We start from the raw sequence: 71,335 nt of genomic DNA, 5'->3' as shown, positions 1-71,335 counted from the left end.
GTCTGTTGATTTCTCAGTGGCAGATCCGACAATGCTGGCCAGTGGCAGCGATGATGGTTCAGTTAAGCTATGGAATATCAATCAGGCAATTCTACTTTTGCACTTGGTGGATGTCAGCTTTGAAACTAAACGTACTAAAGCATCTAGTTATCGTTGCTTGTGGGTTTAATTCTGGATGTGTAATAAGTTGTTTTTCTTACATGGGCTGCTACTGCAGGGAGTAAGTGTCGATACCATTAAGACAAAGGCCAATGTCTGCTGTGTTCAATTCCCCACATATTCTAGTCGTACTCTTGCATTTGGCTCAGCAGATCATAAGATATACTACTATGATCTTCGGTCCTTAAAAATGCCTCTATGTACTCTTGTTGGGCACAAAAAGACGGTGAGTTATGTGAAATTGATCGATTCAACAACTCTTGTTTCAGCCTCTACGGATAACACACTAAAGCTCTGGGATCTGTCGATGTGTACTTCAAGAGTTCTTGATTGTCCATTGCAGTCATTCACAGGCCATCTGAATGTAAAGGTATCTTTTCCCTCATCCAGATTTGTTTTTTTTTGTGGCATTTTTGGATTTTATGTTTGCCTGTAAGCGGTTTTCTCCACCTTCTAATTCGATTCAAGATCAAGTTACCATTATCGACTCACATTAAGTTCATATGAACCTTTTAGTTTGCATAACTTGTTGCAACATTCTCTAGAAGGTCATCTTGTGCTCCATTTATTACCTTCCGAATTTCAGCTACCATATGTTTTCCTTAAAGCCATAAAAATTTCATCCTGATTACAATAACCTCATACTTTGAAAAGCGGATTTTATTATTCAGTTCATGTGCTATCTTTTAACACTAAGAAGAATCTTGTGGTAACAATGCAGAACTTCTTCTTAGAGTTGATATATTGATGTTTAGCTCCTTTCTGTGTCCTGGTTTTTAATTTTATTCCCACGAAATGTCCAAATATATGAACATGTGTAGATACTGATAGAATATATCTCCATTGCAGAATTTTGTTGGCTTGTCTGTATCGGATGGTTATATTGCCACCGGCTCAGAAACAAACGAGGTATTTTTTTCTTTTGCTTCATATTTGCTTGTTTTAGAGTTGCATTGTTTGGTCTCTGATGTATGCCCTCATCGTAATATCTAATGACCTTTTATTGAATTTGATGCCCCCTTCCCCGAGTATAATCTCAAAGAGACGCTAGAAGGATAGTGTCCCCAACTTCACAGCTTGTCCTAGCCTAAGGTTGTGGCTATGGACTAGAAAAGTAGGAATAACTGATATCGTTTTTAGCTCTTGGATCCGTTCTGTGGCATGAAATATGTCACTGGCTGAAACATTATTTGGTTACTCCTCTCTGTAGAGACCTGCCAAATCGTTAACCCTGAATTAGCTCTCACTAGGCCATGTACGTTGCGTATTGATAAGAGTTATGGGTCCGAGACAGACTAGAAAAGAGCAAAGGTGATGGATTATTTCCCCTAAGAATGGCAAAGAAACAACTCCGTGCCCAACAAATCTGCTGAGTGTACGAATCAAAAGGATTCAAATACCAGCATAAAAGATGGATACAAAGGTGATGGATTATTACCCCTAAGAATGGCAAAGAAACAACTCCGTGCCCAACAAATCTGCTGAGTGTACGAATCAAAAGGATTCAAATACCAGCATAAAAGATGGATACAAATAAAACATAGTCTTCCCACCACAAACTAATTTAACTCCTGAACACAAAGTGGCAGAACTAATTAAGGTAACGAGGAATTCCTATCACGTTATCTGGTGGTCCTAATTAAGGAAGATGGTAGTATAAGGATATTATAATCTTAACAGGTTAAATTAATATTTTCAACCTACTAAGTTTGCTACATGCCTACAGTCATCTTGAGAAGCTCTTGAAATCTAATATTTCATCATGTTGAATACCTTAATCATTCTGTGTAGCATGATAGTGAAAAGGAGCTGGAAGCCTGAACTTCGTATAACATTCATCGTAGCCAGTTAAATAAAAACTATCTTATCCTTTGTCTTGAATAAAGTGCTTCCTGGAGCCCTTGAGTGATTTGCTGAGTTAGATTTAGTTTGTTGTTGATGCGAGTATTGTGTAGATTTTGTAGTACGGAGTATATAAGTTGTTTTATATAATAACAACAGATATAAGAACCACATTACTCGATACTGCAAGCTTTATTCATTATCTGATTGTCGCATTTGTTGCACAGGTTTTTGTCTACCACAAGGCCCTCCCGATGCCTGCACTGTCGTTCAAATTCAACAGCACGGATCCACTGTCTGGTGATGAAGTGGATGACACTGCCCAGTTCATCTCATCTGTGTGTTGGCGTGGCCAGTCCTCCACCCTAGTAGCTGCAAACTCCATGGGAAATATTAAGCTATTGGAGATGGCTTGATTCCTCTTAGCACCAAATGGTTGAAGTAGAAACAAATTTTTGCCTTAGTTTTCTAGTGGGATATACTATATATATATACACGTTGACTTGACAATTCGATTCAACTTTTGGGAAAGTATATTGTAGATAAATATGAGGTGATGGGAAGTGAAGAAATAAGTGTGGAAAGAGGTTATTCTTATTGATATATTTTTGTACAATTTACAATCATTTTATGTAACTATCATTCTTTTTTCCAAACCAATAGTGTATTCTTATAGCAGCTAGATAGTATTTGGCAATGGTGAAATTTAATGTTAGTTTTCTACTTATTCAGCAGTTAAAACATGATGAAAAGAGAGACGACCTTACCTTTCCAGGGATATAGAGGAAACCAATATAATTAATATTGAAATGGAGCAGCCAATGATAATATGGATAAGAGCATTATATATGTGAAGGACCTACAAATACATGGCTGAAGTAAGCAATACTTTTGTATACATGTACTGATTCTAATTAATTATTGGATGCTTTACTACGTATAATCTTGCCTCTTGTCGATTCTCCCGCCGTCTTCCTCCACTTCAAGCGGCAGCGGATGAAGGATTCTAGAAACATTGAGCTTTAGTAAAATTTTCTGAAAATACTATATTACCTATGAGGCGTTGCAACCTTTGAGCACCAGGACTCGGCCTAAGCTTGCTCCGGTTTCCCACCCTCGAGCAGCGAGGTTTTCCTGCACACCAGCCACCAGGCGTAAAGCCCCCCTTTTTCCTCCTGAGTAAATTAAGGTCAATCCGGTCCAAAACCGGATCATCCGTTCTGAATTTACGTGCAAATGGAGCATCGCTAGCAATCATGTCTGCTGTGTCATTGACGGAGAGAGTGTGAGGATGCTGTTGTGGGGGGTTATCCCACGATATATAGTGCATGTCGTGGTTGACAACAGTTGGCACAAACTGCGGAGCATTGCAGATGACGGTTTGGAAATAACCTTCTGGGGAGGAAACAAAGTTTGAGTAATACATCAGCAGGGTTCTTGGGAGATTATCCCAGCCCCATATGCAGTACTCGACAAACGCACGTGATAAGATCATCCAAGCTGAGCCTGGAAATCGCATTTGCTTATTAGTAAGGATATAATTACTGATGACAAAATCTAATTCATTTCAAATATATGCATGAGATTTAGAAATCCGGGAGGTTTTGAGGAGCCCCCTCTTTGAATCACAAGCCCTGCATATTACAGATAACCTCTCTAAACAGAGGCTGGTAGGTGAAACGGAGGATGCTTAAGTAATAATGTTATGTGCATAAAAACGTCGTGTTCAAAAAAACAGAAACAAAATGGATTTTCCTTTGCTTTCAGCAACCCCAAAATCAATACCGGGGAGGAATAAGTTCCAAATTCCTGCATCAATAACTTTTAACAGATGGCTGCAAACAAGCAAATCGACGAGATGTTTGGCTACTGCATACATGATAGCCTATCAAAATTGCTGCTACAAGAGTCCATCCCTCAAGAAATTAGTAAGGTGATAGTTATGCAAAAATGATTTAAAAAGAGTGGACAGTTAATTTTTGTTCCTACAATATTTTAGCATTTCAGACCTAATTGTGGTTTTAAGGAGACTCTTGTAATTAAAATGACAATTCCATAATCTCCAGATTCTCAATAAAACCAAATAATCTCATTGCTTTAACAGAAAAAAATACTAGCTCAATTAAGATGCTTCAGGTTGGGTGGATGGTTTTCCACAACAATCAGAACAGACCAAAAAATCATAGTTTCAAGAAATCCAAGGAAGATGAGGACTAAGGACCAATGAGCACCATTAATTTGAGTTGATGGAATCTGATGGATAAACTAACCAGTAAACAATTTGAATGCTGTTGGTAAATTTCTTTTGGGTCCAACAGCGAATACGTCAGATTTGGTTGTCTGATAAAGTCCAGGATCAATAATCAGTGGCATTGCCCTCTGAGCACTGTAAGAAAACCAAATAAATATGATTGGACTTTAAGCAGTTTTTTCTGACCAATAAAAGATAAGCCCAAACAAGTGCGATATAGAACTCACGCTTTCCAGCCTAAGTCACTAGTGTGTTCTACAAAATTGAGATCTCTTTTCAAATCAGCAAATGTATCGAGGAGATCTGCAAGAAGGATTTATCATGTGCATGAATGTCCGCTGTCCAGGTAAAGCGAAATCGCAAATTTACAAAAGACTTGCAGTGACACTGGAGATAAAAGAAAAGATAAACTCACCATCCTGAGTAACCAAAGGATAATCTGAAGCACTGAGATTTATAAACCAATCCCAATCTTTAAATCTCTTTAGAAGAATGGCACATGCGTGAAGGGTATTGGCAACCATTGTGGGACCCCTATAAGTGACCATATTTGATCTGTTATTTACAATAACATTCCCAACCTTCGTAAAAAGTGTGTGGTTAGCCACCCGGGATGTGAGTTCCCATCTCTCATCTAAGGGTGACTCGAGATCTAGATGAACAATATAATAGTTCCAAGGGTGATACAAAGCATGAAGAGTCCTCCAAAGTTTGTCCACATCACCTTTTGATCCAGATATCAAATAAGCAAATTTTGGAAGAGGAGGAGGAACAAGTGGAGGAGCTTGATTTATTTTTGACTCGACAAAGCTAGAGCCATTGGATGTGAGACGAGAAGGGAATATTGAGAAAATAGAATTGATTGTGTGCAATGAGGACACAAGACCCATATTAAAGGAGGTTGCCAGAAGGAAAACACATACTAATGAACTTATAACAAGAGGGAACACCCACTTCTTCTCCACACTCAAGTACCCCATTGCAAAAACTTATGATCATGAAATCCAGTGAGAAATTCTCATCGCCATTCATTGGTTGTCTATGTTCTGACGGATTCAACTACTTGCCCCCCCAGAGGATTAAATAATAATGTGCAGATATCTGATTCCTATTGTATTGTGAAGCAAAGGTTCAATGAAGGACCAACATCCACTTCGATTGAAATCCGCAGAAGGTGCTTCAAAGATTTATGAGAAAAGCTGTTGAACTGGAAAACCCCCTTCACCAGAGAAAAAAAAAGAACAAATCAGTAACCAGGGACGAAAAATTTGATAATGCTCACCATAAATAAAAAGAGTGCTGCTACATAAACAATTAATCACTAAACTAACACATTATACAATATCCATACACGCATAATTCCTAAATAAAAGGAGTGTTCGCCTACGCACAAAGAAGTAAGAAAAGGGCCAGGAAGGCAGAAATACAACATCTGAAGCTTCAAACTTGGGCCAAATCCGAAGGGAGCTCCAAATATGAAGTAAAAGAGTATTACATGATCGCCAAAATCACAGGAACTGATCAAACAACGAAGCTGTAAACTAAATCAATAACATTAAACCCAACAATAGACGTAAAAAATAAAAACAGACTATTCAATTTACAAATATTACCAAACTATCCCAATCATGCGATGCACAACCGGAACAATTGCATGGAGCTGAAATGATTCATAAAATACAAAAACCCAAATTTCATAAAAAAAGTCAGATCAGAGGTAGCGCGAGTGTAAAATACAGAAATTCACGCACAAATTCATATGAATTAGAAGCAATGAGAGAATCGCAGACCTGTGATTGAGTGAGAAAGCAGCATCAAAACGGTGAGTTTCAAATAAGAAGGTCACACTAATCTCAAACTGCGATGAATGTGTGAGATGTTAGTGTGTCTTGTGCGTGTAAATTCTGTTGCCGTTTTGATGGAAGGAAAACTCGCGCGAGAGAGAGAATAATGAAAATGCAAAATTAATGAAATAATAATGGTGGATTATGCTTTAAACCGACCGCCTCTTTCTAACCTAATTACGTGTCCAGCTGCTTAATTACCACTCAACCACCACATCTTTATTTATTTTATAGGAGTATTATATTAATATTATAGATTTATTATTGTAAAACTGCTTGGCAAATAGCTACACACCCCTTCCAGAATTGAATTTTATCCACAATGTGTCACAAAAGCCCCTACCCTACACACCCCTTTATGATTAAGCCTATGTTTTTACCATCTCCAGCAGCCATCCAGACGAAATCATGCAATCTCCTTCAGCTGAGTCGAGCTGAACTTGGATATCCCCAACGTAAAGAAATTGGTAGTAATTGTTGGACAAGTTGAAAATATGGATAAACCAGAATCCTATCGGCATTATTATAATAGGAATAGTAATATCTTCTTCTCAATGGCCACCTTATAGTCCGCCCTATGCTCCGCCACACCAGCAATTTATCCTCCTACCCATTTTATAGTGGGATGCCTATAGGCCGCTATATAGTCCGCCTTAAGTATTTTATTTATTTGAATATTAAAACACTACAAAATTTGGAAAAAAAAACTTCATTTCATTGAAAGTTCAAAGATTACGGTACGAAATAAAAAACTACAAATTCTCAACGTCGGTTACGGTCTCAAACTTCTTCAATCATGTCATTCATGAGCCGAGCATGGTCTTGTTGGTTGCGCATTGAGGTATGTTGTCACGACCGTCCTTACTAAGGATAGTAAAGACGGGGAACTCATGACTATGGGGAAACGATAAAGAACAACATTTAATATGAAAACTCAATTAAACTTCAAGAGGAAGTGTTTTAGTCTACAAAATGGTTAAGCAGCAGATAAATGTCTCAAAGTACTTAGTGGCATAAAACTGTATAGAGTAATGCGGAAGACTGTTAGAAAATAGTTTCAAACAAGGCAGCGGAAAACAAGTGTCAAGGGAGAGTCATGGGATGACGCACATGTATGAAGACACGACGCATCCGGGAATTTCCTAAAGCTCGACTCAACATCCGCCGCAACATCCCGCTCAACCTGCACATAGGGAAAACATATGCAGGGCTGAGTACTTGGTATACTCAGTGGACACACGCCAAAATAGTTGATAAAAGTTATGTCATCCATACCACAGTGAACTCGAGTTTTACATTTAAATAGAAATATCATCGAGTATCACAAAAACAATTTCACCGTCTGGCCAGACAATCAATCTCCCCACTTTCTCAATAATCCAACAATCACATCATCTTTCCATAGTGCGACGAAAGTGTGGCCACACTATTCGCCCACGAGACCGGCCGACTAGCAAAGACGGCTCCCGTTCCCACCGGTGTACACAGCCTGATAGGGTTTGATGCCCTACTCAAACCCGAATTCGTTTCACACATAGCCCTATAGCCTAACGGAGCAAGCTTAAACGAACTAGGCATCAGGCAACAATCTCAACATCAAAACAATCATGGCATGACATAACACTTTAAACCACCCTTATAACTCCGTAATCATACTTTTGAAAAAGTAAAAGAGTTTAGTAAAAGAAAGCCCACCTCGCTTGCTTATACCCACAATTCACAACTTTTATGCAACCCTTGCTCTTTGTACCCACGTACGCAGGAAAATCCTTGTCAACACCATAACACAATCAATTTTTTCCATCAATACATTTATAATGCATGTCCTACCGTTCCTTTCATCGTTTTCTTAGATTGCCCAACCCAAACGTTCATCATCATAAATGAAATGAACACTCAAGCATACATCAACGTGCAACATATAATCACATCATAGGATTCGTTACTTATTCACACATGTATCATGTAATTCCTTTAAAACTTGCCAACAAAGCTTATTTCAACAAAACCAGAATCTGGCAGAATAGCGCAGTCTTTTTGTAAAAATCATTAAAATTCCATCCGACCTCATATGACCCTAAACTTTGGTCACCACACATAAGACACATAAAGGTTTACTCAGTTAAAATTTCACACCAAAATCATGTCTTTTGATTAGTCAAAACAGAAACGAAACTCACTGGACGGAACACACAATTCTGGCAGGACTGTGCAGTTCAATTGAAAAATTCATTAAATATTCGTCCGTCATCAAAAGAAGCTGAAATTTTGACACAATACAGAAGACATCTCAAACTTTATCCAGTTAAAATTTCGTGCCAAAAAGAGATCGTTTGGTTGGTTAAACACTCGTCGGAACCTACTGTCCGAACACCACAGAATTCATGCTCAACATTCACAAACCCTAGTTCGTCTATCATACATTCTCACGTACATATCCATGCTTCCAACACATATTCATGCTTCAAAAACAAGATTACAATCATTCCTTCATAATCACACGTCACATTCACCAACGATTCAACCACACACTTACACGCACACACATAAACATTCTGGTTCAACCATCCTTCCCAACCAACTAACTCTTAGATTCATAATTCTCCACTCAACTATATGCATGAGGGGTTCAAAAATTATGGATTCAATGGGAAGAATGAGAAGGATTAATCAAAGTATACCTTTCTCTTGAAAAACAATCGGTAGGAATGACGAATGATGCGATCCTCCGATGAATATTGAATTTCCAATTCCAAAATGAAGCAAGAACAAAGAATTGGTGAAGGATTTGTTGAGAGGGAGGGAGGCGTGTGGGAGAGGAGAGGAGAGGGAGAGAGGGGGCGTGTGAAAAATGGGGATAGGGTTAGGGTTTTTGAAATTTATAGTCTAGGTTTAATCCCACACTTAAATAAAATAATTAAAATTATGGAAGAATAAAATAGAGGTCAATGAATAAATCTCACAATTAAAAGAAAATAGACGTGTAGTGTGTGTGGGGGGTTTTCGAAATTTTGCTATTTAATTAGCAAAGTAATTGATTTGGTATTTACTTGGAGAAAAATATACTCACAAATTAGGTAAAAAGATATTGAGTATCCCATAAATAAGGTAACAAGACAAATCAAAATCTCCAAGTAGGGGAAAGGAGGAGGGGCGTGTACTATGGAGTAATTAAGGGAAAAAAATACTTAAATCCTCAATTAAAAGGGAATAGGATTTAATTTGGAAAATTCATGTAGGAAAGGACCCTCACAAAATAGGTAACAAATAAATTAATCCCACAAGGAAATTGAAAGGCATAAAATTATGAGGTCTCCAAGAAGGAAAGAGTCAAATCCTAATTAAAATAGGATATGGAGAGATTTAATTGGATTTTAAAATCAAGGAAGGAAATAAACAAAGTACCAATTAAGTCTACAAAATAATTTCTTCCTCCTAAATATTAGGGATTTTTGAAAATTCCAAGGAATGGGGCAAGGGTCGAGAATCATGTAGAATAAATTAGGGGTATTTTGGTTTGGATTTAACTTGGATAAATATCCCAAAACAATTAATTGAATCCAAGAAAGAAAATATTATTTCTAATAAGTAAGAGGGCCGAAAATTCCAACAAAATGGCTAGAACAAATATGCATGATCCCCTTTAATTTAATCCACACATGGGAAAAATAATTTACCCTTATTCCACATATCTCACAACAACTTAATTCACATAATTAACTCAATCACATAGAAACAAATAAATTTCATAAAAGAATTTCCCATTCAACATCCACATTAATGAAAATAAAAGTCGAAATTTTTCGGGGTGCTACATATGTCTAGCTAGAACCTCATTGTAGCCCATCGGTAATCCTCGAACGTGGGGCGGGGTCGCCGTGCTGCTTCATCATCGCCCCAATCGGTGACACTTCCACCTTCTTGTTCGACTATCATGTTATGCAAGATGATGCACGCATACATGATATCGACGATGACTTCCTTGTACCAGAAATGCGTCGGACCTTTCACAATTGCCCACCGCGCTTGGAGCACACCAACTGCCCGCTCCATATCCTTTCGCGCAGCCTCCTGCTTTTGCGCAAATAAAACTCTCTTGTCACCCATTGGGCAACTAATCATCTTCAAAAAAACAGGCCACCTCGGGTATATGTCATCGGTCAAGTAGTACCTCATATGATATTGGCGTCCGTTGGCAGTGAACTCGATGGTTGGGCCGTTGCCTTTGCATTGCTCGGTGAAAGAGATAGGATGAGTTGAGGACGTTGATCTCGTTGTTCGACCCCGCCACACCGAAGTAAGCATGCCAGATCAAGAGCCGATGGTCAGCGATGAGTTCGAGGATCATCGTCGAGTGGCTGCCCTTGTATCCACTAGTAAATTGACCTCTCCACGCGCGTCGGGCAATTCTTCCACTCTCAGTGCATACCATCTATGCTCCCTAGCATGCCAAGAAAGTCGTGCACCGTCTCGTGCATCTTCATCAGGGCCTGGCAATCCTCAACAGTCGGCCTTCGCAAATATGTGCTGCTGTAAGCCTCCACAATTCCCCTACAAAATTTCTTCAGGCACTCGCGGCCAGTTGTCTCCCCGACGTGAAGATACTCATCGAACATGTCTGTCGTGGTGCCGTATGCCAACTGCCGGAGCGCAACCGTGCACTTCTGCAATGGCGTAAGTCTAGGTCTGCCGATGCCATCTTCCCGATACTAGAAGTATTCATCACGTGCCTCCAACGTTTGGACAATGCTGAGAAAAAGATCTCACCGCATTCTAAACCGGCGGTGAAAAACCGTCGGACCCCACCGTGGTTCCTCGGAAAAATAGTCTGCGAACAGATGTTGGTGAGCTACGTCGTGCTCACGACGGACGATGCATAGGGCGCGGACGATGCATCGGAACACGCATCATCCGCAAGGCGATAGTCCGCCACACTGTGGATGCTCTAACAAGTTGAGCTTGGGAGGACACCACAATTTGTGGATGCATACAACCTCTTCTTCAGAAGATTAAATTGGAGCCAGTTCCCCATGACGAGCCAGTTCCTAGTGTGGAACGCTCAGGGTGTGGCGAATGCCCGCACTAAGCGATATCTGAGATATCTGATTCGAGAACACAAGATTTTGTTTGCGGCAGTGATTGAACCACAGAGGACACCACCAGCTTTAGGGAGGAACTTTCAGGGCCTTCGATTTGTGGGATCCAATGAAAGTGGTATTTGGATTCTTGCCCATAAGGATTGGACAGTGGAAGTGGTTGATGACTCGAGACATGCCTTTCACGTTAAGATCTCTGCCGCAGTCTTCCCCTTCCCGATCTACATCACCATAGTATATGGGCGACACACGAGAGAGACGTGACAGGCACTTTGGGAGAAGTTGGGAGACATCTATCTGGATATGGAGGGAAGGTCGTGGCTTGTGGGAGGAGACTTCAACATGTTCCTGACCAATGAAGAGAGACAGGGGAGTGACACGGACAGGCACAGACACATGATGGACTTTGTCGATGCTATTGCCGAGTGCCAGCTGATTGACCCAGGTTTCGATGGACCAATCTTCACGTGGCACAGGGGGGCTTTGAGAGAGGTTGGACCGCATCTTGATTGGAGAGCATTGGACATCGGTGTTTGCTACGACACGAGTGACACATTTGCCGAGATTTAGCTCTGATCATGCACCACTTTTGGTGCGATGTCAATTCTCTGTCTAGACCACGAGACCGACTTTCAGATTTCAGAATATGTGGGTGAGACATGAGACTTTTAGGGGCGAGATTGCCAGAGTTTGGGAGGCAGAGACAGGATATCATGGCATGATGAACCTCCAACTCAAGCTCATTAGAACCAAGAAGCTCCTAAAGGTTTGGAACAGAGAAGTATTTGGCAACATCATCCAGAACCTAAAGGATGCAGAGCAGGCAGTACTTGAGGCACAGATTTTATATGATAGTGACCCGACACTAGCACATAGAGCTGAATTCAGTAGAGTGTCTGCAGAGCTCATCATCACAGCGAAGATGGGGGAAGAATTTTGGAGGCAAAAGGCGGCGATTAGATGGGGAAAGGAACTCCAAATTCTTTCATGGCTGGGTCAGACAGAAAAGAGTTAAGTCGAGGATACACACGGTCGAGTTTGGAGGGCAGGCATTGACAGAGGAGACAAAGATCAAGGAGTCGGCGACACTCTTCTTTCAGCAGCTTCTGACATCGGACGTTGGGGACCTTGCAGAGCCCGACTTATCTCTCATCCATACAATTCCAGATTCAGTTGATCAGGAGGCCCTGTGTTCGCCACCGCAGGAGAAGGAGGTTAGGGATGCAGTTTTTGGGATCAGTGGTGATAGTGTGTCCGGGCCGGATGGGTTTACTTCGCTGTTTTTTCAGCACTGCTGGGACAATGTGGGGAGGGATGTGATTGTCGTTGTGGGAGACTTCTTCAGTGGGGCGTTTATGCCTGGATGCTTCATGGCAACCATGATTGTCCTCATTCCAAAGAAGCCTAACCCGGTCACGTGGGTGGATTATAGACCGATCAGCCTCTGCAATGTTACGAACAAGATCATCACAAAGATCATTGCTTCGAGACTTGCACCTTTACTTCCCCTTGTCATTGCACCAAATCAGAGTGGGTTCATCTAGGGCCGCCTGCTTAGTGACAATGCTCTTCTGGCCCAAGAGTTGATACATGACCTGGGGAAGGAGCTTTCGAGTAGAGGGAGATCGCCCAATCTGGCACTCAAGCTGGATATGGCAAAGGCGTATGATAGAGTCAAATGGCCGTTTTTGCTCAAGGTCTTAGAAACGATGGGATTCTCAACAGCCTGGGTGAGTATGATTAGTAGATGCATCTCTTCATGCTGATTCTCGGTTCTAGTGAACGGGGGTCCGATGGGTTTCTTTCAGTCCTCAAGGGGGCTAAGACAAGGGGATCCCTTATCGCCCTCCCTCTTTGTGTTAGCGGCAGATTATCTTTCGAGATGTCTGGATAGGCTGATCAAGGGGGATAGAGAGATGGTCTACAGATGCTGGAAAAAGCCCCCCATTATGACCCATCTCTCCTACGCGGATGATATAATCATATTCTCGAGGGCACATAGAGAAGCAGTGGAAAGGTTGGTTGGATGCCTAGATCACTACATTGCTGTGTCGGGGGGCAGAAGTGAATAATGGGAAGACACATTTCTTTTTGGCGACTGAGCACATGGAGTTTGATTGCATTGTTGAGGAGGTTGGAGGCTTTCAGAGAGGGGTGATATCTTTCACATACCTTGGGGTCCCGATCTTCAGATGAGCGAGGAAGGAAGATCATCTTTTGCCCCTCAAGCAAAAGCTCATGGACAGAATCCACAATTGATCCCATCGACACCTTGCTTTTGGGGGTCGGCTTGCTTTGATTAAGAGCACCCTCGCCGCCATCCGGCTCTGCTTGGCTTTCTTGACGAGTTTGAGCAGATTCTGGCTAGATATTTTTGGGGTACAGTTGGAGAAAAGAGAAAGCTACACTGGATTTCCTGGAGACAGATTTTCTTGCCTCTTGATGAGGGTGGCTTGGGTATTCGCCGCTTCAGGGAAGTGGCAGTGGCTTTTGGGTTCAAGCTGTGGTGGAGACTGCTAGCTCAGGATTCTCTTTGGGCCCAGTTCATGACCCAGAAGTACAGTATCCTTCCTTGTCACTTGCATACATCACATTGTTGGTCGCATGATAGTCCTACTTGGCGTCGTTTGCGTCGTATTTGGTCATACATGCATGAGTATATTCGTTGGTCCTTGGGTGATGGGAAGATCAGCTTCTGGGATGATGTCTGGCTTGGGGCTAGCCCATCCGGAGTCTGTGCATCCCGAGAAATGATCCTCCTCAATCTCAAGCCGTTGCATCATATTGGCATGATCATGCATGGGATGAGGATATGCTGCATAATTTATCTTTCACGTTTGGCGTACCTCCAGATGTGATAGACCAGATCAGAGCCACGCCGATCGAGTTGGGGGCGAAGGATGTGAGGCGGTGGAGTCTGACTAGCCATGGTTAGTTCTCTGTGACCTCAGCCTAGGAAAGCATCCGAACTAGACTGCCGAAGAGGGAGATTTTTGGGCTTATCTAGAACCAAGGATTGACCCCTACCATCTCGGTGTTCATTTGGAGGTTGTTGTTTGGTAGGTTGCATGTGGATGAGAAGTTGCAGATGAGGGGGATTGAGTTAGCGCCAGGTGTCAGTGTTGTCGGTCTCCTTCAGTCGAGTCTCTTAGTCATGTCTTCTTCTTGAGTCAGTCGGTGTTTTCTGCATGGGAGTTTTTCGATGCCTGGTTTCCTTCCTCGCACACACCGATTCACACGAGCACTGATATTGCACTTAGACTAGGTCACTGGCGGATCCAAGCCCCTTGGCCTAGCGGTAAAGGGCGCTGGATACCGCGTCCATCCTAGAGGTCACGAGTTCGACCCCTGGGAGGCACATCTTGGGGATTAATTTCCCTTGGGGGTGATGGGTTCACTGGCCTGGACCCAGGAGCTGGGGGAGGTAGCCTGTACCCATGTTTGGGGGAGGCGGCCTGGACCCGTGCTTGGGGGAGATAGGTGGGCTCGTTTGTTCCCACCATCTTGGGGATTAATTTCTCTTGGGTGATGGGTTCACTAGTCATGATTTTATTATCAGTTACTATTATTTTCCCTTGCATTAACTGGTTTGGTTCTTTATAAAAACCATGCAATTTTCAGTCTATTGGAGTGGATCTTGATGGAGTTCGGAAGGAGAAACAAGTCGTCTTTGCCAAGATCAAACAGCTAGATGAAGAAAAGTTGGCTCTAGAGAAAGAAATAGATGCCTTAGAGAACTGACTGTAGTTACCGAAAAGAGGGATAAGATTTTTCAGAACATTACTGAAATTAGGAAAAAACGAGACGAAGGGGTATGTTTCTCTATGTATTATTTTGACAATCTTGTTAACTCTGGTTCATTGTACTTGTTTAATACCATCTAGAGTACTAATTATGTCATACATGTAAATTTCTCAGATATACTTATCTCGAGAATTACATTCTACGGAGTGATCAGTGTTGTTACTTATTAGAAGCAAACCTATTATGGTATTTAAATAAGTAGTGGTAGACATGACATCAGTGAAATTAGTTGACTAATATTCAATATAATAGGCAGTGGTCTCAGTTTTAATGGTTTCATGAGGCATATAGATTCATATTTACTTGTTCAAAGTAGGAAGCCTGTTTTTCTGTTCCGGCATGCAAAATTAGTCAGGATGTCTTTCGTTTTAAAATTAACATGAATGGAATATCTAAAAAACAGATAACTCAAAAGTTTAGCAGAGTATGTTTGAATTGATTCAGGTCATCATCATTTGATTAAACCTTCTTTTTTCTAAACTATATTTTCAATTCCTGAATCCTGAATTGTTTACCCTTGTGTGTATTTGGTGTTTCTTTTAGTTATCTGCTTAAAGTTAGTACTTTTTATTCTTCAAGTATTCTCATAGTCGATTTATGTCAGTCCGTGCAAAAATTTGTGTTTGAATTTGATCATGGATTTTGCTGCTTTGACTTGCAGAATTCTCCCTTCTACAATAACCGTAACCTCTTGGCAAAAGCTAAAGTACTTGCAGCGAGGAAGGACATTGATGCTGTGAAGGAGCTTTCAAATACAGAGGTTTGATAAATTATCTATCACCATCATATCGAACTACATTTGGAATGCTAATAAGGCTTTTCGAGCCGACTACGAAAGTAGAATCTTGCAATCACTTGATTCAAGGCAGCTGAGCAAGGATGGCCGCTTGAGGAACTTTGATGAGAAGCCACTAGTGGTAGTCGAGAGACCAGTTCTATCTGAGGCTGAGGTTGTCAAGACAAAAGTCAAGGAAACCCCCAAGGTGGAAACCATAAAGTAGTCGGGAAAGCCAAGAGTGGTAAAAATCATAAAGAAGAAACAAAGAAGGCTGAATCTGCCTTAGAGAAAACCGTCAAGGAATATGAACAAGAGGCCCCTCCAGTGGAAAAACCGCACAAGGATGCTCGTCAAGTATTAGTTGATGAGAAGAAGATAAAGGAGCTCAAGAGATTGCCAAGCGTAATCAGGCGGAGGAGAGGAAGAAGAAGCTGGCGGAGAAGGCTGCCACCAAAGCAGCGATAAAAGCTCAGAAGGAAGCTGAGAAGAACGATCTCTGTCTTTTTAATCGGTTGTTTTCTTGTTGTGTGCCTTTATGAGTAAGTCAGACTTATAGTTTTTTGTCACAATCTATTCAGGAGCATGAGAAGAGGGCGGGCGAGGAAGAAGAATGGAGGCGGAGGTGCTGCTGGTGGCGACTCAGCGAGGCTGTTGCGGAGGATGCTGAGCCGGAGAAAGTGGAGGAGAAGGTTGAAGTGGCGGTGGCGCAGAAGAGCAAGGAGCATGGCGTGAGGCTGAGGGGGCGGGCCAGGGCGGATACTGAGACGCAAGAAGGTGACAAACTACTGGATGTGGGGTGCAGCTGCGGCGGCGTTAGTGGTGGTTTTGGTTTCGGTGATTGGCTATAGCTATATGAGTTGAGGCAATATATGTTAGAAGATGATGAAAAATGAGAAACTCTCCCCTTTTTTGAGTGCATCTTCTTTCTCATGTTTGTAGAGTGATGGGACACTTGTGGTTGTAATGTTTGTAGAACAGTTGGGGTCTAAGTCTAACCAGATAATACAATGCACACTTGCTTTTATATTTAGTCTTTGATTTTAGAAAGAAGGAAGCAGCTGAGTTTTGAATGAGGTAAATATTGAATCTTGTATTGGAAAAGTTATTGGCTGCTGAGGAATTAGGTAGGAAACATGAAGAAAGTAGTAATCTTGATTAAGAGATTGGACCCAAGTTTGTGACTGAGATCAATAATTCAAATTCTGCTAACACCTCATTAATCCAGGGGATGTCAATTCAGCCTATACCATTTCCCTTCGTCTATAAGTTACAACTATTACAGATCTACATAATCATATACTTGTATTTGTGAGAGTTTATTTTAGGTAAAATATTTACGAATTGATATTTATTGAATTAAATGGAGAAAATATAATAATTAAAAAAAAGGATAAATAAAGAAATAAAGAAATAAGAATAACTGATGTGTGAACTATATTATAAACTTGTATTGGGGTCATTAATGATAATGTAAGCTAGAGTATTAAATTAATATTTAAGAATTGATATTTTACCGTTCCATCAATTTCCGATGATCAACCATTATTTAGTGTTTTGTTGACCGGATTAGCCAATTTTTTTTATTAATGTAGCTAATTTTTTATTTTTTAAAAATTTCTGAAATATTTGTACAATAGAAAACCCTTAAATAAAAACATGAATCAAAAATTTCTTTTTTTTATTTCTCCCTCTTTCATTTCTTCTTCCCCACACCACCAAGAACATAATTTTCTTTCTCTGCAACTTGGTCCAAAACCCTTCGGACTTGTCGGATATGGAGAGGTCGCACTGTAGCAGGAGTTCAGGCAACAACGGCGGCCCATAGACGAGACGAACCCGTCACCGCCAACCTCAGTTTCCGTTTCCGACGAAGCAATTGAATTTCGATTTTGAATTTTGAATTTTGCATCTTGAATGTAAGCCTCTGAATCTATGTTTCTAAATTCCGACAATGTTGAAATGCATATTAAGGTTTTGAAATTGGATTTGAAACATCCACATAGCATTATGGACTACAATGTCGTCGAAGATGAAGCATAAAATAGAATAAAATACCGTCAAACTAGTCCAACATATTCATTATCAATATCAAATACGTCCTGAACATTTGTAATAATTAGATGACTAATAATCCAAGATTAAGCCTAATCGGGTCAGAATTTTGCTAATTGATGGTTGACCGTAAAAAATTAACGGAACCGTTTAAAATGGATCAGGACCGTTTAAAATGGATCAGATTGACACGAATTTCATTTGTTATGGACCCGTTTTTTAAAAAGTGAATGTTTTGGACCAAATTCGTATATAGGTCATATGTTTAGGACCAAAATTTACCTTTACTCTAAATATTTTATTAAATTTTCGAACTCGAATCCTTTGCGGTGCTGCCAATCACACCATGGACTGTACTAATCAAAACAAATAAATTTGTTCATCAAACGACATTCATATGATATAGAATTCATAATATTAAATTGATCATATCTGTAAGAAAATAAAAGATATTCTAATATAGAATATATAGTAATTTTAATAAAAATTGAAAAATGTTCAATAACATGATAAGAACTTAAAAATTAACATGTAATGCAACAAAAAAAAATCTACTACGCAATAATATAAAACAAACCATAGCAGTTTAATGAAATCCTTTATTAATTCCAATCGATCAATATAATAAATTGACTTGAAGGGTAGTATTAAAATCGAATAAATCAATGCAATTTGGCTCATCATTAATGATTTTGTTGACAATATTACAAAGAATTCAAATCCTTTTGACATGCCAATCAATAAAGCAATAATAACTATAACTACACAAATCAATTACTCGTATGCATCTTCTCTCAAACCAATTCCATCTTCCAAACCTTCTCTTTGTCAACAACCATGAGAAAAAGAATGGCTAAATCAACAAAGAATGTATCCTTCTACGATGATATTCTAGAATTCTTTGCAGTATTTCCCCTATATGAGCAACCGAAAATGGTAAGTATTTGTTAATCCTCAAGATATGTTAGACCACCCGCAACGCGTTATGCGGGTGGCACGAGTCCCGTTCCTCCGTGACGAGATGGGCACGGGACGCGTTGCAGCGTCCCGTCACCAGCCCGCCGGATCACCCGTCACACCGAGACGCCGCGCAAGACGTCTCGCCACGCGCTCCCGCGACGTGGGGCGCGCTGGGGCCATGCGTGACGCCCACTCGCCGGCCCGCGAGTGGGTTTCGTCATGCTGACGCAATAATTCATTTTTTAAATTCAAATTTAATAAAAAAAAAATTTTAATTTAAAAACGGTAATATTACCGTTTTCGATCGTTCCTTTTTTTTTACTCTATAAATACTCATATTTCATCATCATTTCACACACAAACACACACCTAATCCTCTCAAATCATCTCTCTTTCCTCTCCAATTTTCATCTCAAATCATCTCTTTTATTCTTCCCCCAAATTTAATCGATCTAATGGATCCATATGAGCATATGCGTCGAATAATGGAAGAATCACTTGAAGAAGATCGACGTCGGGAGGCGGAGGAAGCCGCGCCGCCCCAAAGACGCTCCCGGACTTACATCCATCATAACCGGGAGGAAGCCGCCGCAAGGTTAGTCCTTCACGCAGTGGAGTGCATCCGTCTATACAAGAACGGTTGCCTATTCGGGCAAGAACACGTGACTCTTTCGTCCACGCCCAACTCCAAGATGATCTAATAGAGCACATTTGGGCAAAATTTGGCGGAAGAAATTATTAAATTATGTATTTTTTATTTTTTTAGGAAATTATTAAATTATGTTTTTTACGAATTTTATGTTGTAAGTTTATTTTATTTAATGAAGTGTGTTTTTATTAATTGAATTTGGTTGGAAATAAAAATAAAAAATGAAATTGAATGAATAGTAATTTAAGGGACGGATAAGAGATGGAGTGTTGCAGGTTCCGTCCCTTAGTTAAGAGATGGAGTAAAAAAATACAGTGGAGCCCACGAATAGTAATTTAAGGGACGGATAAGTGACAGCGTTGCGGATGGCCTTAAGAAAGATCTTTTGAGATAGATTATCAGTTTTATTGCAATTTGTTTTGAACTTTTAATTTTTTTTTCAAATAAAATTCCTTGTATAATCTTGACGCACAAAATATAATTACTTTTATGTTAAATGATAAAAGAGATCTTTCCAAAAAGCTTTCAAAGATTATTTCGAGATAGGATTGGACCAATATGCAAAATAGAAGATAAATTTGGCAAAACTTGGGAAACAAAGGTCACAACAACTTCAACCGGAAGATTGTGCTTGGATGATGGATGAGCGAAATTTCACAAAGTTAACAACTTGAACTTTGCAGACTTACATGACTTTCCATTTGGTTAAACAAAGTCATTTCTTCATGAAAATATTTGATGATACATGATGATATGGATTCCTATGGTTGAATCCTTCCATGTTCCCAAGATATGTTCAAAAATAGTGCTTGACTTTAATTTTAACTAAAAATTAAAAAAAAAAAGGATAGATTGAGCTAGCCACAAAAACCAGGTTCAAAAGGAGTTTGGGTGGAGAAGTTAGAAATGGAAAGAAAAGGTGTAAAGAGGGAGGAATCCTCTTTGGGACCTAAGACCTCCCACAAGGAAATGAGGGTGATACGATCATATCCTAATTATTTAGTTGCATATTTGATTTACCATATCTTTCCAATTTATATTTAGATACTTGTTTCTTATTCAATAAGTTAGGGTAGTAGTATTCTAGTATTATAAATAGGAGAGATTATATCATTGTATCAATCAAGAAATCAATCAATGAATCAATGAAATATGTTCCCTAAATTTGACTTGTGCAACGAGCATATTATCGTTCCCTATTGCTGCTCATCGGAGAACGTCCGAGAACCGTCAAATCGTGAGCTTTCCTTCGAGCACGTCGAAGGTTTGGTCATAGCAACTCGATCGAAGATCGCCATCCGGTCACGTTACGGAGGACGTCCGTAACAGAGGGCAACCCTAAGCTACTTTCACCAAAGCAAACACTTCATTGGCTCCACATTTATAACTACACCACCATAAATGCATACATATACTTGACCTAGTCTAATGAGCAAGATCAAGCAACCTACATGTAGGAATTTGGATAATAATCTTACACGGAAGATGCTCTCAAATGAGTCTTCAAAATATCATTCATCCAAGTCTGCAAATAAAGATCTTACAAATAGTATTTATAGCTAGGGTTAAAATCCCAATAAATGAGCCCAAAATAAGTGAAAATCGTCTAAAGCGGTAAAAACACCCGGTCGGGTTGAGATAAAATGAAGTTACAAAATAACTTACAAGAACTTTGGTAAATCTTTTGATGAAATCATAAATTTGTAGCAAAAAATATGCACAAATCTCAATTCCACAAGAATTGACGATTCCAAGATAAACAATTGTTAATTATACTTAGTACCCTTACTCCTATTAAAGAACATATGTGAACGTGTGAGATAACTTCCTTTATGGTTCTACTTCTATTTGTGCACGCGATTTTTTAATTATGTTACGTCCGATTATAGACTACAGCTTTCCAAACTCGATTATTTAAGATCCAAATATGAATGTTTGTTTTCTTGAACGAGTTAATTAAGATTTATTTAGGCGTATAATCGTTGACAATTTTGCTAAGCTCGCCCACCTAAATCACTTACTTAAATATTACAACTCAAAAGGGTCTCGAAAACTAAAAAATTAATGGTCCTTTTGCACATGAATGGGTGATTAACCCTAGAAAATTTAGCCTTGAGCTTTACTACTACTTTTTGGTGTTTATTATTGAATTTGATTGTTTTTTTTTTCTTAAAAGATTTGCATCCTTTTATTTTAAATAATATACGAATTTGTGATAGGATTTTCCAGCTATTAAGCTCTATAAAGCTTATTATTTATTGTTAAATTTATATATTAGAAAAAGTAAAGAAATATATGTGTAGTATAATTTTGAAATGATATACTGTTGCGTAAAATGAGCCGTATATCTTAATGTAATTAGGTACACCTTTGAGGGCAATAGTGATGGTATGGATAATGGGCCAATATATGTTTCAAATTCAGTGCTAACATCAAATGGACTGGATTGGTGTATTTAAATCAGGTTATATATTTTTGGTGCAACAAAAATATCAAATACAAAGTTTATCACACCTCTTGCATTATTTCAAATTAATTATTTAGTTTGATTCTATGAAAAACTACGAGACAAAACAATGCAAATATTCATATATCGTACCATCAACTAACTTAGTTCCAAACAAAACAATGACGAAGTTTGTTTATGTGATCTTTAGGTCTAAGATATCATAGTCGGGACTTATATGATCCACCTGTCTATGCAGGTGAGCTTGTATTTCTAATACAATAAATAATATTTTTATAATCTAAAATATTTTTCTAATGTTTCATGTTTGGTGGCACATTAACTGACCCTGTGATCAAGATCTTAACGGGAGGATTCGGCTGGTTGACCGTGGCCAATTTTACATTTTTTATTTAAAAAATTTTCAAATTTATTATCAATTTTTGTTGTTTGCATGACCTAATGATATCAATATGAATTTAATAATGTACTCTGATGGTTTGGCGAATTTTTGATGGTGATGAATGCAGGAAAATACAGATCACGATACAGAGATTTACGTGGTTCGATTTACTGAGGTAAATCTACGTCCACGGGAAGAAAAGAGGGCAGAGTTGTATTGCTTGATCTGTTTTCTACAGCTTACAATACAGACTTGCTATCTGATATTTGATCTCTAGAGAACTTCCCCTTCTCTATCTGATCTAAGTTCTATATATACATTGAACTAAGATCGTGGCTTGCATCACCACTAACTAGGTCGTGGCTTACATCATCACTAATTAGGTCGTGGCTTACATCATCACTAATTAGATCGTGGATGTCGTGGAGGTCATGAGATCTTGTATGGGTCCACCACTAAATAGATCGTGTAGTGGAGGTCGTGGAGGTTCTGCATGAGTCCACTATCTCCCAGTTCGGTCGAATACTGAGACCGAACTGCTGAACTATTGCCGAGCAGCTTTTGCCGATCTGAGAGTAGAGCTTGATTGGTTGGCTTTTACCGAGCTGTAGGCTGGGGCCGAACTCTTTGGTAAAGCCGAACTGATTGATCGGCTTTTACCGAGCTGTAGGCTAGGGCCGAACTCTTTGGTAATGCCGAACTGATACTCTTCCTTGGTCTTTGGGCTGATGGGCCGTCACTGCTATTGGGCTTGTTTAGTACGTACCCCATCACTACCCCCCCCCGAAAAGCGAAGTGAATCACTTCGGCGAAGCGAGTCACTTCGGCATTCTAGATAAAGGTACGGGGGAGGCTGACGTTAGGGGACGTGCCTTGCGCGTGACTGCATTAAATGCGACAGTAAAATCCGGCCGTTGAATCCTGAAAAGGTGGGATTCGAAACGGTGCGATGATTTTGAAATCTTCTCCGAATCTGATAAATACGTCCTTTCTTCATCAGTTGAACACTTTTGCTATTGCTTCTTCTGCAATCTCTCTCTTTTGCGTAAAAAATTTCCTTCCGCTTTCAAGAATTTCTTCAGACTTTCAAAGAGTAAGAACTATGTCTTCTTCTTCTTCTTCTGAGTCAGGTAGCGGTAGGAAAGGGGATAAGGGGTCTTCTAGCCGGAAAGAATCCGGGGAGAAGACCGTAGAGTATTTTCACAGCATCTTGAGCAAGGATACTGTGATATCCCTACACGAAAAATATTTTTTTCCTGGGGGGAAGGTTGCGATTCCCGACGACCTTCATAGGGCTGACTTGCCGCCGGAGGGTTACGCCACCGTTTATGAAGCCGGCTTGGAATGCGGGCTTCGTTTCCCTCTTCCCCCTGCCTTTGTAGAGCTGCTTGATTTTTTTCAACTCCCTTTAGGTCAGGTGACTCCGAACTCTTGGAGGCACTTATCGGCCTTTGCTGCCGAACTGCGTAGGTTAGATAAGGATCTGTCTCTGAGGGCAATCCTTAATTTCTTCCAGTTTAAGAGGAAGGGATCTTGGTTTTACTTGATCCCTTTACAGCCCTTTAGAGCCTTTTGTAAAACCAAATGGCCGAAATGGCAAAATCGCTTCTTTTTTTATAATAGGACTTCGGCTTCGGACTTTTCCTGGAGAGGGCCGAAGTCCGTTATTCCTCATCCTCGGGTAGAACCGTTGGACGAGCTCGAGGCCGAGCTCAATAAGATTCCTATGATTAGGAAGCAGTACCTGGAGTCTGAGCTCGTCAAGGGCGACTTCGTGTTCGACTCCTCGTCTTCGGACGAAGAGACCGAGGGTGAGGAATTCTTTTTTGTGCCTTACTGCTTTTGTGGCGAAAACTAACCTTGCTTTCTTGCTTTTTGGCAGTGTACATGCTGAATAAGATTAGCCGCAAATCCTCCGAGCTTAAGGAGCCGGAGAAAGAGAAGGCTACCAGCTCGGCGCCTGATGCCGAGAAGAATCCGAAGAGGCAAAAGACCTCTTCGGATCCAAAGAAGCCGGAGTCGACTTCGGCAAGTAGGAAGGGGAAGACCCAGAAGCCCCCGAGAGCGCCAGAGAAAGACGTGGTCTTGGCGCCTCCTTCGGAACATATCTGTGAGCCCTTTTTATGGCCCACGGACTTCGCCGAGGTGAATTCTCTTCTTGATTTTCTGGCCTTGCTTTTTTCCTGTATTTTTTGTGGCCCCTCTGTTGACTTTTTGCTTTTTCCATTTTCAGAGGAACGATATGCTCTCCAAGCTCGTCGCCGTTGAACTCTCCAAAGCGTCCAACGACTATGCTGAGATGCAGAGGAAGTTGGCGGCTGCTTGTCACCGGGCCGAGCAGGCTGAGGCAAACTTTGAGAAAGCCAGAGCTGCTAGGATTTCGGCCCAGGATGAAGCTCAGTTTGCCAAAAACCAGCTCGTCATCCAGCGAGAGCAGACGAAACGGAGGGATGCTGCCGCCGTGGTTGCCCAAGGAGAGGCTCTCCGTGCTTTCGCGGAGAAACTCTTTCTGAGCAACCAATTTTCAGCCTTTGTCGGTGATCTGCTGAAACTGATGACCGATAAAGCCGAGCAGGGTCCCGAAGTCATCCTGCCGCTGTACGGCCGAGAGATAGCAGCTCGGCTTCAGAGTCTGCCGGTGCTTGAGGAGCTTGCTTCGTCCTCGGTCCTGCTTTCTGCAGACCAAGTTCGTAGTTGCCGAGCTGACCGCGATGAGAACATGGAGGCTATCTTTGCCTCCATAGGGTCAGTTTCACCCGCTCCAATTTTCCATGGAGAGGGTGAGACCGAGCAGCATGAGCGGCAGACCGGCGATGAGCAGGCCGAGCAGGAGGCGCAGCAGATCGGCTACGGTGGCGCCGAGCAGGCTGGGGAGAGCAGGGATGCCGAGGCTGAAGCTGAAGCAGACAAGGAGAAGGAAGCTGAACCTCACCGAGAAGGCGGAGACGAAGCTGGCGGAGTATGATTTCGTCTCCCTTCTCTTAGTTTAGTTTCTTCCTTCTTGTAAAACGGCCTTGAAGCCCTTGTGTAGAAAAAAAATTTTCTTATGAATGAAAAAATTCTTCTTTCTGCTCTTGTGTCTTCGTATAGCCTTTCGTACTCTCTTTTACTCCTGTTGTGGTTTACTACCTGCTCCGTAATCTGAAATGCCGAACTGACATAGCTGCTCTATATTCTGAACTCTTAAGGAGCTGGAGGTACTTCACTGGAAGCGGCTGTACTCTTCGGCTTTAGACGAAGCTGAGAAAAGAGCCATAGCTGACCAGGTGAAGAATGACGAACTCTTGGCTCGTTCAGTGAAGCTGGAGGCCGACAATAAGGACTTAGAGTCCGAAAAGAAAGATCTGGAGGCCGAGCTGAATACCGCCGTCGCTGAGAGGACTGCGTATGAGGATTTCATCTGCAGGCGCGGGGGAATGACCATCTCTGAAGTTCAGGAACGAGTTGACGAACTGTGGGAGGAATATCATGTACTCCGGAGGAACAATGCGCTGGAGAGCTCGGCTTGCCAACAAGTCGTGAAATCATTGCGGCGCTGGGCTTCTCGGTACGACATCATTCTTTCCCGGCGTCCCTCAATCGAGAGATTCCTTAGGCATTTCCCGTCAACAGATGGTCACACTCCAGCTCAAACCCCTGATTCACTTGCTCAAAACCTTACTCCAAGTCAGCAACGAACTCAGGAACAGCCGGAAACGTCAAGACGAGAACGGACTCAGGAGCAACCGGAAACGTCAAGACAAGGACGGACTGAAGTTCGTAGAGGAGCTGTGATTATGAGTGAGCAAGATCAACAAATGCTTCGTGAAGAGACTCTTCGCCGCCGAGGTGCTAGAGCTTCCCGGGCTCAGGGAAGAGGCGGTAGGTCGATTAGAGCATCTCGTCGACCTGCTTATTCTTCAGCTGCCGAGAACGCCCGAACTCGGCTTCACGAGGATTTTGTGAATAGATGGCTCAACTTTAGCAACCAGGGACAGTAGAATAGTCCTTTGTAATAGCGTAACGCCTTCTCGTAGGGCAGCGGAGTTGTATGCCGAACAAGTTTTAATAAATGAAATCTTCATTTCGCTTCTATCACAGCGTATTTACAGCTCAGCGAAAAAATTTCATCGTGCTCGTCCTCGGTCTTATGAAGTAAACTTCTTTGACCGGACTCGTCCTCGGTCTTATGAAGTAAGCTTCTTTGACCGGACTCGTCTTTGGTCTTATGAAGTAAACTTCTTTGACCGGACTTAGTCCTCGGTCTTATGAAATAAACTTCTTTGACCGGACTCGTCTTTGGTCTTATGAAGTAAACTTCTTTGACCGGACTCGTCTTTGGTCTTATGAAGTAAATTTCTTTGACCGGACTAAGCTTGTGTCCTAATTTGGCGAGTTTTATCGCTCGGATCGGACTTTCCCTTGTCCTAATTTGGCGAATTTTATCGCGTGGATCGGACTTTCCCTTGTCCTAATTCGGCGAGTTTTATCGCGTGGATCGGACTTTCCCTTTGTTGCAGTTCGTTTCAGACGAACTGCTTGTTTCTTAAGCCGAATTGTGGTCTTGTATCCTCCTTAGAAGCTTGGACTCACAATCGTGGGCTTATTGTTGCAGTTCGTTTCAGACGAACTGCTTGTTTTTTTTAAGCTGAATTGTGGTCTTGTATCCTCCTTAGAAGCTTGGACTCACAATCGTTGGCTTATATATGTTCTAAAAAGGGGATCAGCCTTCGAAGAACAAGATACCTCAGTAACATTTGTAAGAGACGACACGCACATAGACAGACAAAACGCACATAGATAAACAAAACGCACATAGACAAACATGAAACACAAGTAAAAAACAAAGAAAGCACATACCCCTAGGACCGAACTAGACACAAGACTGACTGACCGGACTGTCTCTTACAAATGGAACTTCTTGAGGTTGGAAACGTACCATGTTCGGGGTGCTTGTTCTCCTGACATGTGAGTCAATTTATAAGACCCTTTGCCGAGGACTTCTGGCACCCGATATGGACTTTCCCATGTGGGTTCGAGTTTGCCCAGCTTTTCTGCTCGGCTCACTTCGTTGTTTCTCAAGACGAGATCTCCCACTTGAAATTGCAGCTTTTTCACCCTTTGGTTATAATACCGGGCTACTTGCTCCTTGTACTTGGCTGCTTTTATGCAGGCCAATTCTCTTCTTTCTTCGGCCAGATCTAGTTCGGCTCTCAGTCCGTCCTCATTCAGTTCTGCTGAGAAATTAAGAGTTCGGGAACTGGGTATGCCGATCTCAACCGGAATCACGGCTTCAGTGTCGTACACCATCGAGTTCGGCTCCGGTGTGACTTCGGTCATTTCGCCTGCCTCTGACTCCGACTGCTGTGATTGCTATGCTTGATGGTGCCGAGCTGATTTGCTTGGCACTTTTAAGCGCAATCTGCAAACACTCGCTTTTTTTGATCACCTCGGATGACCGCTATCCCTCCTTTAGTGGGGAAGGAGTTCGGCGAGGAAACCTCTGATCGCTATGATCGGGCTTCTTTTTGTCTTCTCTAGATGAGCTGTCTAAAGACCGTTTTCGACGGTCTGCCTCATCGGCACGAGAAAACTGGTCCGCAATGTCCCACATCTCTTGAGCTGTTTGCGGACTGCATTCCACGAGCTTTCTGTAGAGAGCTCCGGGCAGGATTCCATTTGGAATGCCGAAATGACAAGTAGATCATTGAGATAATCTACTTGTAGGCATTCCTTGTGGAACCTCGTCATAAAGTCGCTGATCTTTTCGTCGCGACCTTGACGTGTAGAAAGCAGCTGAGCCGAAGTGATTCGGGCTTCCGCTTTCTGAAAGAACCTCCTGTGGAAAGCATCCATTAGATCTCGGTAAGATCTAATGCTGCCTTGGGGGAGGCTATCGAACCACCTTCTTGCGTTCCCGATAAGCAGCTCGAGAAACAGCTTGCACATGTGGACCTCATTGAGACCCTGGTTCGCCATGTTATACTGATAGCGTCCCAGGAAGTCATGAGGATTCACCAACCCGTCATAAGTCATCGACGGAGTTCGGTAGTTCTGTGGAAGGGGAGTTCGGGTGATATCGTCCGAGAACGGAGTCTTCAATGCTCCGTACATGGCGAACCCGACATCTCTTCGGTATGGAGGAGATGGAGATCTCCTGTGATTCCGGTACCGAGGAGGAACAAGAACATGTCGGGGTTGAGGATTCTTCTTCCTGGAAGACACGGGCACTACTGCGGTAGTGACTTTCATGTCTGGATGAGGAAGGAGAATCCACCGTTTTCGTCTTCGGCTCTTGGCTCTTTTGCAGGAAGGCTAAGAACTCATCCTGCTTCTCAGCCAAGAACAGCTTGACAGCCTCATTCAAATCAGGCTGCTGGGAAGACTCGGTGTGTGGACCTTTTGAGCGGCTTGTTCCTTCATCGTGAAAACTGGAAGTAGATGTCTCCCGAGGCTGTTTTCCGGACCTGCGGGCTGGACTAGCTTCCTCATAGTTTTCACGAACGGTATTACGGGTAGTATGTGATCTGGTATGCATTTTTTTGGGGTGGAAAAAGGGTCAAAAATTCGCTTTATCACAAATTTGGTTCTCTGTTTCCCACAGACGGCGCCAGTGATGGTTTGGCGAATTTTTGATGGTGATGAATGCAGGAAAATACAGATCACGATACAGAGATTTACGTGGTTCGATTTACTGAGGTAAATCTACGTCCACGGGAAGAAAAGAGGGCAGAGTTGTATTGCTTGATCTGTTTTCTACAGCTTACAATACAGACTTGCTATCTGATATTTGATCTCTAGAGAACTTCCCCTTCTCTATCTGATCTAAGTTCTATATATACATTGAACTAAGATCGTGGCTTGCATCACCACTAACTAGGTCGTGGCTTACATCATCACTAATTAGGTCGTGGCTTACATCATCACTAATTAGATCGTGGATGTCGTGGAGGTCATGAGATCTTGTATGGGTCCACCACTAAATAGATCGTGTAGTGGAGGTCGTGGAGGTTCTGCATGAGTCCACTATCTCCCAGTTCGGTCGAATACTGAGACCGAACTGCTGAACTATTGCCGAGCAGCTTTTGCCGATCTGAGAGTAGAGCTTGATTGGTTGGCTTTTACCGAGCTGTAGGCTGGGGCCGAACTCTTTGGTAAAGCCGAACTGATTGATCGGCTTTTACCGAGCTGTAGGCTAGGGCCGAACTCTTTGGTAATGCCGAACTGATACTCTTCCTTGGTCTTTGGGCTGATGGGCCGTCACTGCTATTGGGCTTGTTTAGTACGTACCCCATCATACTCCACTTTTTGCTAAATTGTAGGTTGAAGTTGAGATTTCAAGTTTGTATATATTTTACAAGTGGATTACAACTTGAAATGACTACAAAATTATTGAAGAACGATGCAATTGTGTGGGACGCTTTTATGTTATTTATTTTTAGTTTTTAGTTTTTATAGTATTCTTTGAATGATACAATGTACACGTAAATAGGTGACCTTATATTTACTGGAATCACTAATGATGGAGCTCTACCTCAATTTCAATAATTAGATATTATAACATCATATAACTATTTTAGTGAACCAAAAAAAATTAGAGCCATATATATACATGGTGAGCCAACAATGACAAATGTAGATGTACAAAAAAACTAGTATCTACGAATCAACTGAAAAATGCAAAAAGAACCTTTTACGAACCAAAAAGAAGAGAATTTCTATTTTTAGAGAACGTATATAGAGAGTATAAAGGTAAAGAAAATTTAGCAAAGTACACATGTTAATTTGTGATTTTGTCCTCACCCATCCAACACCGTGTCACTTTATTAATACACACCTCACATATAATCTAACGTGTTACGAACACAGACACAAACACGAACACAATTCAACAACAAACCTAAAACATTCTAGTACACAACATCAACAACTTCATAACCCTTATCAATAGACACCTTCACCGCATCCACCACAGCTTGAGTCTTCCTACTAAGAGTTGGCCATTCTTTCTCCGGTTTGGCTCCTTCAAATTTGATGCTCCCAACCAACCTAGAAAACTCCCTCACCATGAGAGCCTCTTGAGGAAGCTCCGTCGTAACGACATGCTCACGAGATTCCAATGTCGCACCTGATTTTACAACTGTGGTGAAACTAGCCTTTTTCTCATGGAATGGGCCCACGTAGTCGCGAACGGACAAAGTACCCTCCGTTCCGGCTATTGTGACATCCATGTTTAGGTCACCTAGGAAAGAGCAACGAAAGGTCCCGGCCCTGCCATCTTGCCATTGCAGTTTAGCACTGCAAGACAAGATGATGCCGGCATTGTTCAGGACCGCGTCGGGTGAAGCAATTACGGATTTAGGTAGCTCGTAATCGGCGGCCCACAAGATTGATCGAATGCCATACCATCCTGCATCACCAAGAACGCCTAGGGCATCGAGATCCGGCTTAACACGAATGTCGTTTTCTAGAAAATCTTTTCCCGCCGGAAATATAAAATTACTCTCCACCTATAACAAAATAATATACTCCTTATTTATGTTTGAAATATAAATTTTTTACACGAAAGGGAATGCTCGGAGCTAAAAGTAACGAGGGAAAAAGCAACAATAATGAATCAGTTCAAAACAAAAATAATAGAGTACTAATAAAAGATATACGGAATCAATTAATAGCACGCATTTTATTACTACAAATTAGTACAACAATAAGTGGACTAGAGTAGAAAAATAGTGGAAAAATATGGGAAAAAAAATCAAATTCTCAACTAACAAAATAATGCCTCAAAAATTTTCATGCATATCATGTAGTAAATATAGTCCACTTCCTACTTTTTTTTAGTCCACTTCCTACTTTGACACGAAAACTAGTGCAACATTACAACTTTGAAATTTCGATAGGTATATTGAAATTATGAGAAGTTCCTCTTAATCACGTATCCAATTGGTTTATTTAAATTTGAAAAGTATGTTCGCAAATGCTAGAAGTAGAACTAGAAGCATTATGACCTTTATCCAAAATTACACAAACTTTATCCTTAAATTGTAGTAGTTAAAACCGTATCACAGCATAGTTTCTATGCAACTATCGCTAAAACGACGTCATTTCACTAAAATTTACCGCTAAAATTATTAGAGGTATCAAAATTACGAAATAATAGTAGTAAATTAACCACATTTTTCTATAATTCACAACTTAAATTATTCTTAGTTGTTGCGAACAGACCATATTATAGCTATAAATTAAGTCTATTCATGTAAATTAAGCTCAAAACAATACTTTAATAGTAAAAAAAAAGTCTGTTATTTTGTATTTTTATAACTATTCCAATTTCCAAATAAACAAAACCGATATTTTGGTGAATTAAAAATGAAAGAAATGAAACGTACTGATTTGAGGTGCCCAAAGGAGGAAGAATCGGCGAGAAAGTCCTTCATCCGGTGGGTCCGAGGGTGGTGCATCCACATGGTAGCGTCCATGAACTGCACCCCACTCGATTCGCACTCCGCCAGTATCACATCCAGCTCCGCCACGCTTAGCGCGACGGGCTTCTCCAGCAGCACGTGCTTCCCCTTCCGGGCCGCCAGCACGGCCCACTGCACGTGCAGGCTCGTCGGCAGCGGCACGTACACAGCGTCCACGTCCGGATCGTCCAGAACGGCGTCGTACGAGCCGTAGGCCCTCGCGGACGCCGGTAAGGCGTTCTCCCTCCCGAACTCGGCTGCCTTCTCCACCGATCGGCTGCCAATGGCGGAGATGGAGGCGTTTCCGGAGAGGGCGATGGCACGGGATAGCTTGCGGGCGATCTTGGCGCAGCCGAGGATTCCGAATTTGATCTGAGGTGTAGACATTTTTAGGTATGCTGGAGATTGGGAGGGAGAGTGATTGGGGGAAAAGTACATTTGAAAGTATATATACGAAGTATATGAATTTGAATTGGGGGCTTGTTTTCTCTGTGTAGAATAACATTACTCGGAAATATTTAAATATACATTATAATACTGCAAAACAAAACACAATCTAAAAATGTAAATATAATGAAGCCCTTATTCTAGTACAAAACCAGAAATTTACCCAAAAAACAATTATTTGTACATTTGGGATGTAAAAACAATAGAGTAATTTATCGAAGGCAGTTTCCACAGCGGCAAAATCAACATCGAATCCATAGCTCTGACCTGCATACAACAAGTACAAGTAGTCTTTGAGCGATGGTGGCGGAGGTAAAACCTCAGAGATCTCGGGGAACTCGCCGGATGGGGGCGGAGACGGGCTTTTCGCCCGCGAGTAGTACACATCGGCAAGAAGCAGCCATATCAGATCGGGGTCGATGGATGCCAGCGCTGCAAGGGCATTAATGCAGGCGTCTTGAAGGCCGCCCTTGACGCCGCTGCACACCATCCCGACCACGACGCCGCTGACCTTCTTGAGGACCGGTTCCAGTGCTGGTGCGCTTCTTTTGTTCCGAGCTAGGTCTGAGATCATGCCGAGGATCGCTAGCTGGACTTTCAGGGTTGATAGCTCGGCAGGCGAATCTTCAGAAGATGTGAGGCTCCTCCTGTAAGGGAGTTGGAGGGGGGTTCGTTCTTCCTTGGAGAGGGATTTCTTTTGAAACGGCGCCGTGCTTAGGAGTCTCCAGATGTGGACGCCATCGGTGTGGAAGCGACGAGCGAAGAACTCCCCACCGCAGATTTGCACTAAGGTGCAAATCTTGGATGGCCTGTGGAGCGAAACAGAAACATAATAAGAACCATTTTCAGCCCTTAGATCGTGAAGATTTCGCTATGAAACTGCTCTTTTTCTTACCACTAGATTCTTATTCCGAAAACAGGTAATCAAGAAAGGCCAGATTTTGTTCATTGCAGGAAGTGATCTATTCTCTGAAGCTTCATCCTCAGCAGCACCGAGAGTGTCGAGAAGATGGTATAACAAACATGACTGAATGACTTGTTCGATTGCTTCTTTCGTCTCACTCTCGTGCTTGTAGGCTTCTTCCACTTTGACAAGTGTGGTAATGCCATCCTAAAAGAAAACCAAGGTATGACAAAGATTCAGTTGAATTTATTGAAAAATAAAAACCTATATTCCGATTTTCGAGAATTATAGGGGAATTTATCAGGCACAACTTGGTAAAATGTGGAAATGAAAGTGACCTCAATTATATCCAGAGCTGTCAAGCATGCTGCTGCATCAGCTGAAGCAATTAGTGGAGTAACAGCAACAATGCATGACCCTGCAATAGATCCAACTATACGCCAATATCTTTTTGAATCGTTAAACTTGAATACGACAGATTCCCATTCAATGGCGCATCTTCCCTCGTCTATTTCTTGGGGGGGGGGGGGGGGGGTTGGGGGGGTGGGGGGGGGGGGAGATGGACAAAGGTTAGTGAACCAAGTATCCTGTTAACTGCAAAACTAAATATTGAACATCATCTGTTTCGGTGCTCCGGAAATAGCTTTGAGTTAGATCTTCCTTAAGGATTGTTCGTATTCGAATAGAAGAGAGGCTAGAAAAGCAGTCAGACTGCTGGTTCTGCATCTAGAGTTGGAATTCATTTTTTTCTTTATAACCTTCTAGTTCATATCTCCGTACCAATCATCTCCCGAGATTTCAGATATTATACTAGTTTCAGATATCTTGGCAACAGATATTATTATTGCAGAACGACAAAAAGTCCACACAAGTCAAGACTATGACAGTCAAATCAGATAGAGAGATATCAAAACTGAAAAGCTTCCGATTTATGAAGGCTATATCATGAAGATCTTCTATGTTCTTGGTTAAAGGAAAAGAAAACCAAAATCAAGTCAAATGTGGCCGCCTTCTAGGTCTCACATTCATCAATAGTTTCATAGAGCTCAACCAGAGAGGTTATAGGCTTAAAGCATCATATGTTACTGATATATCTAATTTGCACCAATACTGAGCCATGAAAATACAATGTCAAAAAACACATACGAATATAAGTATATAACATATCTATATGAGAAGTACTCACCGGAGTCAATATTATTAGCATTTGATCCTGATTGCCGAACATTATTTCCTGTTCTTTTCTCTTCATTCAACATTTTTGAATTGACATCATTCTTGTACAACTCTAATTGACCAGAAAGCTCACCGACCTCCCGTTTGGAGGCTTTGGCTATTTCTGCTACGGCCTAACAAAGAAAAATTAAGAACTTAAAACTATCAACTAAAGATATTACAGAAGTGCTTCCTAAAACTAACCTTTAACAAGGGGACAGTCAAATTAGGGTGATGATGCCTCCCAAGAATTTCAAGCTCCATGGAGACTGCATGCATCTGTACAAGTCAATAACATCAGGTTATCAGGATTGCCAACAATTTTTAGCAATAAACATCCAGAAGACATTAAACTAGTACCGGCTCCTCCAACAGTGGCAATATTTTGTCAGCTATCCCAACGTAAGAGAGCACAGCGGAGAGAACATTAGGCACGTGAGGATTACAATCTAGATGTCGCAGTTGCCTACATACGGAGTCAATCACATAATCTGAGTTGTCGACGACCAAGTGGCCCACCTGAACCCAATTGTATGCACTTATAGTAATACTTGCTGATCCAAATGCTTACATAAAAAACTGCATAATGAATACTCACAGTTGGACAGTTGTGTGTAGCAGAGATAACATGTAGGACAGTATCAGCTGCCCTCCTGACTTGAAAATCTGAGCATATGATATTTTCAAGTAACATATAGAGAGAGGAGTGAAGAAATCCACTCGATGAAAATTCTTTGCCCAGGCAAATATTGAATATGCCGATTCTTCAATAATGACCTGAGACAGGAAAAGTGTACAATATCAGTGTTACATATTGCACAATGCATATAAACGCTAAACCCTAAGCAAAATTTAAGTCAATGAAACCTGCTGCAGCATTGCATTGTCACTGAAAAAATGCATATTTACATCGCCTTCTCCAGAGGGAGAAGCTGATAGTCGAAGTGGGAGATCCCAGACTTCAGGTGATAAATATTCATGTAGGATACTACCGATGCAATCAATCAAATAAGCCCTGGCACTAGACTTCTGGTACTTCTGAGCATGATTTTCTACCAAAGCATCATCAACACCATTACTTTCATGTAGACAATGACCGAACATTCCATTTAAAGATGTCATGGCCTGGTCAGACAGCCCAAAAATCATTTCATTGAGGATGCATGCAGCAGTACTAGCTTGCCGCACCAAATGCCCTGAAGCCGTTCTTTTATACCAAGACTGCCAGCTTTCCTTATGGAGTTCTTTCAGTCGCAGCTCAGATATCAGTTTTCGGAAGTGTTCAAGGAGAATATCAATTAAACCAGAGTATGAACCCTGACTTCGAGAGTCTGAAATAAAATAACCTTGTCAATGGCATGAAGTTGTGAGCACAAAGATTAGTTGGTAAAAACACCTAAATAAACCACCTGTGAGCACATATAGACTGACTAGCCTCAGGATTCCTGAAAGCGTCTGGTACAGCTTCTGACTATCCATATTAGTCAACCAAGGTGGAATGCTAGGCAGCTTATATTCATTATTTCCATGTTCGTATACATTTGAAATTTTCCTATTCTGGAAACCTGATCCCTGAGAACCTTCAGCACTAGTAATGGCCTGGATCTCAGCTATTGAATGCATGAAGCCGGATGATGTGGGTCTTGCTGCTGTAAGCTTGTTGAGTGAACCAGCATAAACAGAGTTTTGACTTAGACAGAGCGCAAACACATCCAAGAAACGGGCAGCTGTCACCTAGAAGAAGTCAAGTAATACAAAACCACCAAACGAGGATGAGATTTTGGGAACTGAGATATCTAAGTCTTAGGTGGTAAGCCTACAGGAGAAAGAAGAAGGTAGTCTGTGACAAGTTTGGGACCACCGAAATATGTAATTGCTAGCAACTTTCGGGCATGTGATAGTGCAAGTGACTCCTCATTACCCAGTACCACTTGAGGAAGTTTTTCAATCAACCTGTAAGTGTGTGTAAACAGAGTTACAAAATATTCAAGGTTTCACATCAAAATCAACATAATACAGTGAAACCAGAAGTCCAAAAAAGGCTTGGGCAGATGAAGACACATCTCCATGAAAAAAGTTTACCTGCTAAAAAGTTCAACAACCTCATGTTTTATTTGATGCTTTCCTTTTGATGAAACCAGAAGTCCAAAAAAGGCTTGGGCAGATGAAGACACATCTCCAAGATCATCACAAACTAACACACACAAGCATTCCTGCACAGAAACCAGCCCACATGTTTTTATACCACAGATGCTAAGTTGCTAACAAAGAAAAGGAAAATTCGATTATTCAGATAGGGTAGGTGATTCATCATACAGAATCGCATCTAATAGACTAAACCCTAATGGCATCTCATAGCTGGCTCATTGGTCTGTGGCCTCAAACAATGTGACGCCACACACACGAAAAAAAAAGAACTGGTACCAAAATGGCATGAACTAAGTGGAGCAGAATAGAGGATAACATCTCTCTTTTCAAGTCTCGCCCGATTCTGAAGTTCCCTCCATAATGGGAATTATTAGGTATATATGGCTCGAGAGGAGCAGTACACTTAACAACTATATAACTTAGAACAAAACATGGGCTCGTTGAACTCTTGAGCCAAACAGATGGGGAAGGTCAATCGTGATGTTGAAACTAAACTGTTTAAATATTTATCTCTATGTTGTTATCAATTCAAGAATGCTAGGACATTGCCAAAAACACATAAAGGGTCATTTGTTAACATTCTAGGTTCTAGCTCACCAGAAGAGTTAATCTGCTTTCTTTTAATGTGTAACTGCATTTACATAAGAGCCCCTGTAGAGAAGCCAAAAGTCCTAGTCTCACATTTTTGCTTGGATGAACACAAAGCTGCAAGAGCAAAGAAAAGGAGTTCCAAATAAATATAGTAAAAGGCAACATAAAATAGTAGTATAACGTATGCTTGAAAACGGCCATGTTAATCTTACAAGAGGAAATGTTGCAGATAGAAGTTTATTAACATGAGCAGCAGTATTTGCTAACCACTCCTCTGTACGGTTTACATGCAGTGATCGAACGTTAAGGTCAACAACGCCCTACACATTATCTCCTCCTGATATTATGCTGCCTTTCTCTATAGATTCAGTAGAGTCTCTGATATCACCCTGAGTTGTTTTTTGAGCAGGTAGATGACGGAGTTCCTCTAGGAATGAAGCAAGAGGTTTCTCTTTAGTTGATGAGAAGCCAGAAATGTCCTCCACCTGGGCACCACGAGGTGTAGAAACACCATCGTCGAGAACCACAAGAAGGTATTCAGCCAATGCTCTAACTGCCTGATCCAAGGCTTTTGTACTTCCTGCCGCACCGCTAATCATAGATCTTGAAGTGTGCAACACCTTCCCCAATTGACTTACGACACCTGGTAAATAAAAAGCCAAGGCATCTGCCGAGCCAACCTGCAAGGTCGACACAAAATTATGAACTACAAGCTTACTTATTTCCTGATGAGTAACATTTTGAACCTTTGGGAAAAGCGTGAAGCTTTTTAAATGAAGTCCCTCAATTTGTTAGACAGGTTGTACATATGCCAATGTCTTGTATTACTAAATAGCACAGTAAAAAAAGAATAATAAGTCACCTTTGCAATAAGCACTCGAAGTGTCATTAAAGCTTCAACTCGAAGGCTTGAACTGCCCCGATGACCTCGTGTTACCTCAATATCTGCAGCCTTCAAGTAGACATCTAGTAAGATATAGAATCCTGCCACATAATCAAAAGGACAACCTGCTTAATCACAATATCTCTTATAGATACTCATCTATGATGACATATACATGCCTTGAGCATAAGAGACAGCCAGTGTCCAATCGCTGCAGAAGCAGGTTGAGACTGAAGAAATGCTAATGGACACTCTTTTGAGACAGAAATATGTCCTGGAAATTGCCACTCTTTTTCATCTGGAAGAATTGGCCTATTACTTATTCGCTTGCAAGGACAGGAATCATCTGAACAAGGACCCAAATTCAGCAACACAGCCCTGAAGCACCTTATCACTCCTCCACGAAATTCTTCTGAAGCTTCCAGTGGAGAAAGCATAGCTCCAAGTGTCAATTTCTTCAGTATAACAACCAACTACATATTATAGAAAATATTATGAGAACAACTTCGATGGACAACACAAACAACTTTTCCTAAATATATGGCATTAGAAATATAAGTTGAACTGAATATCAAAGGATTGAATTCCAAGCTAAATACTAAATACGAGAGCTGCAGTATTTGTCCCTGAAGAACCATATTAAAATCTCAAAATTAATTCTGACAAACTACAAGCACTGAAAAGTAAAGTTCTTTGATATATCATTCATCTAGAATGACTTCTATATTTAGAATAGATAATCCTCTATAAGTATTATGCAATGAGTTTAAAACTATGCCTAAGACTTGCAAATAGTGGCAACGTGGAAATATAAAGAACCGACTATCTGTGCAATGTAAGTCCGCAACGGTGAAAACATACATGTCAAATAAAAAATCCCCTCTAGCTTTAGGTACCTGATCAATAGATCCTAATTGGCACTTCCTCAACACTTCCTCCAAGCAGAGAACCACACCTTCTGCCACCGAGTCACTCACTTTATGTTCCATCCGTAAGGTGCTAGATACTAGAGAATCATCTTTGGAATCAGTTTTCGTCGACGACCTACATTCTACTGATGCGTCGAACAGAAGCAGCAACGGGAACAAAATAAAGCTGTGGAAAAAATACAAAAAATTAGATAAACAACAGATCATCTGCACATTAATTATTCGATAAGCAAACAAATTAGTATCTCGATAATAATTAATTAACCTATCATCTCAACATGTTTTAGCACATTAATTCACTAGTTCCTCTGTTAAAGTTCCAGCAAATGAAATATCAAAAAATTTAACTGAAATAAATAACCTAACATAAGCCAATTAAACGAATTAGAGAAGCTAAGGCATACTCGAAAAGCGGCTGGAGAGAGAGCGTGGAGGACTTCTGGAGTAGGTGGAGGAGATGAGAGAGAAAGGAAGGATCACCGTCGGGGTTCCGAAGGAGGTCCAGCAGCTGCACGTAGCTCTGCTTCAGTTCCAGAAAAAGAGCGCTGTTTCGAGTGTCTTCCGCGAAAATTGAGCCTCGTATTCCTGATTTTCCGTCGAGAATTTGCGTTTCTGCCATTGCTGCGATAACAGAAATTGCAGTGGTTTTTTAGGGGGAAATTGGATTGTTTGATTATCGAAGAAGATGCAGTTCAACTCATTCCAGAGTCGTCGAGAGTCGAGAGTCGAGAGTCGCAATTGGGGCAATTGTTGAAATTATTTATAGTTTTTATTATGTTGAAAAATAAATTTAGTGTAGTTATATTTAATTAATTTAGGTAGTATAAATGTTGGACACGATTACAAATCATGAATCTTTAAATTTATTTCCATATTTACTACTTTGTCCTTCCCTCAAAATTGGTCACCTATTTTCTTTTTTTGTATCCCTAAAAATTTGTCAATTTTCACTTTTATCATTTTTAGTAATGTACTCTACATTTCACTAACTTATTCACACTTACATTTTATTATAAAATTAATATATAAAAGTAGGACTCACATACTACTAAATTTTTTTACCCACTTTCTATTACATTTCTTAAAATCCGTGCCGGGTCGAATGGTGACGAATTATTAGGAGGCAGTACTCCGACATTTAACCAAAATAAAATAGTGTCTCATTTTTTAGCTATAAATTAGGGTGTCCACTATGGAACCGCCGCAGCTATAGCCCCGGCGGGGGCGAGGACGGGGCGCCTTATAGTGGAGAGCACGTCCGCCCCGAGGCGGACGAAATTTCCGGGGCGGACGATCAATCGGCGTCTTCGGGGCGAGGACGCGCCGGTCCGGGGCGGACGCGGCGAATAGGCGCGCCGGAGGACGGCGAAATTAATTTTTTTAATTCAATTTAATTCACCTATAAATACACCACATTCCATTCATTATTTTCACACCATTACAACTCTTCATCACTCAAACTTTCTCTCACTAGAATTTGTGGTCTGAAATGGACAATTTGTAGAAAGACGTGTGTAATTCTCTGATTCAACAAGTGCAACACCAGGTCGCCCAGAAAGATGCGGCGCGTTTGGCGGAGGAGGTGGAGGCTGCTATCCCTCGTGCGATTACTCATCGGCGGACCATCCAACGAGACCACGTCGGTGCGCACCAGCGTCTAATGGTTGATTACTTTGTAGATAACCCCCGTTATCCACCCGAGATTTTCGCCGGCGATTCAGAATGTCGCAACGCCTCTTCAACCATATAGCGACGAATTTGGCGGAGCATTACCGGTGCTTTACCCTCCGGCGTGATTGCGCTGGCCGGATCGGGCTGTCTAAGCATCAGAAGTGCACCGCTGCAATCCGGCAGCTTGCCTACGCCGGTCCAGCCGATATGTTCAATGAATACCTACAGATGGGTGGGACGACTAGCCTAACGGTGCTTAGGCAGTTTTGTAAAGGGATCCGAGAAATTTTCGGTGGGGAGTTCCTACGGAGCCCACCCCTGATGAGTGTCAGAGACTGTTAGATATGCACGGTTCGATCCACGGGTTCCCAGGAATGTTAGGAAGCATCGATTGCATGCATTGGGAGTGGAGGAACCGCCCCGTGGCCAGGAAAGGCCAGTTCACAACTGGATTCAAAAGCAAACATCCATCGATGATTCTGGAAGCCGTTACTGACTACCGTTTGCGGCTCTGGCATGCGTATTTCGGTGTGGCAGGTTCGAACAACGACATTAATGTTCTTCAGTCATCGCCGCTCTTCAACGATGAGTGCCGGGGGGAGGGTCCAGAAATCAGCTTCGTAGCCAACGGCACGCAGTACAGTAGGGGATACTATTTGGGTGATAAGATATATCCGCGGTGGCCCGTATTCGTCAAGACAATTCGTCAACCGGTTGGACCGAAGAAACAATATTTTGCGCGCAAACAAGAGGGTTCTAGGAAGGATGTTGAGCGGGCTTTTGGTGTCCTCCTGATATGGCTAATTTCATGCATCGGTTATGAGTTAAATTCAACAATTTACGGTGTCTAACACATCTTTTAAGCCAGGTGTGTAGAAGAAAACGCTAGGTCCAGGAAGGAAGGAAGATAATTGCCTGGCGAAGGAAATTGGCGAGAAAATGAGCAGAATGAAGAAGAATTGCCAGACGGAGGAGATCATTAGCTGGAGGGCAGAACGGAGAATTCATGAGAAAAGCTTCTAGAATATCGTCTCTACATCTATAAAAGAGAGAGCATGCAACACGAATGGGGAGGGACGACTTTTTGGCTCTGAGCTCACTTTCACACACTTCTACACACACTTGGGGTGATCGGAAATCTAGGGGTTTTGGGGTCATTTTCGATTTGATGTTTTTTTTTAAAAACACCCTAAGGGGCGGAGGGTTGAGGCGGACCCACACCTGTGCATTACCCGAAACCATTTGCTACAGCCAAACATACACCGAGTCGCCCAAAAGTGACGACTCGCCAAGACATGACAATTAGAGTACAACGAGGGCCTCCCTAACAACTAGGGTGGTCATCTATATACTCTTAAAATCCAATTACCATTTGATGCAGCCTTTGCAACCCCAAAAATCTTGTCCATCACCTAGCTAAGGCCCGCAATCGGGATACCTCCGCTAGGGACATGCCCTCCTGGATCAAGGTCCTCGATGTGGCCCTCTATCTCCCGATTGGGGGGCCCACATGCGACACTCATGGAGCTAAAGCTCGAGTCATTCGCACCCGATGGAACACTCCCGAATGTCACCGTAGCAACATTCTCCTTCAAATTCCAATCCTCAACGTGTGGAGCCTTGGTGTGCATATCGCCCTCATGCACCTTTCCCTTCCTCTTCCTCGACACCAATTGGAAGCCATCCTCATCCACACTTGGGTGACTTCTACTAGCCACTCTTGATTTTGACGATCCCGCACCCGATGTACCCTCAATGTTCTCCGCGTGGTTGTTACTATCTTTGGCCTTATCCAAGTGTCCAATGGACGATGGAGTGCCGACCCAAGCATCGGCCTTTGGGCGCCACTCACGGCGAATGATCTTGGCGGCATGGCTCGAGTGGTTTTCCTTGGATGATGCTCGGGGATCCTTGTCTCTGACCCGAGCCTTTCTTCCCGCTGCATGGCAATCCTCTTTCTCATGCCCAACATGTTTACAATTAGCACAAAACAATGGGATACGGTCCCATGCCACTTTGTACCTTGAATCTTTGCCTCGGATATTAAGGATGATCTCTTCCGTCGGGGGAGTAGAGATGTCAATCTCTACGCAAATCCTTGCGAAGGAGAGCCGGCTTTGATGGATTGTGGCATGATCGGCTTGTAGTGGCTTACCTAGTAGTTTACCGATTGCCATGAGAGCCGATTCCTCAAAGAGATGCACCGGGATTCCCATGATGTTGCACCAAATGGCGACAACCGGCGACTCAAAAAATGTATCAAAGTCCGGCGCCCACTTGAACACCCTCATCGGGTGGATATCAACATACCAATTGGGGTTCCCATTGGGGCCATTTAAGACTTTAGCATAGTCGGCCATCGCTTGGAATTGAATTAAGATGTGCTTCGCATTCAAGTATTTCCAAGTGAAAGAACCCATTAATCCCAAACCTCCAAGGCTTTTTTGGATTTGGGAGGGAGATGGGAGCGAGTGTGAGAACTTTCCAACGACGGCTAGCCCTAGCTTCTCCGAGAGGTCGTCCGTTTCAGAATCGGAGAAGGTAAGGGATTGTGTGCCTTCAAAGCATCCGGCCTTCCCCACGGCTTTAATCTTGGTGTCATCCAAAGGTATTGGCTCGGCCTTAAAGGGCTTGTGCGTGGCTGATTCTCCTCCCACGCTCCCCGGCCCCTTTTGGGGGTGGAGTACTTTCGCCACCTTCCAAGCTCCCGCCGGCGGCACCAGGTTTTCCGGTGAGTTTTCCGGCACCTGGGCGTCGGGAGACCGGTCCCCCTTGTGTTCACCATGACCGATTGGTAGGGGAGGAGGGTGTGTGGCACATGGAGTAGAATTTGAATTCAAATTGCCACTTACCAAAAAAGAGCCAACACTTCATTTCCCATGCAAAGTAAGCTTTGTCCTTTCCCTCATTGGTGAGTCACATGCATCCAACTTCTCACATGTCACCCCCACATCAAGACAAGGATTCACATGGTCCCTTGTACCTTCCACTTGTTGATGGTTGACCAGCACCATCTCCTTGGATGATACATCATCGTTCTGGCTGGCCGGCGCCGGTGAAGTTCCGGCCACCTCCTCACAATCGGGTTCCTCCAAATCACATGTTGGCGTGCTCCCCTCCTTAGCCATTTGAGCTAATGCATTCAACAACTCCCCAACACAAGCTTGTTCAACCTCCGGTGACCTCCTTCCTTCACCATGGCGTTCGGCGACAAGGTTGTCCGCCATTTCAAACATCATCATCTTCTTAGCCCTACTCACCTCCGAACTCGTTTCAAAGCCGGCGCGCTTGAGGGCTCGCCGTGATTTCACCGGGTATGGGGTTCCTATCCTCTTCGTTTTTGGCCGATCCATCGTTGAGAAGGTCCATTCCGGTATAGAGAGGGATTGCGACTCATGGCTAACGGCCGTTTCCCCCTCCCCTGACAACTCACCACCGGCCTTCACCATGTAGGCGGGTGCGAGCGCATATCACCACCGACCAAGCAAAGTAAGCCTTGCCCGAGAGACCGCGCACGTTCCCTCGGCTGACCCGTCAGCGGGGAAGCCTCCTAGGTTACCGTCGGCGTTGGAGAATCTAGAGAGAGAAGTTAGAGAGAAGGGATAGCGTTTACGTTTCTAAAATACTCTTGTAGCGTTAATCCAAAGTCATTTTCGGTTTGATGTTGTGTACCACCTCCTTACGTAGGGCGAAGAAACATTTTACTGTTTTCATTTGAGTTTTCAGTTCAGATTTCCACCGAGTCTTCGCTGTTCGAAGCTCGACTTTCGTTGTATTGTTGAAATCTCGTTTAGCTATCTATGGAATTTCTATTTTCTGTTATGAATGATGCTGATGTTGAGGTTTGTTTGTGTTTGATTCTGACTTTGTGGGTGTTTACTTGAATGGATACTTTTCGCACTTGATCTGGTGAATTGGAGTTGAATCGTGGTTGGATTGTCGTTGATCGGAGTGGATCTGTTGAATCAGAGCTCATGGAGTTGTTTTTTGTTGTAGTTTGGTTCGGATTGCTTGGATCCGGAGTGGATTAAGCGTCCGACGTGTAGATCTGAAGCAGAGTTGGGGAATTGTGCATGAACTTGATATTTCGTTTCTGTGTTTATGTTTACTTAGTCTAGTAGGTATAGATCTGTTCACTTTCCGATTAATCACCAGTTTCCGACGTCTGAATTATGTTGTTCTGTTTGAATCTGGGTTATTACTCTGTTTTCTCCATGTTCGAGCTTGAATCAAGTGATAAGATGCAGATCGTTGTTTGTTAATTTCAGAGTTAGTTATTTGCAACTTTTCATCCGTACTTTACCGTTTCGGGAAATGGTCCCCACTGCATGTTTGATCTCTGTTTAGTTAGTTTAGGAAGTCGTTTACTAGGTCGAGGAAGTTTGTTTGAGATATTGAAGTTAAGATGATGTCCCATGTCCGCATGATATTTACAGTTTCCTAGGTCTAGTGTTAGTTTTCATTCCCCAGCCTAGTTGTAATTTTCTTTCTCAACCCAAATTTCCGTGGCAGCAGCCAATTCTTTTTCCAGAATCTTTTAAATGCCTTCTTACGCATCCATGGCCCGGGAATCCCATTCGTTTAAGCACCTTTAGAAGGAAGGGCCATTACACACGGTCATAGGCCCTAGCCATATCAATCTTTATTGCAACGTTCGGGGCCGGTGTGCATCGGCCAAGCTCATGGAACATTTCCTGCGCGAGGAGCACATTGTCGTTTAGCAGCCTCCCATTTACGAACCCGCTTTGATTCGGTGAGACAACATGGGGTAGGAAAGGTGCAAGTCTCATCGTAAGGACTTTCGTGATCACCTTATTGATGACATTGCACAGGCTGATGGGCCGGTAATCTCCCCAAGATTCTGGTGACGGCTTCTTAGGGATGAGTACAATACTCGTGGCCGTAAAACTTCGGGGAAGGAACGCCTCGCAGAAAAACTGCCTAACCGCATCCACCACGTCCGGCCCCACGATTCCCCAACATGCTTGGTAGAACAAGGCCGAGAAACCATCTGGCCCGGGGACACTATTGCCTGAGATATCAAAGACCGCTCTTTTCACTTTATTCGCATCCAACGGCTTGGGGAGATCTTCCAATTGCTCCGAGAAGGGTAGTTGTTGCAAGAGGTCTAGGTCTGGGGCGGCCAGCTCCGGGTAGGTTGGCGCAAGGAGGTTTTGGAAGAACTTGACCGCCGATGCTTTGATTTCAAGGTCATCCGTAAGTTCCCTCCCATTAGCATTGATCTTGTGGATTCGCAACCGGATTCTCTTTTGCTTCACCCAACTTTGGTAGAACCTAGTGTTTTTATCCCCCTCTTCCAGCCAATGGAGTGCCGCTTTCTGGCGCCAAAAGTCTTCTTCCTCGAACTCAGATTGGGCCAAGGCGATGTTCTCTTCACAAGTTTTGAGGTTGGCGTGGATATTCCCGAAGACCTCTTTGTTCCACCGTTTAAATGTCTTTTTAATCCTTGCTAACTTGATCTTCAAGTTGAGTAGGCCTACGGCCTCCGTGGGTGCCATCCAATCAACCCGCACCAAGTCGGCAAATCCCTCGTGCCGCACCCACATGTTTTGGAACCGGAACGCTCTACCACCCCCTTGGTTGTTCGGCATCGTGCATCAGACGAGTAACGGCCCATGGTCCGAGGCGACCCGGGGGAGATTTGTTACTCTAATTGCCTCAAAAAGTTGAGTTGACATCTCGCTTACCAGCACCCTATCCAATCTTTCCATAAGGCAATTCTTAGCCCAGGTGTAATCTGAGCCGTCAAAGCCCGGGTCCAGCAGTCTACAATCCTCAATGGCCTCGGCGAAGTCGACCATCTCCCCCTGTCGGTTTGTGTCGCTTCCCGTCCTATCGCGAGTGGAGAGGATGGTGTTGAAGTCCCCTCCAATGAACCAAGGCTCCTCATCCGTCATTTGGGCGATGTCTCTCATCTTGTTCCATAGTGCAAGCTGTTCCTGTAATGTCCGTTTTTTTTAATTAAAGGGTGTTTGCTTTTTGTGAATATCTTGTTTAAGATATGGTGTGGTATGTTTTATTTGTTTTACATTATTTATGGGTGCGAATTTTTTTTAGTTTATGGTTTTTGAAAAGCAAATTAATATCCTAATTAATAAATTAAATATCTCTCTCTCTCTCTCCCTCTCTCTCTCTCGGTTCTCTCCCTCACCCCACGATCTTCTCAACCCCCCCCACTCCCACAAAACCGATATCTTTCCCTTCCCAATCACAATCAATCATCGGTTCTCTCTTCTCCCTCACAATCTCAACACCGGTAAGCTTCCTCCCTTCTCCCTCTCGGTTTTTACCTTCTTCCATTCACTCCCTCTCATCATCTTCTTGGATTCCTCAAGGTGATACCCTCCTTCGTCCTGAATCGGAGTCGTAAGAGGAAGTAAAGCTTTTACACTACGTTGAACTATCCGGGAAAGGTAATACAAGGCCTCAACTCTCGTTTAATTCGAAAAACATGCATGTAGGACGTTTTGGGAAGGTTTAGATGCTGAATAGGTTTTGTGATTATGTGTTGTTGTCGAGCATGCTTTGTTAGTAACTGACAGTGGGTTCCGACCCCGTTTTGACTGAGCAAACGATCTCCTTTTGGTACGAAATTTTAACCGTATAAACTTGGATGTGTCTTCGGTGTGGTGTGTAAATTTCAGCTTCATTGGATGTCGTATGATTTTACTATGATTTTTGCAAGTAAACTGCGCAGTTCTGCGTGTGGTGTGTTCTGGGTGATGTTTTCATGTGCAATGGTTGGGTTTCTGAGTGTTGTGCTTTTGTGATGTATGTGGGTGTGTTTGGCCAAGAGATGGCTCGGAGGAATCAGTGTTTGGTTCGAGAGTTTTCGTGTGTGTTGGCCGAGAGTTGTTGGGTTCAGCCTAGGGCAGATTTGTGGAGAGTCTGGAAGGGATGATCCCAGGTGTTTGGGTGTGTTTTGGGATGTAGAATGCGTGGTGTGTTTGTCGTATAGGGTTTGAGAATCGGGGGTCAGAGGAAAAGGGGTGTAAACTAGGTGCCGAGCAGAGGCCGAGGTAGTCGGCCGAGGTGCCGAGCAGGCGGCCGAGATGGTCGGCCGAGGTGCCGAGCAGGCGGCCGAGACGGTCGGTCGAGGTGCCGAGCCGGACGGCCGAGATGGTCGGCCGAGGTGCCGAACAGGCGGCCGAGACGGTCGGCCGAGGTGCCGAGCCGGACGGCCGAGATGGTCGGCCGAGGTGCCGAGCTGTGCCGAGACAGGTGCCGAGCTGTGCCGAGACATGTGCCGAGCTGTGCCGAGACAGGTGCCGAGCTGTGCCGAGACAGGTGCCGAGCTGTGCCGAGACATGTGCCGAGCTGTGCCGAGACAGGTGCCGAGCTGTGCCGAGACAAGTGCCGAGCTGTGCCGAGACAGGTGCCGAGCTGTGCCGAGACAGGTGCCGAGCTGTGCCGAGACAGGCGGCCGAGGTGCCGAGCCAGGCGGCCGAGACGGTCGGCCGAGGTGCCGAGCCAGGCGGCCGAGGTGCCGAGCCAGGCGGCCGAGACGGTCGGCCGAGGTGCCGAGCCAGGCGGCCGAGACACCGAGCCAGGCCGAGACGCCGACCCTTTTTCCGAGCTTTTTCCGAACCTTTTCCGAGCCAAGTGAGCCGTTGCACAGTAAGGGTATGCCAGGAGTTTGAGTGTTGTGTGTGTGTCGTGTGCGCGTTTTGTGTACGTCGTATGCGTGTCGGGTGCGTGCGGGGTGTGTTTTCGGGCGTGTCTTTGTGTGTTTGGCTTATGAGATGTTGTTAAGTGTGTGTTCGTGTAACGTGCTAGATGTTGAAGTCGTCCACGTAGGAATCATGCATTGTCGTTTAAACATCGTCTACCCTGACTCTAATCATGATTTATTTATCTTTCAAAAAGGGTGATCTTTTACGAGGAAAGTGTGGTTGAAGGGAACTGTTTTAAAAGCTAAGCAATCGAGGTGGGCTTTTCTACCCTACTTTTATGTGGGTTATCTTTAAATACGGACTTTGTTCCGGAAATGTTTATGGAGGTGAACTGTTTGTCTTGCCAATTGTTTTGTTTTGAAACCTATCTGAAGTGGTTTACCACATATGTTTAATCGAATTCGGGTCTGTTGGGCTGCGAACCCTCAGGCTAGTGTACACGAGACCGGGAGCCATCTGAGAGCAAGTTGGCCGGTCTAGTTGACCTGGGGTGTGGCCACGCCCCTTGTCATGGTTGGATCAGATAGTGTATGATAGTGGGAATAAGGGTGGCAATATCTGAAAATGACTGCGCAGTCGAATTTATGAAATATATTTTGTGTACTTGAGTTACTTTCTTACACTTAAAACCCCAAGGTTACACTGATGTGGCATGACAAACTATGATTTTGGCGTGTGTCCACTGAGTGCAATAAGTACTCAGCCCTGCATGTTGTTTTCTTAATGTGCAGGTTGAGCGGCGATGGGGATGACGGATGTTGAGCAGTGAAAGCCAAATGAGTGTTTTTACTTGGTCTTTTGGATGGTGTCGTGTCGTCATACCCGGCATCATCTGTCTTTTGGTCTTTTCCGCTGCTTTGTAATCCGATACATTGTTTTTATTTAACTCTGTTTACATTAACTTTAGAAATGTCTTCTTAGTACAATGTTTGAAGTGAACTTCTTTTTAATAAATGCTTTTGGGTCAAATATTCCTGTTCTCCCCTTTCTTCCCCGCTTCTTTATTCCTCCCCTAGTCGCGGTCCACCGTACTTCCTATCCTTAGGAAATGCGGGCGTGACAGAGTGGTATCAAAGCCTAGGTTTTCTCTTTCTGCTCTGGACCCCAAAAAAAAAAAAAAAAAAAAAAAAAAAATTTCTTTTTCTGACTGGAGTAAGTTTTCAAAAGTGTCATTGGCTCAACATCCGACTCATCGCACTCAACCTGAAATGAGGTAATGAAAATTTCGAAATTTTGGAAAGTATATGGAAGTGGAGGAAATTGTGATCTTGGTGTTGAAAATGATTTTTATGTAAAGTTTAAGTAAATGTTGAGACATGTGGAAGGGTACAACGTGATGTGGAAAAGTTGGAAATTATTTGAGTTATGAACTGTTATGGTGTTATGAACTGTTGATGTATGATGAACTTATATGAAAGCATGTGGCTGATGTGTGATGATATGATGACGTGAATGTTGATGTGAGCTTTTATGTGAGTATGTGTTGGCCTTTTGAATGTTTGAACTTAGACGTGATAGAATTTCACTAGTGCTTCTTGGACCTATGATAGATAAGAGCTTTTGGCCTTTGAACACCAGCGGGTTTGGGTTAGAACAGCGATACGTGCATACACACTCTCTCTCTCTTCTTCGGTTATGTACTCTGTTTTTTATACGCGAGGCGGTTGTTTCTGTTTTTCTATAGATGGCGCGTATGTTCCGAACCCCGCGACGGAGTGATCGCGATAGACTTAGGGCACAGAGGGTGCTCAGAGATTATAGAGTGTACCGGAAGAAGGATCACGTACCGTTGATCGAGTTCGTGGCACACTTCGACACCCTCTGGAGGGCAGCTCAGGAGTTCGGAGTGACAGAGCATGACGGCATTGAGAAGCTAATAGATTTGCTTCCCGATAGCTGGAAGGAGTGGGCCGAAAGAACGGCGAGGAGGTACACGTGGCATGAGCCCGCTACCGACGACATGGTGGGTGACATGGCTGGCTTTCGGAAAGCCGTGTATTGTGCACTGGTGGACTCTCGAGAGGAGCAGCCCCCACAGGAGGTGGAAGAGAGGGTCGTGTATCAGGACAAGTATGTGAGCATGTACGAGGGTGAACAAGGGTATGAAGATGTTTATGAGGAGGCTCTGCCAGGGAACTCCGAGGAGGACGACGACGAAGACCCGGAGGAAGGGCCTATGGATGAGGATGATAGAGTCGTAGTCTAGAATTAGAATAGTTCGTTGTCTTTTCAGTTTTTGCTTTCAGTACGATCTACTCTTGGGAACAATGTTGGCCTTCTTTCTTTTAATGAGAATTTGGATTTTGATATATATATCCTATGTGTTGCATCTTATACTACATGAAGATTTTATAAGAAAATTTTGAGAAAGTGGTAATTTTGGATGAGAATTGTAGTAACACTTTTTGGATATTGAATCAGAATGCCGCCAAGACGTGCACGCCAACCACGACAAGGACCCAACGTGGAGGCACCACCTCCACCACCACCGCCACCACCACCTCCACCCCCGCCTCAACAAGAAAGATTCATAGTTACGTTCTCAAGGCAGAATCCCCCAAAATTTGACGGACAAGGAGACCCATCCAAAGCGGAAGAGTGGATACGCGGCCTCGAGCGTATCTTCAGGGTCATGGAGTGCACAGATAGGGAGCGCATTGCTGGTGCTACCTTTCAACTGTCAGGTGCTGCCGATTACTGGTGGGAGACTCGGCAAAGAACTATGAATCCTGCCCGCCTGGAGGCGCTAACATGGGAGGAGTTTAAAGTAGAGATCGATAACAAGTATGTTCCAAAGACGTACAGACGGGCCAAGGTGGTAGAGTTCCACACACTAAGCCAAGGCCGAATGACTGTAACCGAGTATGACCGAGCCCTCGCGCAGATGGCACGATATGCGCCCGAGTTGATGGACACCGATGAGAAATGGGCGGTGAAGTTCCGGGCCGGGCTCAGAGATGAGATAAAGGCCGCATTGGCCTGTCGAGGAGAACTCTCCTACTCGGAGATCTTGACTTGTGCACTGGACGTGGAAGATGCACTCCCTAAGCCAAGAGTTGTGGCAACAACAAACGCGACACCTCTACAAGCTCAGCCGGGCCACCAAGAGAAGAGGAAATGGGATGGTGACCAGGCTCAGTATGGTGGTAAGAGGCCACAACACATGAGGAACCCACCCTACAATGGCGGGAGACAGAATACTTTCCAACCGAGGGCAAACTTTCCGCCGAGGAACCCTCAATGTGGAAGGTGCTTCAAGTACCACGCCGGGGAGTGTCGAGACCCTAGGTGCTTCAACTGTGGTGGGAGTGGCCACTACATCCGAAATTGCCCAAACAAGCACATGGGAACGGGAACGAGACGGAACCAGCTAGGTTTCCGTCCACAATCCCAGGCACTACCTGCACCTCCACCGCAACAACGCCGCCAAGGATTACCATCGCAAGCAAGGGCCTACGCCTTGAAGGGGAAACAGCCGGCAAACGGGAAAGAAACCTTTGAGCAAGGAAACTTGGCAGGTATGGGCACACTTCTCAATATGCCTATAGTTGTCTTGTTTGATACGGGTGCGTCGCATTCCTTTATATCAACGTCTTGTGTGGATACTTTGGAATTACCTACTGTTAAGACCGAACCCACTATGAGTGTGACCTCACCGGTAGGCGGGGCTATAGATATATCCCGATCTTGTGCATGTGTGAACTTTGGAATAGGTGAACTCAGTTTAGTGGCTTATAATTTGCAAGTAATGACGATGGGTAGCGTAGACATAATCTTGGGTATGGATTGGTTAGCGGAGAACCACGTTACCCTTCATTGTAGAGAAAGGGAAATTTCGTTTGAAACCCCCGGAAAAGAGCCGATGAAGTTTCACGGAGTCCCAATGAGCCGACGCAAGTCCATTATCTCTGCGCTGCAAGCCACTACAATGATGAGGAAGGGATGTCCAGCGTACCTTGTTTATTTGAATGGGGAGGAGAAGAAAGACAGGAAGATAGAAGATGTGGCGATAGTGAGTGAATATCCCGATGTCTTCCCCGATGCATTGCCGGGACCCCCACCCGACAGGCAAGTAGAATTCACGATCGATCTGGAGCCCGGATCGGCACCAATATCCAAAGCACCTTATAGAATGGCGCCAAAAGAGTTGGAGGAGCTTAAGGTGCAACTGCAAGAGCTACTGGAATTGGGATTCATTAGACCTAGCGTGTCACCATGGGGAGCACCAGTGTTGTTCGTAAAGAAGAAGGATGGAACGATGAGGATGTGCATCGACTATCGGGAGCTAAACAAACTAACGCTGAAGAACAAGTATCCACTACCAAGGATAGACGACTTGTTTGACCAACTTCGAGGGGCAGGAGTCTTCTCTAAGATGGATTTGAGGTCTGGGTACCATCAGCTGAGGGTTCGGCGAGAAGATGTACCCAAGACAGCTTTTCGAACAAGATATGGTCATTATGAGTTCGTTGTAATGCCTTTTGGACTGACGAACGCCCCGGCAGTGTTCATGGACCTTATGAACCGCGTGTTCCATCCATTTCTGGATCGGTTTGTCCTGGTTTTCATCGATGACGTGCTTGTTTACTCAAAGAACGAGGAGGAGCACAAAGAGCACTTGAGAACCGTCCTAGCAACTCTAAGGGACGAGAAACTATATGCCAAGTTCAGTAAATGCGAGTTTTGGCTCAAGGAAGTAAATTTTCTTGGACATGTAGTAACTTCAAAGGGAATTCGTGTAGATCCGGCCAAGGTAGAAGCGGTGCAGGAGTGGAAGTCACCTTCTACACAAAACGAAATCCGAAGCTTTTTAGGACTGGCGGGCTATTATCGAAGATTCATCGAGGGATTCTCGAAGATAGCAAGGCCAATGACGCAACAACTGAAAAAGGGAGTCAAGATGATTTGGACGCCAGAATGTGAGGCGAGCTTTCAGTTGTTGAAGGAGAAATTGACCACCGCACCAATCCTAGCTGTGCCGGAGCCAGAGACGGACTATGCGGTATATACGGATGCGTCGAAGGTGGGACTGGGATGTGTGCTTATGCAGAAGGGGAAAGTGATTGCATATGCATCGAGACAATTGAAGCCCCATGAACTGAATTATCCGACGCATGACTTGGAACTGGCAGCTGTGGTACATGCTTTGAAGATCTGGAGACATCATCTTTATGGAGTCCGTTGTGAGATATACACGGACCATAAGAGTCTAAAGTACTTCTTTGAGCAAAAGGAGTTGAACATGCGCCAACGTAGGTGGCTCGAGTTGGTAAAGGACTACGATTGTGGTATAAATTACCATCCGGGAAAAGCAAACGTAGTGGCCGATGCTCTTAGTAGGAAGTCTCAATCTCAGCTGGCCACCTTTCTTACTATCGAGGAGAGTATAATCCAAGAGTTCAGTAAGATGCGCTTGGAAGTGGTGAGAATGCCCGAGACTGTGGAAGGGATAATAGCCACGTTGGTGATGGAACCCGACTTAAGAGCCAGAATTGTAGAAGCTCAACGGCGAGATACGTTACTAGAAAAGATTCGCTCAGAAGTGAGGACGGGTGAACTCGGAAATTTTCGTGAGGCAGCGGATAATGGTCTCACATACAAGGGAAGGTTGTGTGTGCCTAAGGATGAAGGCCTGAGGATGGAAATCATGAGAGAAGCACATGAAACCCCATACGCTGCTCATCCAGGGAGCACCAAAATGTATCAAGACTTGAAAAGACAGTTTTGGTGGAACGGTATGAAAAAGCATGTTGCGGCATTTGTGGAGAGATGCCTGGCATGTCAACAAGTAAAGGCGCTACACCAACGGCCCTATGGGAAATTGCAACCCCTCGAGATTCCGGAATGGAAGTGGGAACATATTGCAATGGACTTTGTGATAGGACTACCAAAATCCCAGCGAGGGAACACGGTGATTTGGGTGATTATAGATCGTCTCACCAAATCTGCCCATTTTGTGCCGGTTCGTGCCACTTATGGATCCGATCAGTTGGCTAAGGTATATGTACGGGAGATTATACGCTTGCATGGAGTTCCAGCGACAATCACATCTGATCGTGATGCTAAATTCACTTCTAGATTTTGGACAAGCCTGCAACGCGAGTTGGGGACTAAGTTGAATTTCAGTACAGCGTTCCACCCGCAAACCGACGGGCAGTCGGAGAGAACGATACAAGCATTGGAGGACATGCTACGAGCCGTGGTGCTAGATCGAGGCGTAGGTTGGGAAGAAGTGTTGCCCTTGGTAGAGTTCGCTTACAATAATAGTTACCAGGCGACTATCAAGATGGCCCCATATGAGGCCTTGTATGGAAAGAAGTGTAGATCGCCACTTTATTGGGATGAAGTGGGTGAGAGAAGAATTCTCGGACCAGACTCTGTAGAAGAAATGATAGAGATTGTCCGACAAATCCGTGGGAGGATCAAGGAGGCACAAGATCGACAGAAATCTTATGCGGATGTTCGAAGGACCGAGTTACAGTTCGAGGTCGGGGAAAAGGTCTTTCTGAAAGTTTCCCCTTCTAAGGGAATAACTCGTTTTGGAGTGAAGGGAAAGCTGAGACCCCGATTTATTGGTCCATACGAGATTTTGGATAGAGTCGGCGTGGTAGCATACAGGTTGGCTCTACCACCAAGCTTTGGAAATGTGCACAACGTCTTCCATGTGTCACAATTGAGGAAGTACGTGTTTGACCCCACACACATCGTTCACCAAGAAGAGATGATGGTCCTAAATCCCGATTTAAGCTATGAGGAGAAGCCCGAGGCCATTTTGGACCGAAGAGTGCAAGAATTGAGGAATAAGTCAATTGCTTCGGTGAAAGTACGGTGGAGGAATCATGGAGTCGAAGAAGCAACATGGGAATTAGAAGATAAGATGAGAGAGAAGTTTCCGGAGCTGTTTGAATGATCTAGGGAAATTTCGGGACGAAATTTTTTTTAAGGTGGGAGGAATGTAATGTCCGTTTTTTTTAATTAAAGGGTGTTTGCTTTTTGTGAATATCTTGTTTAAGATATGGTGTGGTATGTTTTATTTGTTTTACATTATTTATGGGTGCGAATTTTTTTTAGTTTATGGTTTTTGAAAAGCAAATTAATATCCTAATTAATAAATTAAATATCTCTCTCTCTCTCTCCCTCTCTCTCTCTCGGTTCTCTCCCTCACCCCACGATCTTCTCAACCCCCCCCACTCCCACAAAACCGATATCTTTCCCTTCCCAATCACAATCAATCATCGGTTCTCTCTTCTCCCTCACAATCTCAACACCGGTAAGCTTCCTCCCTTCTCCCTCTCGGTTTTTACCTTCTTCCATTCACTCCCTCTCATCATCTTCTTGGATTCCTCAAGGTGATACCCTCCTTCGTCGTGAATCGGAGTCGTAAGAGGAAGTAAAGCTTTTACACTACGTTGAACTATCCGGGAAAGGTAATACAAGGCCTCAACTCTCGTTTAATTCGAAAAACATGCATGTAGGACGTTTTGGGAAGGTTTAGATGCTGAATAGGTTTTGTGATTATGTGTTGTTGTCGAGCATGTTTTGTTAGTAACTGACAGTGGGTTCCGACCCCGTTTTGACTGAGCAAACGATCTCCTTTTGGTACGAAATTTTAACCGTATAAACTTGGATGTGTCTTCGGTGTGGTGTGTAAATTTCAGCTTCATTGGATGTCGTATGATTTTACTATGATTTTTGCAAGTAAACTGCGCAGTTCTGCGTGTGGTGTGTTCTGGGTGATGTTTTCATGTGCAATGGTTGGGTTTCTGAGTGTTGTGCTTTTGTGATGTATGTGGGTGTGTTTGGCCAAGAGATGGCTCGGAGGAATCAGTGTTTGGTTCGAGAGTTTTCGTGTGTGTTGGCCGAGAGTTGTTGGGTTCAGCCTAGGGCAGATTTGTGGAGAGTCTGGAAGGGATGATCCCAGGTGTTTGGGTGTGTTTTGGGATGTAGAATGCGTGGTGTGTTTGTCGTATAGGGTTTGAGAATCGGGGGTCAGAGGAAAAGGGGTGTAAACTAGGTGCCGAGCAGAGGCCGAGGTAGTCGGCCGAGGTGCCGAGCAGGCGGCCGAGATGGTCGGCCGAGGTGCCGAGCAGGCGGCCGAGACGGTCGGTCGAGGTGCCGAGCCGGACGGCCGAGATGGTCGGCCGAGGTGCCGAACAGGCGGCCGAGACGGTCGGCCGAGGTGCCGAGCCGGACGGCCGAGATGGTCGGCCGAGGTGCCGAGCTGTGCCGAGACAGGTGCCGAGCTGTGCCGAGACATGTGCCGAGCTGTGCCGAGACAGGTGCCGAGCTGTGCCGAGACAGGTGCCGAGCTGTGCCGAGACATGTGCCGAGCTGTGCCGAGACAGGTGCCGAGCTGTGCCGAGACAAGTGCCGAGACAGGTGCCGAGCTGTGCCGAGACAGGTGCCGAGCTGTGCCGAGACAGGCGGCCGAGGTGCCGAGCCAGGCGGCCGAGACGGTCGGCCGAGGTGCCGAGCCAGGCGGCCGAGGTGCCGAGCCAGGCGGCCGAGACGGTCGGCCGAGGTGCCGAGCCAGGCGGCCGAGACACCGAGCCAGGCCGAGACGCCGACCCTTTTTCCGAGCTTTTTCCGAACCTTTTCCGAGCCAAGTGAGCCGTTGCACAGTAAGGGTATGCCAGGAGTTTGAGTGTTGTGTGTGTGTCGTGTGCGCGTTTTGTGTACGTCGTATGCGTGTCGGGTGCGTGCGGGGTGTGTTTTCGGGCGTGTCTTTGTGTGTTTGGCTTATGAGATGTTGTTAAGTGTGTGTTCGTGTAACGTGCTAGATGTTGAAGTCGTCCACGTAGGAATCATGCATTGTCGTTTAAACATCGTCTACCCTGACTCTAATCATGATTTATTTATCTTTCAAAAAGGGTGATCTTTTACGAGGAAAGTGTGGTTGAAGGGAACTGTTTTAAAAGCTAAGCAATCGAGGTGGGCTTTTCTACCCTACTTCTATGTGGGTTATCTTTAAATACGGACTTTGTTCCGGAAATGTTTATGGAGGTGAACTGTTTGTCTTGCCAATTGTTTTGTTTTGAAACCTATCTGAAGTGGTTTACCACATATGTTTAATCGAATTCGGGTCTGTTGGGCTGCGAACCCTCAGGCTAGTGTACACGAGACCGGGAGCCATCTGAGAGCAAGTTGGCCGGTCTAGTTGACCTGGGGTGTGGCCACGCCCCTTGTCATGGTTGGATCAGATAGTGTATGATAGTGGGAATAAGGGTGGCAATATCTGAAAATGACTGCGCAGTCGAATTTATGAAATATATTTTGTGTACTTGGGTTACTTTCTTACACTTAAAACCCCAAGGTTACACTGATGTGGCATGACAAACTATGATTTTGGCGTGTGTCCACTGAGTGCAATAAGTACTCAGCCCTGCATGTTGTTTTCTTAATGTGCAGGTTGAGCGGCGATGGGGATGACGGATGTTGAGCAGTGAAAGCCAAATGAGTGTTTTTACTTGGTCTTTTGGATGGTGTCGTGTCGTCATACCCGGCATCATCTGTCTTTTGGTCTTTTCCGCTGCTTTGTAATCCGATACATTGTTTTTATTTAACTCTGTTTACATTAACTTTAGAAATGTCTTCTTAGTACAATGTTTGAAGTGAACTTCTTTTTAATAAATGCTTTTGGGTCAAATATTCCTGTTCTCCCCTTTCTTCCCCGCTTCTTTATTCCTCCCCTAGTCGCGGTCCACCGTACTTCCTATCCTTAGGAAATGCGGGCGTGACAGTTCCCCTCTTGTACACTTGGCATACACAGCTGAGACCTCAATAGGAGTTGGGAGCCGGGGGGCAAGTAAACCGCCCATGAAGTAACTATCCCGAGTCGTCCTCAATTTCAAAACTAGCTCCCTCCTCCACAAAAATCCAAATCTTCCCATTGATATTCGACCCCTTGTAGACCAGCCCCAACGTCTTTGAGTATTTGTCCGGGTTAGGGGTTGTAAGGGGCTCCATTATTGCAAGAAAGCAAATATTATGAGATTTAATTAGTCTTTTCAGGACGTTTTGGGTTGACGCATTCGCGATCCCCCTAACGTTCCAAAATAGAAAATGCAATGACATGATTAACAAAAGGAGTTCATACCCAGCGGGTTTGAAGGCCCCCTTGAAATTCTACAATTTGGAGGTCAATCCTCTCTTGGCATGTCTCGGCCTCCATGAGAGTGGGAGTGGCTCCATCAACATCGCCCTCAGAAGGTATATTCTCTTCCCCGTCCTCCTCGTCTTCCAAATCATTCTCGACGAAGTCCTCCCGAGCCATTAGGAAGAAATATCGATTGGTGCTCATGTGGTTCTTCGACTCTTGTGATTCGGACCTTTTTAAGTCAAACGGTTTGAAATAACCGCTTGGTCGCACTAGAGCCCCCGAGGCCGGGGCTGCATCGCGCCGTCCCCAACCTTGTCCGCGGGTGTGGCCCAATGATCCATGCTAACTCCTTTCGCCATACTCCCCCGACCATTCCCACGATGATAGGACAAAAAGAGTCCCTACCATGCTTATAGGTTGCGCTCCAATCCTTGTCACCCTCGTCGGCACGAGGGTTTAGTTCCATGGGGCCATCCTTGTGCAAGACGCCCATGATATCCGGTACTTGCCAATTTCCATCTTTAGTAGCACTTGTTCTTGTTGTTGTACTCTGTTGTGCTTCCATATCTTTAGGTTTCCATTGTTGTTTCACCTCCTTGGTGTTCAAGTTTTCCTTCGGCTGACCATTTCCTCCCTTCGAGCCTTAGGCCCCTTGGTGTAGCTGTCTCGGCACGACAAAACCATAGTTCATCTTCGGGGGACGAACCGTTTTCCCCGCCACATAACAAACTTCACTCTTATGCCCCACGTGCCTACACTCATTACAATACGCCGGGATCTTATCCCACCTCACTTTTTGCACGGTTTCATGCCCACAAATGTCAAGAATGATCTCCTCGGGGAGGAGGCTTCGTTATGTCGATCTCGATGCAAATACGTGCGAAGGATAGTCTTGTCTTGTTGGCTGTGGCGCGGTCCACTTGGATGGGAGTTCGTAGGAGTTTTCCAATGGCAAAAAGAGCCGACTGGTCAAACAGGCGGATGGGAAGTCCGATTAAGTTGCACCAAATAGCCGCAATCGGGGTCTCAAAATAAGCATCAAAGTTCGGGGACCATTTGAAGACTCTCATAGGGTGACGATCAACGAACCATACCGGAGTACCTTTGGGACCGCTTAGCAAGCGAGCATAATCCGCAATATCCTCGAATTGAACAAGAATATGCTTAGCATTAATATAATTCCATGTAAAGCCTCGGTTAAATTTGATGTTATCAAGGGCTTTTTGAATTTGATGCGAGGCCGGGATAGAATGAGAGAACTTACCGACGATTGCATGGCCGAGACTCGTTGCCAACTTTTGTATCTCCTTTGATGAGAAGTAGATTGTCGGGAGCCCATTTGAGGTGGTAGCAAAGCCAATTTCTTGAAGGTTTTCCGGGGCAAAAGCGTGATGGCCATCAGCGTTCGGACCTTCCCGCACCATGTCCGCCATGGACTTTGGTTTGGTTGTGTGTTCCTCGGCGGCTCCATTCCCAACGGGTGGGGTGCTACTAGCCGAGCCCCCTGAACTCCATCGCTTGTTTTGCCGGGGGGTTCGGGCATGTCGGGCCTTTTGTCTCTTGTAACTAAACTTGCCTCGGCCATCGGCATATCGGCGTCACGTGGGTTTTTCTCAACATCCGTTGCATGAGTATGCTCGGCTGACGCTGTCGGGTTCTCAGGGAATGATCCCATCATGTCTCGGCCGGCTCGGCTCCATGATCTCGGGTTGGACCGCGCCATGCCATTTTCAAAGGTGTCTCGAATTTTCCGTGTCCTACCTCGCTCAAGGGGGGGAAGTCTTCATAGGACGGACCATTATGGATCATAGACGGGGCTGTCGAGGGCTCGGTCGGCCAGGTGAGGAGGATGGGGTTTTTGTCTCTCGGTAGGCCGACCACCGGATGCTTGCCGGTGATTAACGGCTGCGCCGCCATGGCATCAAGCCTCTCCGCCTCATCAAGGGAAGCTAGCTGCAAAATGGGGTTCACTTTTGGTTGCATTGGGGGTGCAACGGCTACTCCATCACGTGAAGGCCCAAGGTGGGAAGGCGCCAAGGTGCTTTCTAAAAGTGGTTTTGTTGTTTCCACCAATTTGGGTAAGTTGACTCCCACACTCCCCAATATCCTTTGTCCCATGCAAGTACCAACTACCAAGGCTCTATCATCGGGTGTGGTGTTGTCCTTACCTCCCTCCTCGGATCCGACATCCTCCCCGGTCACATGGCCGGCGGCCGAGGTGGCGGCAGCGCCGACGGAGCCGTCGGGTGCCTTTTGGTCCATTACTTCATCCTCCAAGGGGTATGGCGTGTCGGGGCCTTCCAAAGCCGGATTCACCTCTTCGTCTTTGGTGGGGCTTGCCGGAAATATGGCCGTTTTACATTTGGGACTTCCGGCCTTGGGGCTATCCTCCCCACCAAACACTAATTTCTTTCGAAGTTGTTTATCTTCAGGGAGTGGCGAAGTGACGAACCTTTTCCGGCCATTGCCCTTCGAGGGTGGAGTCGGGGTGCTCTTCCGGACTTTGAGCCTAGCCTTTGCAATTTTGAGTTTCATAGCTTTGGTCGGATGTTTTGGGGAGGTGGCCTCGGCTGATCGAAAGACCATTTGCTGGCCCGTGAGGACCCGTGCTTCCTCGTCCCCGGGAGCAATGTCCGGTGAAGGCTCCGACATTGCCGGCCGTCAGAAAGACGTTGGGGGCAGAGCTGGGTTTGAGGCCGAGACGTAGGCGGGTCGCGGCTAAGGTAGGCAAGCCGGGTCCGTCGTTCGGGGAAACACGCCGGGGATGTGAGAGGGTGGGGACGAAGAGGTAGGAGAGGGGTGGGGGGTGGTCGGCGGTGGTTGAGCGACGGTGTTGGAGGCGAGACAATAGGGAGAGATTACACTAGGAAATACTTGAATGCTAAGCACATACTACTCCAATTCCAAGAAGTGGCTGATTATGCCAAGGTGATAAACGGTCCAAATAGTAATCCGATTTGGTATTTGAATAATCATCTGATGAGGGTGTTCAAGTGGGCGCCGGATTTTGATACTTTCTTCGAGTCGCCAATCGTCTCCGTGTGGTGTAATATCATGGGAATCCCAGCCCACCTTTTTGAGGAATCGGCCCTCATGGCGATCGGCAAGCTCCTAGGCAAGCCGCTACAAGCGGATCATGCCACAATCAATCAAACCCGACTCTCTTTTGCTAGGTTATGCGTAGAGATTGATATCTCAAAGGCCCCGACGGAAGAGATCATCTTAAACATCCTAGGCAAAGATTCAAGACACAAAGTAGCATGGGATCGTATCCCATTGTTTTGCGAGAATTGTAAGCATGTTGGGCACGCTATCGAGGATTGTCATGCGTTGGGAAGGAAGGGACGAGTTGGAGGCAAGGACCACCGAGCATCAACAAAGGTGTTTGATCCTAGCCATGTCCCGAAGACCATCCGCCGAAAGTGGCACCCAAAGGTGGCGACTACGGATGGCACTCCCCGAAACATTGATCACACTTGCAAGGAGAACGAAAGAGACAACCACGAGGAGATCAAGAAGGGCAAAATGGAGGCCAATCCGTTGGGTTCAAGAGAGTCCTTTGGGAGTCAACCAAGTGTGGATGATGATGGGTTTCAATTGGTGTCACGGAAACGGAAAGGAAAGGCTCGTAACGGAGGAACGCACTCCAAGGCTCCATACATTGATCATTGGCGTTCAAAGGACAATGTGGCTACGGTTTCATTTGTTTGAGATGAACCTAGCGCGAGCAAGACGAGCACTTGTTCAATGAGTGTCTCATGTGGGCTCCCCGACCGGGAGAAGGAAGGCTTCATCGAGGAACTTGATCCGGAAGGGATTACCCATCACGGCGGTATCCCTATTGCGGGTCTCAATTGAGGGACGGAGGTATATTTTGTGATGGGAGGGTACCGTCATGTTAATTGTAATAGGATTGCTAAGAGTACGTTGATGACCACTCTAGTAGGTAGGGAGGCCCTCGTTATACTCTAATTGGTTGTTGTAAATCGTCACTTTCGGGCGATTCGGTGTTTTGATTGTTCGTTGCAATTGACTCTGGTAATGCACAGGTGTGGGTCCGCCTTAACCCTCCACCCTCGTGGTGTTTTTTTTTTTAAAAAAAAAACCTTAGTCCATCTCCTAATTAAGGCCCACAATAAGGATGCCTCCGACTGCCCACAATAGGGATTCTGAATTCAAAATCAGCATCTTGTGCTTTCCCCACCCAAATCGGCAAGGATGAAGACAAGAGGGACCATGCCTCCGACGGCCGGCCGCCGGAGTGCCGGCCGGAAAACCTGGCCCCGCCGGCGAATGCTTGGAAGGAGGCTTAAAACTTATTCTCGCTTGGGGGGATGGGGTGCGTGGTGGGAGCCTCAACACCGCACAACACCCACAAGGCCGACCCAATCCCACTTGACGCCGGCAAGGTCACACCTTTGGGGACAGCCGGAGACATTGAAGGTACCCCTTATCTCTCCTTTACCAATGTAGAAACGGAATTTCTCTTGGAGAAACTAGGACTGGCCATTGTTGGGAAGTTTTCCCATTCACTCCCCTCTACTTCCCAAATTCAAAAAAGCTTAGGGTGAATGGGGCTAGTTGGTTCCTTCACTTGGAAATACTTGAACGCCAAGCACATTCTACTTCAATTCCAAGCTATGGCTGACAATGCTAAGGTCTTAAGTGGACGTAATGGGAGTCCAGTTTGGTTTGTTGACATTCACCCAATGAGGGTGTTCAAGTGGGAGCCGGACTTTGATACGTTCTTCGAGTCACCGATAGTTGTCGTGTGGTGCTATATCATGGGAATTCCGGCTCACCTCTTTTAGATATCGGCCCTCATGGATATCGGCAAGCTTCTATGCAAGCCGCTACAAGTGGACCATGCCATAATCAACCAAACTCGGCTTTCCTTTGCTAGGATTTTTGTCGAAATCGATATCTCCAACCCACCGACGTAGGAGATTATACTAAGCATCCTAGGCAAAGAATCAAGACACAAAGTGGCATGGGACCGTATCCCGCTGTTTTGCGTGAATTGTAAACATGTTGGACACGTCATTGATAAGTGTCATGCATTCAAGGAAGGGGCGTCTTGGAAGTAAGGATTACCGAACACCAACAAAGGTGCAGCACCCTAACCATGACCCCAAGATCATCCGCCCTGAACGGCTCCCAAAGGAGGCGAATAAGGTTGGCACTTCACCGAGCATTGATCACACGAACAAGGAGAAAGATAGTGGCAACCAAAAGAAGGACAAGGAGGGCGTTATGGACGCCCAACCGTTGGTCCCAAGAGCGCCCTTTTAGAGGCAAGCTAGCGTGGACGAGGATGGGTTTCAATTGGTGTCAAGGAAGAGGAAAGGCAAGGCACATAGGGGATACATGCAATCCAAAGCTCCAAATCTCGACAATTTACGCCTTTGTTTTTAGATAAACACCCCAAGGGGTGAAGGGTTGAGGCGGACCCACACCTGTGCATTACCAGATACCATTGCAACACCCAACCCAACACCGAGTCGCCAAAAAGTGACGACTCGCCATGACAATTAGAGCACAACAAGGGCCTCCCTACCAACTAGAGTGGTCATCTATATACTCTTAAAACCCTATTACAATTTTATTGATGCAGCCTCTGCATCCCCAAAACCTTAGTCCATCATAATAGTTAGAGAGAGAAGCTCCTCCTTCTCTCTACATTTCGCCCACTCTTCCTCCCTCCCTTTGAGGGAGGTGAAATGTGATTGTTGCATCCGATACATGGTGAAGTCCGGTGGTGAGCTACTGGAGGGGGAGGCCGCTGCTTTGGTTCACACGATGCAGCCCCTCTTTTCGCCGGAGTGGAAGTTCCCCTCGATTGCACGGCCCAAAACAAAAAGAGCTGGCACGCCCCACCCGGAGAAGGCTCGACAAGCCCTTAAACGAGCCGGTCTTGAGTCTGGTTCGGAGGTTAGTCGGCGAAGAAGAAGATGGTTTTTGATATGGTTGATGAACTCACCGAAATCCATGGTGCAAGGGAGAAACCAGTGGTAAGCGAGCATGTCCCTATTGGGGAGATGTTGCTTTCTCTTGCTCAAATGGCCAAAGAAGGGGGCGGGCCTACGACAATAGGATCGGCCAGAGCGTCGCCGGTGCCGGTGCCGGTTGGCCGGATTCTTGAAGCTCCAAGCTTGGAGTGTGATTTGGTCAACAAGATGGATGTTGCAAGTGCACCCTCTCACGTGCAGCCTAGGGGTGAGGATGGGGTGGCATGAGAAGGTGTGGGTGCATGTGACTTACCAAAGGAGGAAAAGACAAGGGACACTTTACATGGGGAAGAAATTGTTGCTCCATTTGTGGAATTCAAGTGAAGCACCATGTGCCATCCATATCCATCTCGACAATGATGGAGGCAAATATGAACGTGGCCCCGGTGCTCGGCCACCGGAATCTCCACCGGAAAAGGTGGCGTCGCCGGCGAATGCTTGGAAGGAGGCTAAAGACCTCTTCTCACATGGGGGGACGGGGCCCATGGTGGGAGCTCCAACTCCACACACGACCCATAAGGCCGAGCCATTCCCACTTGACGCCGGCAAGGCCACACCTATGGGGGCGGCCGGAAGCATCGAAGGTACCCCATATCTTTCCTTTACCGATCTTGAAACGGAACATCTCTCGAAAAAACTAGGACTAGCCATTGTGGGGAAGTTCTCCCACTCGCTCCCATCCTCATTCCAAATTCAAAAAAGTTTAGGGTGCATGGGGCTAGTTGGAGATTACACTTGGAAATACTTGAATGCTAAGCATATACTACTCCAATTCCAAGAAGTGGCTGATTATGCCAAGGTGATAAACGGTCCGAATGGTAATCCGATTTGGTATTTGAATAATCATCCGATGAGGGTGTTCAAGTGGGCGCCGGATTTTGATACTTTCTTCGAGTCGTCGATCGTCGCAGTGTGGTGTAATATCATGGGAATCCCAGGCTACCTTTTTGAGGAATCGGCCCTCATGGCGATCGGCAAGCTCCTAGGCAAGCCGCTACAAGCGGATCATGCCACAATCAATCAAACTCGACTCTCTTTTGCTAGGTTATGCGTAGAGATTGATATCTCAAAGGCCCCGACGGAAGAGATCATCTTAAACATCCTAGGCAAAGATTCAAGACACAAAGTAGCATGGGATCGTATCCCATAGTTTTGCGAGAATTGTAAGCATGTTGGGCACGCCATCGATGATTGTCATGCGTTGGGAAGGAAGGGACGAGTTGGAGGCAAGGACCACCGAGCATCAACAAAGGTGTTTGATCCTAGCCATGTCCCCAAGACCATCCACCGAGAGTGGCGCCCGAAGGTGGCGACTATGGATGGCACTCCCCCAAACATTGATCACACTTGTAAGGAGAACGGAAGAGACAACCACGAGGAGATCAAGAAGGGTAAAATGGAAGCCAATCCGTTGGGTTCAAGAGAGTCCTTTGGGAGTCAACCAAGTGTGGATGAAGATGGGTTTCAATTGGTGTCACGGAAACGGAAAGGAAAGGCTCGTAACGGAGGAACGCACTCCAAGGATCCATACATTGATCATTGGCGTTCAAAGGACTATGTGGCTACGGTTTCATTTGTTCGAGATGAACCTAGCGTGAGCAAGATGAGCACTTGTTCAATGAGTGTCTCATGCGGGCTCCCCGACCGGGAGAAGGAAGGCTTCATCGAGGAACTTGATCCGGAAGGGATTACCCATCACGGGGGTATCCCTATTGCGGGTCTCAATTGAGGGACGGAGGTATATTTTGTGATGGGAGGGTACCGTCATGTTAATTGTAATAGGATTGCTAAGAGTACATTGATGACCACTCTAGTAGGTAGGGAGGCCCTCGTTGTACTCTAATTGGTTGTTGTGAATCGTCACTTTCGGACGATTCGGTGTTTTGATTGTTCGTTGCAATTGACTCTGGTAATGCATAGGTGTGGGTCCGCCTTAACCCTCCACCCTCGTGGTGTTTTTTTTAAAAAAAAAAAAACCTTAGTCCATCTCCTAATTAAGGCCCACAATAGGGATGCCTCCGACGGCCCACAATAGGGATGCTGAATTCAAAATCAGCATCTTGTGCTATCCCCACCCAAATCGGCAGGGATGAAGACAAGAGGGACCATGCCACCGACGGCGGGCCGCCGGAGTGCCGGCCGGAAAACCTGGTCCCGCCGGCGAATGCTTGGAAGGAGGCTTAAAACTTGTTCGCGCTTGGGGGAATGGGGTGCGTGGTGGGAGCCTCAACACGGCACAACACCCACAAGGCCGACCCAATCCCACTTGACGCCGACAAGGTCACATCTTTGGGGACAGCCGGAGACATTGAAGGTACCCCTTATCGCTCCTTTACCGATGTAGAAATGGAATTTCTCTCGGAGAAACTAGGACTAGCCATTGTTGGGAAGTTTTCCCATTCACTCCCCTCTACTTCCCAAATTCAAAAAAGCTTAGGGTGTATGGGGCTAGTTGGTTCCTTCACTTGGAAATACTTGAACGCCAAGCACATTCTACTTCAATTCCAAGCTATGGCTGACTATGCTAAGGTCTTAAGTGGACCTAATGGGAGTTCGGTTTGGTTTGTTGACATTCACCCAATGAGGGTGTTCAAGTGGGAGCCGGACTTACGTTTTTCGAGTCGCCGATAGTTGCCGTGTGGTGCAATGTCATGGGAGTTCCGGCTTACCTCTTTAAGGTATCGGCCCTCATGGATATCGACAAGCTTCTAGGCAAGCCGCTACAAGTGGACCATGCCACAATCAACCAAACTCGGCTTTCCTTTGCTAGGATTTTTGTCGAAATCGATATCTCCAACCCACCGACGGAGGAGATTATACTAAGCATCCTAGGCAAAGAATCAAGACACAAAGTGGCATGGGACCGTATCCCACTGTTTTGCGTGAATTGTAAACCTGTTGGACACGTCATTGATAAGTGTCATGCGTTGGGAAGGAAAGGGCGTCTTGGAAGTAAGGATTACCGAACACCAACAAAGGTGCAGCACCCTAACCATGACCCCAAGATCATCCGTCCTGAATGGCTCTCAAAGGAGGCGAATAGGGTTGGCACTTCACCGAGCATTGATCACACGAACAAGGAGAAAGATAGTGGCAACCAAAAGAAGGAAAATGAGGACGTTATGGACGCCCAACCGTTGGTTCCAAGAGCGCCCTTTGAGAGGCAACCTAGCGTGGACGAGGATGGGTTTCAATTGGTGTCAAGGAAGAGGAAAGGCAAGGCACATAGGGGAGACATGCATTCCAAAGCTCCAAATCTCGACAATTTACGCTTTTGTTTTTAGATAAACACCCCAAGGGGTGAAGGGTTGAGGCTGACCCACACCTGTGCATTACCAGATACCACTGCAACACCCAACCCAACACCGAGTCGCCAAAAAGTGACGACTCGCCATGACAATTAGAGCACAACAAGGGCCTCCCTACCAACTAGAGTGGTCATCTATATACTCTTAAAACCCTATTACAATTTTATTGATGCAACCTCTGCATCCCCCAAACCTTAGTCCATCTCCTAATTAAGGCCCACAATAGGGATGCCTCCGACGTCCCACAATAGGGATGCTGAATTCAAAATCAGCATCATGTGCTATCCCCACCTAAATCGGCAAGGATGAAGACAAGAGGGACCATGCCTCCGACAGCCGGCCGCCGGAGTGCCGGCCGGAAAACCTGGTCCCGCCGGTGAATGCTTGGAAGGAGGCTTAAAACTTGTTCGCGCTTGGGGGGATGGGGTGCGTGGTGGGAGCCTCAACACCGCACAACACCCACAAGGCCGACCCAATCCCACTTGACGCCGACAAGGTCACACCTTTGGGGACAGCCGGAGACATTGAAGGTACCCCTTATCTCTCCTTTACCGATGTAGAAACGGAATTTCTCTCGGAGAAACTAGGACTAGCCATTGTTGGGAAGTTTTCCCATTCACTCCCCTCTACTTCCCAAATTCAAAAGAGCTTAGGGTGAATGGGGCTAGTTGGTTCCTTCACATGGAAATACTTGAACGCCAAGCACATTCTACTTCAATTCCAAGCTATGGCTGACAATGCTAAGGTCTTAAGTGGAAGTAATGGGAGTCCGGTTTGGTTTGTTGACATTCACCCAATGAGGGTGTTCAAGTGGGAGTTGGACTTTGATACGTTCTTCGAGTCGCCGATAGTTGTCGTGTGGTGCAATATCATGGGAATTCCGGCTCACCTCTTTGAGGTATCGCCCCTCATGGATATCGGCAAGCTTCTATGCAAGCCGCTATAAGTGGACCACAATCAACCAAACTCAGCTTTCCTTTGCTAGGATTTTTGTCGAAATCGATATCTCCAACCCACCGACGGAGGAGATTATACTAAGCGTCCTAGGCAAAGAATCAAGACACAAAGTGGCATGGGACCATATCCCGCTGTTTTGCGTGATTTATAAACATGTTGGACACGTCATTGATAAGTGTCATGCGTTGGGAAGGAAGGGGCGTCTTGGAAGTAAGGATTACCGAACACCAACAAAGGTGCAGCACCCTAACCATGATCCCAAGATCATCCGCCCTGAACGGCTCCCAAAGGAGGCGAAAAAGGTTGGCACTTCACTGAGCATTGATCACACTAATAAGGAGAAAGATAGTGGCAACCAAAAGAAGGACAAGGAGGGCGTTATGGACGCCCAACCGTTGGTCCCAAGAGCGCCCTTTGAGAGGCAACCTAGCGTGGACGAGGATGGGTTTCAATTGGTGTCAAGGAAGAGGAAAGGCAAGGCACATAGGGGAGACATGCATTCCAAAGCTCTAAATCTCGACAATTTACGCCTTTGTTTTTAGATAAACACCCCAAGGGGTGAAGGGTTGAGGCGGACCCACAACTGTGCATTACCAGATACCATTGCAACACCCAACCTAACACCGAGTCGCCAAAAAGTGACGACTCGCCATGACAATTAGAGCACAACAAGGGCCTCCCTACCAACTAGAGTGGTCATCTATATACTCTTAAAACCCTATTACAATTTTATTGATGCAGCCTCTGCATCCCCAAAACCTTAGTCCATCTCCTAATAAAGGCCCACAATAGGGATGCCTCCGACGGCCCACAATAGGGATACTGAATTCAAAATCAGCATCATGTGCTATCCCCACCTAAATCGGCAAGGATGAAGACAAGAGGGACCATGCCTCCGACGGCCGGCCGGAAAACCTGGTCCCGCCGGCGAATGCTTGGAAGGAGGCTTAAAACTTGTTCGCGCTTGGGGGGATGGGGTGCGTGGTGGGAGCCTCAACACCGCACAACACCCACAAGGCCGACCCAATCCCACTTGACGCCGACAAGGTCACATCTTTGGGGACAGCCGGAGACATTGAAGGTACCCCTTATCTCTCCTTTACCGATGTAGAAATGGAATTTCTCTCGGAGAAACTAGGACTAGCCATTGTTGGGAAGTTTTCCCATTCACTCCCCTCTACATCCCAAATTCAAAAGAGCTTAGGGTGTATGGGGCTAGTTGGTTCCTTCACTTGGACATACTTGAACGCCAAGCACATTCTACTTCAATTCCAAGCTATGGCTGACTATGCTAAGGTCTTAAGTGGACCTAATGGGAGTTCGGTTTGGTTTGTTGACATTCACCCAATGAGGGTGTTCAAGTGGGAGCCGGACTTACGTTTTTTGAGTCGCCGATAGTTGCCGTGTGGTGCAATATCATGGGAGTTCCGGCTCACCTCTTTGAGGTATCGGCCTCATGGATATCGACAAGCTTCAAGGCGAGCCGCTACTAGTGGACCATGCCACAATCAACCAAACTCGGCTTTCCTTTGCTAGGATTTTTGTCGAAATCGATATCTCCAACCCACCGACGGAGGAGATTATACTAAGCATCCTAGGCAAAGAATCAAGACACAAAGTGGCATGGGACCGTATCCCGCTGTTTTGCGTGAATTGTAAACATGTTGGACACGTCATTGATAAGTGTCATGCATTGGGAAGGAAGGGGCGTCTTGGAAGTAAGGATTATCGAACACCAACAAAGGTGCAACACCCTAACCATGACCCCAAGATCATCCGCCCTGAATGGCTCCCAAAGGAGGCGAATAGGGTTAGCACTTCACCGAGCATTGATCACACGAACAAGGAGAAAGATAGTGGCAACCAAAAGAAGGACAAGGAGGGCGTTATGGACGCCCAACCGTTGGTCCCAAGAGCGCCCTTTGAGAGGCAACCTAGCGTGGACGAGGATATTTCAATTGGTGTCAAGGAAGAGGAAAGGCAAGGCACATAGGGGAGACATGCATTCCAATGCTCCAAATCTCGACAATTTACGCTTTTGTTTTTAGATAAACACCCCAAGGGGTGAAGGGTTGAGGCTGACCCACACCTGTGCATTACCAGATACCATTGCAACACCCAACCCAACACCGAGTCGCCAAAAAGTGACGACTCGCCATGACAATTAGAGCACAACAACGGCCTCCCTACCAACTAGAGTGGTCATCTATATACTCTTAAAACCCTATTACAATTTTATTGATGCAGCCTCTGCATCCCCAAAACCTTAGTCCATCTCCTAATTAAGGCCCACAATAGGGATGCCTCCGACGGCCCACAATAGGGATGCAGAATTCAAAATCAGCATCATGTGCTATCCCCACCTAAATCGGCAAGGATGAAGACAAGAGGGACCATGCCTCCGACGGCCGGCCGCCGGAGTGCCGGCCGGAAAACCTGGTCCCGCCGGCGAATGCTTGGAAGGAGGCTTAAAACTTGTTCGCGCTTGGGGGGATGGGGTGCGTGGTGGGAGCCTCAACACCGCACAACACCCACAAGGCCGACCCAATCCCACTTGACGCCGACAAGGTCATACCTTTGGTGACAGCCGGAGACATTGAAGGTACCCCTTATCTCTCCTTTACCGATGTAGAAACGGAATTTCTCTCGGAGAAACTAGGACTAGCCATTGTTGGGAAGTTTTCCCATTCACTCCCCTCTACTTCCCAAATTCAAAAGAGCTTAGGGTGAATGGGGCTAGTTGGTTCCTTCACA

At 44.8% G+C, this 71,335-nt stretch overlaps 3 protein-coding genes and 2 pseudogenes across 9 annotated transcripts in view; 2 read left to right on the top strand and 3 right to left on the bottom strand.

Moving 5' to 3' along the window:
* LOC121785980 (protein SPA1-RELATED 4-like) overlaps nucleotides 1-2,657 on the top strand; it is a 6,041-nt gene extending 3,384 nt beyond the window's left edge. Inside the window, exons 4-8 of one of the 3 annotated variants that reach the window (XR_006047091.1) lie at nucleotides 1-85; nucleotides 218-385; nucleotides 481-529; nucleotides 1,009-1,068; nucleotides 2,229-2,250. The exon at nucleotides 1-85 is cut by the window's left edge and continues 62 nt beyond it. Coding sequence is in view for 2 of the 3 variants with exons in the window: in XM_042184475.1 (XP_042040409.1) it covers nucleotides 1-85; nucleotides 218-529; nucleotides 1,009-1,068; nucleotides 2,229-2,417 (646 nt within the window). In the remaining variant the exon portion in view is untranslated. Of the gene's footprint in view, nucleotides 132-217; nucleotides 530-1,008; nucleotides 1,069-2,228 lie in introns of all 3 variants that reach the window. The other 2 variants (XM_042184476.1, XM_042184475.1) reach the window with 2 other exon arrangements.
* A 124-nt stretch (nucleotides 2,658-2,781) lies between these two features.
* On the bottom strand, nucleotides 2,782-6,225 carry LOC121785981 (beta-glucuronosyltransferase GlcAT14A-like). 5 transcript variants are annotated; one of them, XR_006047092.1, is made up of 8 exons: nucleotides 6,043-6,225; nucleotides 5,866-5,912; nucleotides 5,644-5,769; nucleotides 4,668-5,471; nucleotides 4,480-4,555; nucleotides 4,272-4,387; nucleotides 2,951-3,507; nucleotides 2,782-2,860 (listed from the first exon to the last, which is right to left on the bottom strand). XR_006047092.1 is itself a non-coding variant. In XM_042184479.1 (7 exons), exons 4-7 carry the CDS (start codon nucleotides 5,230-5,232, stop codon nucleotides 3,008-3,010), a joined length of 1,257 nt encoding a protein of 418 aa, XP_042040413.1. In that variant the 5' UTR covers nucleotides 5,233-5,471; nucleotides 5,644-5,786; nucleotides 5,866-5,912; nucleotides 6,043-6,225; the 3' UTR covers nucleotides 2,782-3,007. The 5 variants fall into 5 exon arrangements, 4 of the variants coding, with proteins under 4 accessions (XP_042040413.1, XP_042040412.1, XP_042040415.1 ...); XM_042184479.1 differs by having other exon boundaries at nucleotides 2,782-3,507; nucleotides 5,644-5,786; XM_042184478.1 differs by having other exon boundaries at nucleotides 2,782-3,507.
* Nucleotides 6,226-15,298: 9,073 nt separating this feature from the next.
* LOC121786339 lies at nucleotides 15,299-16,929 on the top strand (annotated as a pseudogene).
* Nucleotides 16,930-29,984: 13,055 nt separating this feature from the next.
* LOC121785683 (uncharacterized oxidoreductase At4g09670-like) lies at nucleotides 29,985-32,220 on the bottom strand. The gene is made up of 2 exons (XM_042184087.1): nucleotides 31,653-32,220; nucleotides 29,985-30,773 (listed from the first exon to the last, which is right to left on the bottom strand). Exons 1-2 carry the CDS (start codon nucleotides 32,163-32,165, stop codon nucleotides 30,174-30,176), a joined length of 1,113 nt encoding a protein of 370 aa, XP_042040021.1. The 5' UTR covers nucleotides 32,166-32,220; the 3' UTR covers nucleotides 29,985-30,173.
* On the bottom strand, nucleotides 32,211-39,578 carry LOC121785685 (annotated as a pseudogene).
* Between the last annotated feature and the right edge of the window lie 31,757 nt (nucleotides 39,579-71,335).

This window comes from Salvia splendens, chromosome 22, assembly GCF_004379255.2.
Source record: "Salvia splendens isolate huo1 chromosome 22, SspV2, whole genome shotgun sequence".
In the NCBI taxonomy this organism is placed as follows: Eukaryota; Viridiplantae; Streptophyta; class Magnoliopsida; order Lamiales; family Lamiaceae; genus Salvia; species Salvia splendens.
Note: the sequence above shows the minus strand (reverse complement) of the source record. Positions and strands in the feature narration are given on the sequence as shown.

What these genes read in the sequence shown, in the direction of transcription:
- LOC121785981 (XM_042184481.1), bottom strand. Translation starts at nt 5,232, where the DNA reads ATGGGGTACTTGAGTGTGGAGAAGAAGTGGGTGTTCCCTCTTGTTATA. An exon ending in TCCTTTGGTTACTCAGGATG is followed by an intron (nt 4,556 to 4,667) that starts GTGAGTTTATCT and finishes TCCTTCTTGCAG; the next exon opens with ATCTCCTCGATACATTTGCT. An exon ending in AGTGACTTAGGCTGGAAAGC is followed by an intron (nt 4,388 to 4,479) that starts GTGAGTTCTATA and finishes GTTTTCTTACAG; the next exon opens with TGCTCAGAGGGCAATGCCAC.
- LOC121785683 (XM_042184087.1), bottom strand. Translation starts at nt 32,165, where the DNA reads ATGTACTTTTCCCCCAATCACTCTCCCTCCCAATCTCCAGCATACCTA. An exon ending in CCTTTGGGCACCTCAAATCA is followed by an intron (nt 30,774 to 31,652) that starts GTACGTTTCATT and finishes ATTTTGTTATAG; the next exon opens with GTGGAGAGTAATTTTATATT.